The 72089-nt window shown below is 35.9% G+C and overlaps 1 protein-coding gene and 1 non-coding gene across 2 annotated transcripts; one reads left to right on the top strand and one right to left on the bottom strand.

Moving 5' to 3' along the window:
* Positions 1–23435: 23435 nt before the first annotated feature.
* LOC141687386 (pectinesterase) lies at positions 23436–27029 on the bottom strand. Its single transcript, XM_074492635.1, has 2 exons — positions 25801–27029; positions 23436–24246 (listed from the first exon to the last, which is right to left on the bottom strand). Exons 1-2 carry the CDS (start codon positions 26855–26857, stop codon positions 23555–23557), a joined length of 1749 nt encoding a protein of 582 aa, XP_074348736.1. The 5' UTR covers positions 26858–27029; the 3' UTR covers positions 23436–23554.
* A 20302-nt stretch (positions 27030–47331) lies between these two features.
* LOC141688380 (small nucleolar RNA R71) lies at positions 47332–47438 on the top strand. Its single transcript, XR_012561825.1, has one exon. It is a non-coding gene; the product is annotated as a small nucleolar RNA R71 (small nucleolar RNA).
* Positions 47439–72089: the final 24651 nt, after the last annotated feature.

The following is a 72089-nucleotide window of genomic DNA, read 5'->3' as shown; positions in this document are numbered from 1 at the left end:
ATTTTCAGTTTTCTTTACTTTCCCTTTGTCACCTACAATCTTCTTTTTATCATTTAAAGCGTCATAGCCAAGGCCAATATCAATGTTTGCACATGGCTTGTTTTTCTCATGGTACTGTCCAACCAGTTCAGATGCATTTCTGAAAGATTTCAGCTTCACTTCATTATTTTCAAGCTTCTCCCTTAACACTGCCTCAATTTCACTTGCACACTTGAGCTTGTTCTTTAGATATGCATTTTCTAGTTTTAAGGCTTCAAGCTCCACCATCAATAATTCAGTTTCTTGCTTCTCACTTTCAAGATTCTCATTCAACTTTGTTAATATGCTAACTTCTTCATTAGCAGCAACCATGCTTGTGTGGATGTGAAACATTTCTGTGCTCATCTTCTCAACAATTACCTTATATCGATTCACAGTTAAATTAATTGTGGTAAGAGTTGGTACCTGTGATTTAGATGAGGATGATTCTCCTTTCTCCAAGGCCATGAGTGCATAATTTCCAAATTCTTCATCTTCATCATTCTCAGAGTCATCCCAACTTTTACCCTCTGTAATAGAAGCTCTACTTTGCTGTTTCTTCAGAAGAGCTTCATACTTTACTTCAAATTCAAGATAATCTTTATCTTTCTTTGCCTTCTTGGGTTTCCTGCATTCTGTAGCAAAATGACCCGACTCATCCCAGTTGTAGCACCTTATCTTAGATCTGTCAACAGATCGAGTTTTGTAACCATTCTTGCTCTCAGAATTGTACTTCCCTTTTCCTTTCCAGCTGCTGTCTTTGTTGAAAGACTGTTGTTGTGTATATGTTGTGAACTTGATGATTTCATTAACAAAACACCCTGGTAGATTTTACTTAGTGAAATTGTAGCACTCGACGGATAAGGATTATAGTCCCGACGGATGACTCAATATAGTCCCGACGGATGATGATTTATTATCCATTGAGTGAGTAGCTTATGTAACAATAAGTCTGTAGCACGTTTCTGCATACACATTGTTTAGAATCTGTAGTAGTACTTAAGTCATGTTGACTTTAACTAGATATGCAGAATAGGTTGATTAATTGTACATAGATGATGTCTTGTAATTCTGCATAGATGAAATGAAGTCTAGTGCCTGATTGCTACCCGACAGATAAACAACAATGAATTCGACGAATGATCAATAACCCGACGGATGATCATGAACCCGACAGATAAAGAATTCAAATATATGTTGACAGTGACAACACAGTCACATGTGTCGAGTGTATGCAAATAGAATGTGGTAGCCTATTCAACTGGGTTTTCAAGAACAAAGAAGCATTGCCATTTCCATGCTATTATGAAGATATTCAAAGATGCTGGAATAGAGTAATGAAGTAGCATTGTAATAGACTCGATAGTTTTTGTTTTTATTATCTTGTCTTATTGCTTTGTAATCTTGGTGATATATAAACCAAGAAGTAGAAAATAGAACAACTAACTAAGAAACCAAGCAACCAAGAGAGAAACATTTGTAAGCTGAATCCTCAGTATTTCTCAGTAATCTTAATTGTTTATTTGTAAGCAGCTGTGAGCTTTTTGCATACAGAGTTCTCTCGATATATATTATATATCTCTGGTGGAATCATTCAAATCCACCAGAAAGTTTTGAAAGACTCTTGTTTTTAATTACTTGTGTTTTGATTCATTTCAAGTGATTATTCCCCATTCTGCTAATCAATTCACACTGATATATATAATTGAGTTAGAACAATTTTTATTCAAAAAAAGGTTTAAAGAATTCCATTAAACCTCCTTCTGTAATTCTTGTTATATTGTAAGGGGCTAACAACTGTCCTTTTCCCTTGAAAAATCTTGGCTTCTTTACTCTAATGTTAGAGAATTTTCTAGCCAAATAAGCCATTGACTGATCTAGCTCATCTAGTTCATCAAGAGTGTAGAACTCATCTTCTTCCAATTCCAGAATGACTTGTTCCCGTGAATCATTTGTTCTTTTCTCACTTGTTGAGGCAACTGGAGTTTGAGATCTTGGTTCATCATTAGATGTTTGGCTTTCATTTACAATTAAAGCACTTGAGCCATCTACAACATGTCCTTGGCCAGACTCAATGATTTTCTCTAAATCATTTCAAGTTCATATGTTTTGAGAATTCCATATAGAACTTCCAGTGTTATCCTACTCAAGTCTCTCCCTTCCCTGATTGCTGAGATTTTCTGTTCCAAATGATCAGGGAGAGTAAGCAAAAACTTCAGGTTCACTTCTTCAGCTTCATAGTATTTGTCATTGAGCTGCATGTCATTTATCAGCTTGTTGAATCTTTCAAACAACTCAATAATACTTTCCTTTGGCTTAGCCATGAAACCCTCATATTGTGAAATCAGTATCCTTCTCTGGTTTAATCTAACTTTTTCAGTTCCTTCACAGAGTATCGCAATCTTTTCCCATATTTTCTTGGCAGTGTCACAGTTGACAATGTTGTTGTACATCACATTGTCAAGTGACTCAATCAATATTAATTGCAGGCCACTATCCAGGGAAACTTTCTCCTTTTTAGGCTCAAAATACTCAGAAGGATCTTTTGGAGTATAATGAGCTGGAATGACAATATCACCATCTGTCGATTCTTCAACTCTAACCATATGAGTGAAGGGTCCATTTTTGAGTATCTGAATATAGAGTGGATTGGCCATCCTGATAAACAACATCATTTTCTTTTTCCAAAGAGTGTAGTTAGCTTTGTCAAAGGTAGGAATTTTGATGCTACTGATTTTCTGTGTATTCATTCTTCCAAGATCTTTAATCTGTTTACTTTCAGATTTTGCTCTGATACCACTTGTTAGGAAATGAATAACACACATGGGGGGGGGGGGTGAATGTGTTTTTCTGTTTTTGAGATTTCTTAAATGTTTTTGGTTGAACAAAGTAAATTAAATCTTATGGTAAAGTGTGTTCATGCAGAAATTAAGCTTGCAGAAAATAAAGAACACAAATCTTCAAAACTCACTTAATTTTATATTAAAATTAAGAATATTTTGCTATAAAATTTCTAGGCTCTTTGTTGATAAAGAGCTTAGCTTCTTCTTGAGAGAGTTACAAGATTTTTTATCTAAATTGTTACAACTGACTAAAGGACCAGTGTTAACTTTATAACTTAGTTAACTGCTGGTTTACACAGTGTACAATAAGACATGTTATTAGCTTTTCTAAATTGTCACTTGTCATTTCTATTTATAGAAAAGTAGATCTTCCATTTCTGGCTTAGCATATCTCGGCACCCCGTGTTCACTTTGATCTTCCTTTATCAGTTAATCTTCACCATTGATCTTGCACATTCTTCAAGCTACTTTTTGTAGACTTGTCAATCCATCTATTTGGATTGTTTGTTGATTGTTAATCTTGGATATTGAACTGGTCTGCAACTTTGTACTTTGAGATTTTACCTCGAGATCTCCAGTTTAGGTCTATAGAAAACTTTACATCTCGATAAGTATATTAGCTTATCGAGATCTCTAGTACTCTATATTTAGTTTGGCTTGTAGAGGTCTTCAGTTCTCTATAAGAGAATTTAGGTTTGTCAAGATCTCTAGTCAAATTTAACTTGTCGATATCTCAGAGTTCTCTAGTGAATTTTAACTTATCGATATCTTTGAATTCTCTATTGAATTTTGACTTATCGATATCTCTGAGTTCTCTAGTGGAACTTGACTTATCGATAACTCACAGTTCTCTAATGAATGTTGACTTGTCGATAACTCTGAGTTCTCTAGTGAAAAATTGACACGTCGATATCTCCAATCTTCATGTCTTCAATTTGACCTATCGATATCTCTGAGTTCTCTATAAGCTTTCTGAGTTCTCTATAAGCCGTTATGGAGTTCTCGAATGAACTTTTCTATAACATTAAATCTGTGACTTGTAGAGATCTTGACTTAGAGTATTTTTCCTAAAACAGATTTATTCAACTTCAAGCTTCTTCATAATTCTTCTGAGACATGATCTTTTTGATCTTCTTCCAGATAGAATTCTTAGGCTTGACACTGTTTATAGAAAAAGGCTCCAGTCTGCTCCTTTGTCATTTTTATAGACTTTAAATGTTACAAGTACAAAATACAAATTAAGATAACAATATAACTTATTTAGGGTTGACAAAATATCTTAGTCTTGTTAAAGAACATGCATGTCTTTTACAACACGAGAAATGTGTGATTACGTTATATGTAAATTGTACGTGTTGGACTATGTGTTCGATACATTTTTAAACGATTTTAAATATTTTATTATATGAAAATATGAGCATATGAGCTTTTAAATATTTTTATAATATAATTGGGATGAGATAAAATCATGAGATTTGTTATATTATCTCTAGAATATCCCTATAGACTTTATAAAAATAATGGATGAATTTATCCTGGTAATTTGGTGTTATTAAATGATTTTAGAATCATTATTTTGATTTTTGAGTAGTAACTTGTAAAATTCGTATAAAATAATCTATATGCTCAAAAATTATTTTAAAAATATGGGTAAAAGGGTAATTTAATTATCTAATTTTTAAAAATAAAATTTCAATAATTCCGAATTGTTAATCTCCAGCTTTCTATTTAATAAGTTCGATTTCAGGGATTTCTCTAGCATAAAATAACTTAAATATAGAAATTTGTTTTATAGCATATTTACTAAATTGCCCCTGGCTTTGTTGAAATCAGACCAGGCCCTTTCCTTCTCATTTTTGGTCGACCCAAACATCATCTCTCTCTATTTCTCTCTTCTCTCTCTGGGTAATACATATTTCCCATCATTTTTGTTCGATTTCTTTAATGATGGACTTGATTTGAGCCCCCTTTTCGTATCCTGATCTTCGATTTGTACTCGTATGTATATGTGGGTGTATGTATTGATCGATTTCGTGAGATTCACTTCGGGTTGGGTTGTGTACCTCAGATTTTCTCCGATTCTTGGCTCGATTTGAGCCCATTTCATCCCATACTCTTTGATTCATACATGTATGCGCGTATTGTTGTATGTATACATGTCGATTTTGAACCATCCACTTCGGATAGGGTTCTCATCCTCTGATTTATTTCGTTTCTTGATAAAAATAAGGGGTTTATGAGTTGTAGAATCGAATCGGTGGTGTTTTGGTTGGAAACCCGGTTTATGGGCACCACCGGAACGCTGCCACCGCCGGCGATGAGCTCCGACGAGTTGCCGTGGACGGTGATATTAAAAGCCGGGTCCTAAAATTTAAATAAATAATTTTTTATTCATTATATGCGAGGATTAAGAATTTTCAGTTCGTGTTATTGAACAATTGGTCTCGTTTTATTGAAAACATTTCATTTAGTAAATTGATTGGCTATTTTGGATATGGGTTTGATGATTTACGTGTTGTTGTGTAAATTTTTAGAATTCTTAATAAATAAATTATGGAATTTTGGTTTGATTTAATATCAATTAAAATGTTTGTTAGGTCACACACACTGTAGAAGGGGGTTGAATACAGTGTATAGCACAATCAAATCGAATTCAAATAACACAAGTAACAGAAAACATACTTTATTCAATGCAATAAACTCTGTTACAATATGGAACTGTCCTCTCTTTGTGATGAACAAATATCACGAGAGCTGCTAGGGTTACAATGAATAATATTCTCGATAATGATAACACTTATAGTGTAAACCTATGCCTGTGTTTATATATTACACAGTTACAAGATAATCGCTAATTGATATAGAATATAATTCTGCTTCCTAAAATATATCAATCAGTTATCTTTTCTTCCAAGTATTCCATTCTTCACAGAATTCCTTTGTCATGCATATCTCTTCTTACATTTCTCTTGATCTTCTTTCCTTTCAATCAGCCGCCTTCCTTATCTGAAAGTTTCCTTTAAGTCCTGATATTATCTCCTGATAAATATCTCCTGAATCTTAAGTACTGATAACTTAAGTTTTGACTTCAGTATAAGTGCTGATTTCAGTTAAGTACTGATTTGTCCTGTTTAAGTAAGATCTGAAACCTAAACATAAATCATATTAGACATGACATTATCAAATATATCTAACAATCTCCCCCAACTTGTAAATTAGCATAATATACAAGTTTAACAGATATTTGATGATGTCAAAAGCATTAAGTACAAATGCATGGGAATTTGACTAGATAACTACAACTTACAGTCCTTAAAGCTTTACCAACTTTAACTTCTGATAACAACTTCAGTCTGTATACATATCATAATTTGAGTAGTTGTATATCTCGACTTGGCTTCACTTTCTGATCTCTTTGATGTCAGGAGTTGTTCTGAGATAATTCTTTAACAAACATCTCTCAGCATATCTGAGTTCATCAATCATCCTCCTTTTAGCATCTTTGAGTTCTGCAGTATCTTCACCAGTTTGGAAGATAGCATATCTGAGATCATTAATTTTTGCTTTTCTCAACTCCTGATCTAGTCTTATGACATAGGCTTTGTCAGACTCTAGATTGAATTCAAGTCCCTTAATACCAAGATATGTTCTGATCTGTGCAGTATTAGGCTTCATATCAACAATATCACCCTTGTGATCTCTGTACTTTGGACAGTATGTGCTATCAGACTTTACATAATAAAGCCTTTTCTGTCTCTGAATTTGAGTCTTCAAATAGTTTGCAGCACTTTCTGTTATTCTGTCATTCACTTGAAGTAAGAATAAAACATGTTCTAGTTCTTCAAAATACTTCAGTGGTATAGCATTTTCCCTTATATGGTAAACCCTACCATCTGTCATGAAATATAACAAGATGTGTTCTTTCAAGAAGGTATGATAGACCATCTATACAGATTATAGTTGATTCAATCTTTCAGGAGTTGCTCCAACACCTGGTTCACTTAAGGAAGTTGGATCATTGGTTGTGTTCTGCACTCTTCTTTCATCAGCACTACCCAATCCAGATTTATCTCTTGCTTCCTTTCCAGTAACCACTCTTGCTTCAAAACCACTTGCTGCAGTCTTCAAAGGTTGAGTCTGTTTGGCTTTAGTGAATCCTGGTAGGAGTAACCTTGAGGATTTAAAATGAGCAATGTCAGAGGTTTCCTTTGACTTATCTTCTGATATCAAGTCAACTTTAGCTATGTCAGAGGTTGCTTGCTTCATGGTTATATCAGAACTAACTATATCTTGACTCTGAACAACTTGAGCCATGTCAGAGATTGTCTTAGAAATCTTCCTTGAAGTAGATCAGCATCTTCAACAGAAATTTCTTCATCCATAGGAGGCACATAAACCTTTATAGGTTCACCAACTTTTTCTTTGCCCTTGGACCTTGGATCTATCTGCAATTGTGATTTGGCCTTGGTTGCCATAGGATTTGTCCTTTCTTTTATCACAATACCTTTAGCCGTAGGAAGTTTCTTTTTAACAACATAAGCTTCAGATTTTGAGTTGACTTTTTCTGACTTAAGTCTAGCTTCTTCTTCCATTAGACTCTCAAAGTCCATTCCTGAATTTTCTTTCAGAAATAACTGTCTTGAAATTTCTTCATCAAGATCCAAAAGTTCATCAAAACTTATTCTTTTACCAGTATTAGAAGTTATTCTTCTCCCAGTATCAGAACTTGTTCTATGACTTGTAGTTCCAGCTCTTCTTGATGAGAGACCTCCACCTTGACCACGACCTCCAACCATTCCAGAGTTTCCCGGGTCATTACCATCATCCTTTTTCTTCAGTGTCTTATCAGGCTTGCATTTGGACTTAATTACTTTCTCCCCCTTTTGGCATCAGCAGGTAAAAGAAGAGAGAGAAGCAATTCCACAAAGAATTGGATTTCATTGAGTTGGGATTCCTGAGAAGCTTGATTTTTCAAAATTTCATCAATCTGAGATTGTTGCTTCTCTTGGGTTTTCTCAATGTAGGCAACTCTGTCAAAGGTAGGTTTGAAAAAGTTTTTCTTTTCAAGTTTCATAGTTGTTTCTTGCTTGAGTAAAGCTTCTTGAATTTTATGCACCTCGACATGAGTTGTTGAGTGTTGACCTTGAAGATGTCTAGTACTCAAAGTAGTAACTCTCAGCTGTGTTTTGAAATCATCATTAACTAACATCTCATCAGCTTTTGCCAAGTGATCAACAAGAATCTTTTCAGAAGGAATAAAACTGACTGAGTTCCATTCCTTAGTCCAATCCTGTCCTCTAGGAGTTTCACTCCAAGGTACTGGTGCATCTCCTCTAACAAACTTTTTAACTAGTTCAGCTTTTGAAGGAGCTTGTAGAGGTGCATGTCCAGAAGGACCAACTTCATCAGCATCTGCATTTATAGCACCATCACCAGTATCATCAATATTTGCAGTATCAGAACTTATAGAGTCAACATCCTCTGATAAAATAACAGTATGAGAGGCTATGGAGGCTTCAACATCATCCTCTAAGTGCTGATCTGCTTCCAAGTTCTGATCAACAGCCATATTTTGATGCTCACCTATAGTCTGATCTTCAATGTCTAGATGCAGAGAATGTGTTGTAGACAATTCTGGAGTTTCATTAGCATCAGGAATTGGTGTTGTTGATGGATTGATTTGAGCTGGTGGAGCTTCTATGTAGAGAACCTCAGGCACAATTAGGTTGTGAATATCAATTTCAGCACTTGTGCCTGGGTCTGCAGTAGATACTGGTTCATTCATAGGAGACACATGTGGTGTAGATACTTTATCTTGAGCAGTTTCCTGAGTTGGTGACAATGGAGGTGTAGATGCAGTAGCTTCAACAAATTCTGTCTCTTGTGAGATCAGAGATTCCTGATCTCCTTCCTTAGCTGCTGCTTCCTCATCCTCTGAAACTGTCTTAGCCCTGTACCTTTGTGCTCTCTGTTTCTTGTATCTCTTTGAAGGTGGAGATTCGTTGGGAGTTTCATCAGAATACATCCTTCTAAGCCTTTTGAGAAGCTTAGAACCCCCAATTCCAATGTCCTTCTGAGAAGAGACCTTCTCAGCTTCTTTGACAACAGGTTCGACACAGGAACCTGTTCCTCACTGTCTGACTCATCTCTCAAAATAATCCTCCTTCTCTTCTGTTGTGTCTGAGGTACAGTCTTTGTCCTCTTGGGCTTTGAAGATGAAGGCCTCACAGTATGTGCTGATGATGAAGGTTGAGATATCTGTGAAGGTTTGAAGTATGTTCTGATAGAGGGTTGAGTAGGTTGAGGTGTATATGTGGTATGTTCTGATGGTTGTAGTGGTGTCTGGGATGTGCTGGTGGGTTGAACATCAGGGTAAACAGATCTGTAGGGGTGAGGATCAGCATTTACCAGGATCTATTTTATAGACCGAGGTATCTGTAAGGGTCTAACCACCTTTTTCTTAAGGTTAGCATTTACCAAGTCATTAAAAGCCCGTTTTGCAAGCTTAAAGGGTGGAATTAAGTCAGTGGTAGGTTGGGGTTCATCAGCACAACAGAAGTTATATATAAGCTGACATAATCTAGCAAAGTACACTACATTCCTATCCTCTGTCATCCTATCCCCTATAAAACCTAGCACATCACTTACAAAATCAAAATGAGTTTGGTGAATAATAGCATACCCGATGTGTTGACTCATAATTGGAATGGCATCAAAGTTGGAACACTTATTGGCAAATGCCTTAGTGATGCAGTCGAAGAAAAAGCTCCATTCTTTCCTGATATGTGCCCTTTTCAACTGTCCAAGCTTGGCCAAACTCTTCTCATAACCCAAATTGGCCATGAGTTGCTGTAGAACAGGTTCCTTTGCTGTTGAAAAAGTGCAGCCTTCGGGTAAGTGGAGAGCTTTACGAACTGCCCAGGAGTTACCACATGCTCAACATCATTCACCTCAAAAATAATGCTTGGAGTACCAGTAGCACCACCATTATCAAAATGCCCAGTCCGCCAGAACGTCAGAACTTGTTGGCTTGAAATGACTTGAGGTTGGGTTAACGCATACCCAATCTCACTATGTGCTAGAAGATCTTGCACAAAGTGCAAATCAGATGGAGCTTCAGCCTTGTTCAGGATTGCAGCATAGTTGTTGGGTACAAACTTGGCTCCATCAATAATCAAATCCTTAGGTGCCATGAGAAAAAATTGAGAAATTAGGTTGCCTGTAAGGTGTTTGATAAAATGTCTGTATGAAAAAGCATCAGTAGATGAGAGTGAATAAAAGTAAATAGAGAGAGATAAAATGTGAAAGTAAATAAAAGATTTTACAATCTTTTCTCTCCTTTACTTATACACGGTAGAAAAAGTAACCGTTGGTACACCTGTCAGACATGCAGCAGTAAAGGATAATTAATGGGCACGGGAATTCAGTAATCATTACTTATCACATGCAGTTTTTCAAGGAAAAACCGTTTCACTTACCAAGTAATCCCATTAATCAAGGTAGTTCAGTTTTATTTTAAAATTTAAAACTGTTCCCACTTAATAAATTATTTTCACTGCGAGACCAATATTTTGTAAAAATATGACCAATGAGAGAATGACCATAAAGAAACCAAGTAAACAAATACTACCACGTCAGAATCAGAACTTGATTTGTATCAGAGCTAAAAAGGTCATCAGAATATGGGTAAATCAGGATTTAAAAATGCATCAGAATATCAAACGACTCAGAGACAAAATCTTGCATAAATACAAAATTTCATTAATATATTGAGCAATTACATTTCATGAAATTTAAATTACATCACAAAATTACAAGATTGTCCTAAGCTACAAATCCTAACATCAATAGCTTTTGTCCTAAGCTAAGAAGCCAAACAAAGCTGACGGTGAAGAGAAACACGGAGCATAAATTATTTCTTCTTCCTACTCTCAACAAAAAGAACAGCGAGACGAATGATTCGCTCCTGCTGTTGGAGATGACGGAGATGTAGATCTCTTTGGACTGTCAACATGTCACATTTAATGATCTATGGAAATTGAATCCAAAGATTATGAGGAATGTTGTTGATATGGTATGGAGTTGGAATTCCATTTTGAAAAACATGTATAGTCTCAGTGCCATAATTGTAAAACCAGCTAAACTCAGCCATTTGTGGTGATAAGAATAAGAAGAGAGTGAGTTTGTGAGAAAATGAGAGATGTGCTGGCTGGAATGAAGTGTTGGTTTAAATAGGCAATAGAATGCCAAGAGACGCAAAGAAAATTGAATGATTACAGGTAGAAATAATTCTACCTCGTCTCCCTAGACTGATGAGAAGAAAAACAGCCATTGGAAGTGTAAAACAGGGTTTAATGCGCACAAGAAACAAGTAAAAATTACTGTTCATAGTCGTGTACCACTAACCCAAATTATATTGACTGTTAATATCTCACCCAAACATATACTGATTTTAAATAAGATTGTTTCAGATTTTAACCACAAATAAGTCAAGTAAAGAATCAGAGTTTAATATCAGAACTTAGACGTATATCAGAACTTAACAGTCATCAAAACATGATTTCTTAACTCGAAAAGTGAATGCCTATTTCTGCAATTCTTCACACACATTCTGATTTCATTTCTTCAGAACTTAATCATCAGAACTTCCATCATAACTTGTCCTCAGAATTTGTGTAACTAACACTTAAACGTTCATCTAAAATACCATTTATCACCACAGTAATTTTCATCATTCATATGGAGTGTATGTGTGTGCAGTAAGCTAAATATCAGATAAAGATTAAAGTCTGATTTACTTCAGTACATCTTAGAAATAAGGCATAACTAAGAACTTTGCTCAAAATCTGTCATGATTCTGAAGTCTACTTTAGAATGAGTTCATGCATGAGTCCACCTCAACTGTTTTGTACTCATTTTATGCATCTTTTGAAATTCCATTTTACAGTGGCTTCTCAGTGTAAGTCAGTCACGACTGCTTATCAGAATTTATGCTATTATTAGAGTATTTCTCCAGTAATCATAGAGTGTGAAAAGTTACCAAGAAAAATATTTATGTTTGCTTTTCTGATGCATATTACATAATACCAGCAATGCACTTGGGTCTTCCCTTCCACAGTTTTTACTCTAGATCTCAAAGGAGTGCCTGATATTTATTCTTTTTCTTTTCCTTTTCTTTTGATAAGTGAGGCTTATCAGCACTTAGTACATTCACCAGATTTACTAACATCAGAACTTAACATATGAGAAATATTATTCTAGTTTTTGACTTAGTAATAAGATAGACAAAGTAAACTTAACTAAGCTTAATATCAGAATTTGTTTGTGTCAATAGATTTCCACATAAATAATTACTTCTAACATGGGATTTGTTAGTATATTAAAGACTACTAGGTCAGCATCTAACATAGTTATCCTCATTGGATTGAATAATCACAGAAACATTCTTATCACTATCAGAGTTTGGAAATTCACATCAGACAACAATCAGTACTTAAGCAATTTGCAATTAAGCACAGAATATACAAAGATAGTAATATCTGTAAATACTGATCATAAAGTGTGATGCATCAGAACAAAAGCTAAGCAGATTTAGAGAAAGAACCCTGAAACCATTCCAAGTTCATTTACCAATCTTGTAAAAGTAGCTTCACACAGTGGTTTTGTGAAGATATCTGCTAGTTATTGATCAGTTGGAACAAAGTGCAATTCCACTATACCTTCATCCACATGTTCCCTTATGAAGTGGTACCTTATGCTGATGTGCTTTGTCATTGAGTGTTGAACTGGATTACCTGTCATAGCAATAGCACTTTGATTATCACAGTAAATAGGGATTTTAAAATATGTTAACCCATAATCCAATAACTGATTGTTCATCCAAAGAATCTGTGCACAACAGCTTCCTGCAACAATTTACTCTGCTTCTGCAGTTGATGTGGAAATTGACTTTTGTTTCTTGCTAAACCAAGAAACCAATCTGCCTCCAAGAAATTGGCAGCTTCCACTTGTGCTTTTCCTGTCAATTTTGCAACCTGCAAAATCTGTATCTGAGTAACCTATTAGTTTAAAGTATGATTCTCTAGGATACCATAATCCCAGATCAGCTGTTCCCTTAAGATACTTGAAAATTCTTTTCACAGCTGTTAAGTGAGGTTCTCTTGGATCTGTTTGAAATCTTGCATAAAGACAGGTAGCATATATGATATCAGGTCTACTAGAAGTTAGATAGAGTAGAGAGCCAATCATACCTCTGTAATCAGTAATATCTACTGATTTACCAGTATCTTTATCCAATTTTGTTGCAGTGGACATGGGAGTGGATGCACTTGAACAATCTTGCATTCCAAATTTCATCAGCAAATTTCTACTGTACTTGGTTTGACAAATAAAAGTGCCTTCTTCATTCTGCTTGACTTGAAGGCCCAGTAAATAACTAAGTTCCCCCATCATACTCATTTGATATCTTGACTGCATTAGTTTGGCAAACTTCTTGCAAAGTCTGTCATTTGTAGAACCAAAGATGATATCATCAACATATATCTGAACCAAGAGTAAGTCCTTTCCATGGTTGAGGTAGAACAGTGTTTTGTCTATAGTTCCTCTGTTAAATCCACTTTCCAGAAGAAACTAAGCTAAAGTCTCATACCATGCTCTTGGAGTTTGCTTAAGGCCATAAAATGCTTTATCAAGCCTGTAGACATGATTTGGATATTTGGGATCTACAAAGTCTAGAGGTTGTTCAACATATACTTCCTCTTCCAATTCTCCATTGAGAAAAGCACTTTTCACATCCATTTGAAAGACAGTAAACTTTTTGTGAGCAGCATAAGCCAAAAATATCCTCATGGCTTCCAATCTAGCAACTGGTGCAAATGTTTCATCATAATCAATTCCCTTCTGTTGAGAATATATTTTTGCAACCAACCTTGCTTTATTCCTTGTAATTATGTCATCACTATCAGTTTTATTTCTGAACACCCACTTTGTACCAACAACAGATCTGTTCTTTGGTCTTGGCACTAGGGTCCAGACTTTATTTCTTTCAAATTCATTTAATTCTTCCTGCATTGCTTGCACCCAATCATCATCTTGAAGAGCTTCTTCCACTTTCTTTGGTTCAGTCTGAGAAAGAAAAGAATTATAGAGACATTCACTTGAAGTAGCTGTTCTAGTTCTGACACCTGCATCAGGATTTCCAATAATTAAGTCAGGTGTATGTGATTTAGTCCACTTCCTTACAGATGGAAGGTTTTCTCTAGAACTGGATGTTCCCCCATGATCCATACTATCTGCATCAACATTTTCTTATGCTCCCCCTGAAACTATGCTCTCTGAGTTGGATCCTTCAGAATTTAAGTTTTCAGAACTATCAGAACTTGATGAATCAGAACTTGAAGAGCCAGTTGTATGTTCTGATGCTTCTTGAGATGTGGTTATATCTTCAGTATGCTCCCCCTGCACAGGTGCATCTTTCTTTGACGTAGTCACCACAGTTTCAATAACATCAGAGTTTAATCCATTAGAGTTTGCAGTATCAGGATAATTTTCAGTATCAGAATTTAAGTCTTCATTTTCAAATCTCAGTTGATCATGATCATTGAAATCTTCAAGTCCAGTAATCTTCTTATCATCAAAGGAGACATTGATAGATTCCATGACAACCCGTGTTCTTAAATTGTAGACTTTGAAGGCTTTTGTGGAAAGTGGATATCCAACAAAAATTCCTTCATCAGCTTTTAAATCAAATTTGGATAGCTGTTCAGGGTGAGTCTTAAGAACAAAACACTTGCATCCAAATACATGAAAATACTTCAGATTTGGCTTCTTTTTCTTCACCATCTCATATGGTGTCTTTCCATGCTTGTTGATGAGTGTTGCATTCTGAGTAAAACAAGCAGTTTGCACAGCTTCAGCCCAAAAATAGGTTGGTAGCTTTGCTTCATCAAGCATTGTTCGTGCAGCTTCAATAAGAGTTATATTCTTTCTTTCAACAACTCCATTTTGCTGTGGAGTTCCAGGAGCGGAGAATTCCTGCTTGATTCCATGGTCTTTGCAGAACTCTTCCATTGTCAAATTCTTGAACTCAGTGCCATTATCACTTCTTATGATCTTCACAGAATCTTTGACCAATTTATCCAGTTGCTTGACATGATCAATCAAGATAGATGCAGTTTCACTTTTTGTGTGCAAGAAATACGCCCATGTGTATTTGGTGAACTCATCCACTATGACCATAGCATATTTCTTCTTTGTAATAGACATGACATTCACTGGACCAAATAGATCTACATGAAGTAGGTGATAAGGCTCAAGAATTAATGATTCAGTCTTGCTCTTGAATAAAGATTTTCTTTGTTTAGCCTTCTAACATGAATCACAAATCCCATCAGGAGCAAATACTGATTTTGGCAGTTCTCTCACAAGATCTTTCTTGACCAGTTCATTTATATTGTTGAAATTTAAATGAGAGAGTTTCTTGTGCCAATTCCAGCTCTCTTCAATTGATGCTCTACTTATCAAACAGATTGCAGAACCATCAGTACTTGTTGAAAGCTTGGCTTCATAAATGTTACCATGCCTGTATCCTTTCAGAACAACTTTGCCTGTAGATTTGCTTACAACTTCACAGTGTTCTTCAAAGAAATCCACATGATAACCTCTGTCACATATTTGACTAACACTTAGCAGATTGTGTTTAAGTCCTGAGACCAGAGCTACTTCTTTTATGATGACATTCCCTAGATTGATATTGCCATATCCCAATGTTTTTCCAATGTTGCCATCTCCATAAGAAACACTTGGGCCAGCCTTCTCCACAAAGTCTGATAGCAGGGCTTTATTTCCAGTCATATGTCCTGCGCATCCACTGTCTAGAACTAGGATGTTTTTCCTGTTGCCCTGCAATCACAAAGACCACCAATGATTAGTTTTAAGGACCCAGACTTGCTTGGATCCTTTGGCCTTATTAAGTTTGTTAACATTTGCACCAGATTTAGCATCAAAGTTTATGTTAACATTTTTCTTATCAGCATTTACACTATCAGACTTTGTATCAGAACTTACACTAGAAGGAACAATGCTAACTTTCTTTAAAGAAGGTTTTATTTGATAATAATCATAGTACAAACTATGATATTCCTTACAAGTATAAATGGAATGCCATAAACTACCACAATGAAAACAAGGTTTTGTGGCCTATATCTAACAGACTGACTCTTAACTCCTGACTTTGAAGGTAAGGAGTTTATTTTCTTATTCTTCCTGCAAAAAGAAGCCAGATGGTTAGAACTTCCACAGTTATGACATGTTTTTCTAGGAGCATTAGGAACATGCTTGTAATCATTGCTTTTATTCACACCTTCCTTTCCATTCCTATTTTTCCTAGGTGACTTTACCTTCTTTATATTCTTTACATCTTTCAGCTTATGCTTAAGCTGCTTCTTTGTCATTAAGCCTATGTTTACTTCAGTTATCTTTTCCTATTTTAGTTTGTCAGAAGTTAATTCCACTTTAACTTCTGATTTCTCAGTATCAGACTTTACAGCTACAAACTTAACAGGTTTTAACTTTGGCTTTTGTTTAACAACTATAGGCTTAATTTCTACAGTTCCTTTATAATTCTTATCATCTCCATAACCTAAGCCCTCTTTCCAGTTTCCACTACTTAACAAATTCTGAGTTGTTCTGCCAGAGTTAGTCCAAGTCCTGATAATCTCTCTTTCCTTTTCTAACTCAGTTTTTGGAGATTCATTCATTTTAAGTACTTCATCCCTAACATAGAAAGCATCATCTCTATCTTTCTGAGTTTGATGGAACATGACTAACTCTTTTTCTAAATAATCATTCCTCTTTTTACAAGCAAGATTTTCAGAAGTTAATCTTTCACATGTTAAAGTTTGATCTCTATAACTAATGAACATAGTTTTAAGATATCTTCTCAACTCATTAATATCATCAGTATGAAAGGCATAAGTAGTTTGAGGTACCTTTAACTCAGCAGCTTCAGGACTGCTATCAGCATTTTCCATCAAGGCATAGTTCTCCTCACTTTCAGAATCTGAAGTATCTGTCCAGATTTTCTTCTTTGTGACAAGAGCCTTGCCTTTGTCACCCTTCACTTTCTTGAAATCAGGAGATATGTGGCCTTTCCCACCATAGTTGTAGCATTTGACATTTGTGTAATCTCCTCTGTCAGACTTCCCTCCTTTGCCTTCAGATTTTCTGAAATTCTTCTTATCAAAACTTGCACCTTTCCTGGAAAACCTCTTTCCCTTCCTGAACTTCCTGTATGCAATCCTTGTGATTCCTTTCACCATAAGAGCACACAGCTTCATCATCTCTTCATCAGCATCCATCTCAGGCAAGCTTTCAGTTTCTGAGTCATCATGACTATCAGAACTTGATGACTCAGTATCAGACTTTGTGATGAGTGCTTTTCCTTTGCCTTTCCTTGAGGTAGTTGCCTTGAAGGATTCTTCTTCAGCCTTAAGAGCAACTGTACTTGACTTTCCTCATTCCTCTTGCTCTTTTGTTCCATCTCAAGTTCATGAGTCTTGAGCATCCCATAAATTTCATCAAGAGTTATTTCTTCAAGATTATAGTTGTCTCTTATAATTGTTGCCTTCAGATCCCAACTTTCAGGAAGAGCTAACAGGAATTTAAGGTTTGAATCTTCAAGATCATACTCCTTATCAACCAGTGACAAATCATTCAAGAGTTTGACAAATCTGTCATATAAATCAGTCAATGACTCATTAGGCTTTGAGTCAAAGTGTTCATACTCTTGAGTGAGTATTGTCTTCCTGTTCTTCTTAATCGAATCAGTTCCCTGGCACCTTGTCTCCAAGGCATCCCATATCTCCTTTGCAGTCTTGCAGTTAATTACCTTATTTGATATTACATTATCAATGGCACTATGCAGCAAGTATCGTACCTTAGCATCCTTAGCAATTGATGCAATATCTTCAGCAGTGTAATCACTCTTCACCTTTGGTACAGACTTCGCTGCTTCACCTGCAACTACAACAACGAGTTTTGTTGGCTTGTGAGGTCCTTCATGGATTCTGTCAAGATATTCTGGATCAGTAGCCTCCAGAAACATAGTCATCCTCACCTTCCATATGGGATATTCAGATGGCTTCAGTATGGGAACTCTAATAGCCTCATATCAACTATGGATTTGAGTTTTTGGTGGTTCTTCAGTTTTGGTGGGCTTGGTTGGAGTTTCAGCTTCAGACATGATTGTTTTTGGATCTTAAACTGTTTGTGTGTTAACAGATAGGCTCTGATACCACTTGTTAGGTTACACACACTGTAGAAGGGGGTTGAATACAGTGTATAGCACAATCAAATCGAATTCAAATAACACAAGTAACAGAAAACAAACTTTATTCAATGCAATAAACTCTGTTACAATATGGAACTGTCCTCTCTCAGTGATGAACAAATATCACGAGAGCTGCTAGGGTTACAATGAATAATATTCTCGGTAATGATAACACTTATAGTGTAAACCCTATGTCTGTGTTTATATATTACACAGTTACAAGATAATCACTAATTGATATGGAATATATTCTGCTTCCTAAAATATATCAATCAATTATCTTTTCTTCCAAGTATTCCATTCTTCACAGAATTCATGCATATCTCTTCTTACGTTTGTCTTGATCTTCTTTCCTTTCAATCAGCCACCTTCCTTATATGAAAGTTTCCTTTAAGTCCTGATATTATCTCCTGATAAATATCTCCTGAATCTTAAGTACTGATAACTTAAGTTTTGACTTCAGTATAAGTGCTGATTTCAGTTAAGTACTGATTTGTCCTGTTTAAGTAAAATCTGAAAACTAAACATAAATCATATTAGACATGACATTATCAAATATCTAACAATGTTTAAAGGCTAGTTATGTTATGACCAAGTATTTAGTAATGAAAATAAGTGATTGGGAGAAATAATGCAATAATTATGTTAGTGTATGACCGTAAGATTGTTGATTGATTAAATCGAATTGATTGTTGCTGTGTCGACTTGAGATCGACCGGTAGCTAATAAAATAGAGGAAGTGTTTCCCAATTTTATAAAAATAAATGATATAATATAATGATTTTAATTTTAGAAACAAGAAGCACGCTTCTATATTAACTTATCGGTTTATTTTAAATTATTTTCGAAAATGATTTCTTTACTCAAATTGACTTGACTTCGTTGGTTTTAAATTATATATAAATAATCTTTATTTGATTTAATCGATCGATTAAAAAGATTTAATCTACTAATTTAATCGACCATAGATATATTTAAATTGTAATTGACTCTAATTAAATTAAGTTATATTCAAATATTATTTTCTATACTTAACAATGTTTTATCAAGATAAATGTTTTCTTAAAATATTTTTGGATTGTGTTCATATAAGACTGACGTGCCTGCATGATATTTGGTAAGTGTTACTCATATATGTGTTTGAATTGGTATGTGTATATAAAGTATATATATAATACTCATACATGTATTTTACGTAAAGCGAATGGGTAGAATAGTTTTAGACGTTCAAGGTGAACGACGATTGACTATGAGGATACTGAAATAATGTCTTTATACGTGTAGATTCGGAAAGTGAGAACGCTCGGTTTAGGAGAGGAAAGGCCTCACTAAGTGATGGGAAAGTAGTTTCTGTGGTCAAGAAAGGAAGCGAATAAGGCAAGTAATATTTTAGCTCTTGCCTCCTTTGTTATGAATCTATGTTAAGATTAAATACCTACTGTCGCCTTATAAATAGCTTTATGTATTAACATAGTCTATTCCTTTCCCTTTTGAATGTTATACCTTATTTCAAATGCAAATGCTTTCAAGTAGATAATACCTTTGATTCTCTGAATGATGATTCTTTTGGTATACCCTACCCTTGCAATATAACAAAGTTTATTGGAATTGAAATTAAGAATGATTTCAGAATTGAAAGAGTCTCAATGATTTCAAAGGGACGGTAAAGATTTTAAAATAAAAAGTATTTTGAAATGAAAGATTTCAATCCAAATCATTTTTAAAAATTTCCATTGATTGAAATTGTAAGTGGCCGAGTGACGCCGATCCATTATGAAGACCAGTGAAGGATGACACATTATGAAGACCAGCAAGGGATGACATTTGAAAGGCTAAATACATGGCCTTATGGGTACATTATTCACGTCCAGAGGGGCTGTAAAGTCCGGTATGGGGATTGTACGTGGCTGATCACCCGTGTAGTCCAGAGCGTCATACACTCCAATCGAGTAAAAATATTTTATGTAAAAGAAATGTCTAGGTGATTAGATCATTTTCTCAAAAATGAAATGTTTTCATGAATGAAAGAATGTTTTGATGAAAAGAACTGTTTCAAAAAGTATTATTTTGATATAAGAAAGTTTTATGAAAGTTTTGAGAAAGGAAATATTTTTATAAAGTAATGGTTGTAAAACGACTACCTTGGAATGAACCTAGTCTTGAAACCTCTTTTAAGACCCTTTGTAACCTTGGCCTTTATCTTATTTAGTGAAATATTTTAGCCTATTTGTTTAACTTAGTTACTTGCTGAGCTTTTGTAGCTCACTTTGTAATTTATCTAACCCTGACAGTTAAGCATGAGGAAAATGGTCGGGCTTAGGCATGACTGTTAAGATTGTCTATAGTGGCTCTCTCTGTTCCGTTAGAATTGCGATACTAGCTCAGGTAGAAGAACCGTTTGAAAAGTAGTCGGAAGTAAGCTATGTTGATGTAGACCATTTTATCAGTACCTTTGGGTTTGTTTTGTATAATTCCAAGTCGGAGTTATAACCATGGTTATTTTTAAGGATTTGTAATAATTTATATTATTCGTTTGTAGTTGTAACTTATTTCATACCATAACCTGTTTAATATCCTTGCGGTATAAAGGGGTTGATAATTATATTGTGATAATATTTATTAATGGTGAGAAGTTACTCCCCAGTCTAGACCGCGGATTGAGAGGGTGTCACATTGATGCTGATAGAATAGTTGCAGAAGATCCATAAAACTATTCACCAGAGGACTTGAAAGAGATAAATAAGGATAAAAGAACCATGAACATTATATACAATGGTAAATTTTGACATGTTTGAAAATGTCATGAATTGTACAACAACCAAAGAAGTCTGGGATATGATTCAAACACTGTGTGAAGGTTCTGAACAAGTTAAAGAAAATAAGATGCAATTTCTCATACAATAGTTTAAATATTTTCACTCTACTACTAGTGAACGATTGACTGAAATATTTAACAGATTTCAAAAGTTGTTTAATGCGTTGAAACTGCATGAAACAGTTTATCATGTCAAAAGCGCTAACTTTAAATTCTTCATGACTCTACCAAAAGAATGGAAGACAACTATAGTCTATGTTAGAAACTCATTTCAGTACAAAGATTACACTCTTGACAGACTGCATGTAATCCTTAAAAAATAAGAGTTGCAAATGCAATAAGATAAAGACATAGAGAAAAATATGTGGCTCTTGTTGTATCAGAAACTTGTGAAAGTAAAGTGGAAATTAAGCTGGAATCTAAGATCAAGGAAGATGAGGAAGCTAGATCAAGGTTAGTCAAGGGAAAAAGAATAGTTATGGAAGATAATGATGACCCTTCCTCACAAGAGGAATTGGAAGAGTTAGATGAATATATGGCAATTTTGTCCAAAAGATTTGCTAACCTCAAGTTCAGAAGGAAGCCTTTCTCCAAACCATTCGAAAAGGAGTTCAGATCAAGCAGTAATTTGATAGTCAAATGTAAATTCAAATGCTATAACTAGGGGTGAACAAAAAACTGACCCAACCCGCCCCATATTTTGGCCGATGGAACTGAACTATTCAAAATTCGAAGTTTAATTGGTTTAAGTTTTTGTCAACCCAAATATAATGGGTTGGGTCAAGATTTAAAAATTTTAAACCCTTACTAACCCAAACCCAACCCGATTTTATAATTATAATATTATTATTTGAAATTTTAATTTATGTATTATTGTATTAATTAATATATTTAAAATAATATTATAATTTTACGGATAACACACTATAAATTATTGACTTTAAACTGAAGAGTACATGATACGTATATTATCCAATAATATTTATCTTCCATAATTTAATGGGGTACTACTAGTTTACTTCAACTTTTGGTTGTATTTATTTAAAATTTTGACTCATAAGAGATATTTAAATAATTTTATTTGGGTTTTAACTCAAACCAACCCGACCCAACTTATAAAGGGTATGGTTGGATTGAAAATAATTTTTTGATTAATTGGTTTATTTTTTAAAAAAACCGAACTAATTAGTTTGGTTCGCTTTATTTTCTTACCAACCTGACCCGCGTTCACCCCTAACTATAATTGTGGTATTGCTGGGCACTTCTCCAATGAATGCAAAAAGTCTAAGATCACTATAAGTGAAGAAGATGTCGATTGCAAGAAGAAATATTTTGAGCAGTTAAGACAGGAAATGACTTTCATCACAAAAGAAAAGTAGTGCACTAATAAAGATGATTATGACGAGGAGACAGAGTACATGAATCAAGCTCTCATGGCGAAGGATGATGGTCAAGAGGCAAGCTCTGCAAACAATCAGCTAATCACCTTATCTTTCAATGCTTTTTTTTTTAAATGTAAGAAAATTTTATTCCTTCAAATCTGTTTCCAAAATGAGTTTTAGTTCAGAAGGGACAGAACCCCCATAACTATTCAATCGGATTAGAACTAGAGGATCGAGCCAACAAGTCAGCTGCCCTATTCCCACATCGTTCAACAAATACAATGTTAATATTGTTCATAAAACTCAATAAGACTTCTGCATTCATCAATGATAACACCAAATGGGGGGTATATGGACACCTGGTTAGATACAGCCCCGACAGCAAGTTAACAATCAGATTCCATGTAGTGATGTATATGATGTTCTGTAGTACGTTCATCTTGAACCTGCTTAACCTAGCTTAGGCCTCCCTTAAACCGATAGCTTCAGATACATGGATTTCTGGGCTGTCAGTGAAGCTTGCAGTTGCAGCCTTTGCAAAAATTAAGTCGCCTTTGTCATCCCATGCTATCAAACTTATGCCAAATTGAGATAAATGTTTGAAAAGGGTGGCATCATAATTGATCTTAACACTATTTAACTGAGGTTTAGTCCAAAGTTTGTTGCTACCAGCTACAGGAACTGGAGTTGCGAGGTTGAAATTTATTATACCATACCACATCGTACTCAGAGTCTTGAGCATAATACTCAGCCGTTGAGGGAGGGGATAACCGGCAGAATATATAAATACAGTATAATCTAAATCAAGATAAGAAATATTTAGAGAGGTCAATCAAATCAATGAGCAAAAAAATATAAAATAGTTGATAAACACACACATTTTAACGGGATAGTGTAATAGTAAACGTTATATTTATCCTTTGTCTATCTCAGATTTCTGTCACTGAAACAATTATTTAAGGAATCAAAGTTTTTTTTAAAAAAAAGAAGTTAAATGAAGTATAAAGCTTTGAATTTTTAAATAAAAAACACGGTGACAAAAGTTGAACTAGTAGAAGCAGATTTTATTTGACTCATAGATCATTCACACATTAGATAATAGCGGTACAAAAACACAAACGGGACGATCTTAAAAGCTAGATGATAAATTACATAAGAAAAACTATCTTCAAAGACCAAGTGAAAATGGAAATGTAGTTGCTCTAAGCCAACTGCCTCCAGCAATAAAACTCCCAGGAGTAAAGCCTTGAGCCACAGTGGAACTTGTTATTACTCTATATCCTTTCCATTTTACCCTTCCAGATGTTGCAGCCCCTGCACCAGTATTTTGGTACTCTCCGTAATACAATGTGTCTAGCGCGAAATTTCCATCCCACGGGAACCACCCGGCTGGATTGATCACATTAGTTATCGATGATTGCATAACCACCGTTCTAGAATATTGCTTCCAAGGCCGTCCCAAATAAGTAGGAAAGCTACTCTGTACAGGTTGTAGATCAGAAGTGGCACCAATTCTAGACTTTTGAATAACAATACCGGTGTTTTGATTGGGATCAGTTCGGCCTTGAGCTGTGACCATGTTCTTCTGACCTGAATTAGGACGTCGCGCATGAATGTCACAATCTTGTAGCACAACAGCAGCATTACCAAAAATGAAATCGACCGTGCCAACTATTAGGCAATTGATGAAAAATTGACGATTGGAATGGACGTAGAGACTGTCTTGGTAGGCCAAAATGTCACATTGGTAAAATGCAGACAAGTCTGACCCAACTCTGAGCGCCACGGCTTGATGTTTTGAAGCCCCGGCAGTGTTCTGGAATGTAATGCCACGGGCCAAGAACCCCGCTCCCACAGCAGCTGCACGTTTACACAATATTCATGTGAGGTTATTAGTACAATATTAAATATTGATCACATATATGCAAGCCCATCAAATGAGTACATGTTCTTATACAGTTACTACTACTACTACCAAGTACGTACCAACAACCAACCATCTTATTCTACTAATTTGACGTATAACCTGCAGTTAAGTAAAACATAGTTCATAATTTGTGATTAACTAGATCAAAATAGATTCATGATAATGACGTATAAGACTAAGTACTTGTAATTAGTAAGCTAAGATTATTTATATTCGAACCAGTTTATTTGCCAATTGAAGCCACATTATGATGAGGAATTTTCAACATTTGAATGCTTGAAATGAATACTCAATGGGCCACAACCAGCATACAGTTAACATCAGATAGTGATGGAAGGACAATCCCATGTTACAATATCAACCTAGCTTTTATGGCAATACGTATAGTAGTTGCCCCCTGAATTATATGAAACAATAGAAGTGTCGGTTCTTGCTACCTAACCATCTGAAACTAGGTTGGAAGATATTCAGCCGGCCTGGTTGGAAGATAAGTTGTTCTCCAACCACAAGCACGTAGATATGGAAAACTCCTGAATCAATTCAGAATGCGTGCCTATTCCCTACGTGTTCTGCGATTAACTTCTTTAAACTTTTGTCCAAGACTCAAGAGCGTGATCATATCAGCAATGGCCTTAAAAACAGTTAAGATCTTAACTTACAAGTCCTACAGTTTTATCTACATTCGCATTAGTCTATGATTACTAACACTAATCATCGATTAGTACCTAGTTTACCGTTGGGATAAGTCAAGAATAAGGATACAATTATTGATGAATGTCGAAACAGTCATACAGATAACACAAGCACTATGTGATTTCACATGCGACAGTTGGATCTGCACTCCGAAATCTATGTACAACTTAAGCTATACGATAAAGTTTGTTATATAATTTATATGAATTTTTGTGACATATCTGTATACGACAAGTGAAGCCATCACCAATATGACAGAGCTTGCCATCTTTTGGACCAGGCAGGCCACTTGCCCCGTGGGGTACTGGGTTATTGGACCCAAACTTGAGTCATCTTCAACATTTTAAACTCGTTTCAATTAACATCCGTGACAAGCATCTACTCCTGTGATTAGATTTCATATTTTTTGCTTTGGTAAAATATCATTCTCGAACAGTACCTACTTCATATTTTAACATATCTCTAACTTTTGTTAAGCATACTTTGCATAATTATTCCAACACGACACAATCAATTACTAAGGTTTATGCTTAATTTTACCTTCCTGGTCCAGCTACACCGACAACATTTTTTCAATTCTAGTATTGTCATATTGGACATGTATGTTAGTAAAGAGTCCGACTCTTAATGTATGCGTGCGTAATCAATTAGCAAAAATTCAAACATTTAGTGAAGGGGATGTGAGAATAGAACTCTAGATCTCTTTAACACTAGGAGCAGATTTAACGGATAATATCGTAAGCAGGAAACAAAGTATTTTTGTAACTGAAACGAATAATTGAGAAGAAACTTACCGACGGTAGCTGAGTTGAAAGTGGTGCTGCCATCTTGAACATTTTTGCTTGCTGTAATAATAGTATTTTTTCTGCCATCACCCAAAAACATTATGTTTTTCTTTTTCTTAGGCACGTCTACATTTTCTCTGTACACACCCGCCTTAATCCTGATCACATATCTCTTGGTGCTGTCCTGTGGCGCTGCTGCCACTGCTGCAGACACTGTTTTGTAATTCCCACTGCCATCTGCCGCGACGACCACGTTAGGCGTCACGGTGGATGACTGCAAAAGCCTCCTGTCTCCGGCCGACAGCCAGTGGGGCCACTCGCTGTTGTCCTCCTCCTCTTTCAGATTCCTTCCATTTAGCTTGGCCTCATTACCAATATCTGTATTTGTCAAGTTACATATCATGGCCAGGGCATTGCTGCACATTTTTTCTACCTGATGTTCGCTATCAAGCAACTCTTCACGTACTTTCTTGTCCGCACCATCATGAGAGAAACCATCAATACATGATTCTTGGTTGGTTATAGCGGAACTGATTAGCGTTTTGAGATCGCTAGCGTGTTCTTTGAGTGATTTTTTAGTTAAATACTTTTCCAGATCTTCCACTGTTTCGTGTAGCTCGTCTAGCGTCTCATCGATCAATTCTAGACAATCTGCCAGTGCTCCTTTTTCGCGCTTGGTCAAGTGTTTATGCTTGGAGAGCTTCTTGATTTTGGCGTAGGTCTTCTCAACTACCGTATGAGTGATATTCAGAGCCTGTTCGATCACATCTTTTTGGCTAGTAATTTTTTTGGACATGCCAGGGACCGAGGCAATAGTATTGTAACATAAGTCCGGGTACAATGTGCTGCTGCAAGAGGTCTTGAGGACTGAATGAGCAGCCGTGGCTTTAAAACTATCGATATGGGATTGCGAGGAGCCGCCTGAGTTATTCGTGACACCGACTGCAATGCCGATAACAGCAGAAACTAAAAGCACCGATGCAAAAATGGCTATGTACAGTTTTTTGTTTTGTTTGGTGAAATTCGACGTTGGGGCGCTTAAGAATTCTCTGACATTCCGAACCATTGTGGATACTGATCTGCAGGCTAGTGTTTGAACTAGTATTTGTTAAAGGAAGACGTTGGTCAGTGTCTGCATTAGTGAATGCTGTGAGATGTTTGATATGAATTTAAGAGGTTTATTTATACAATTTATTGACAGCTTGCAGGATAATGTAGCAGTGTAACTGTAACTTAAAATTATAGAAAGTTGGAATTATTGGGCCATAATATGGACGTTGTTAAAACAGTAAAAACACCATGGGGGCTGGAGTGTGATGATTGCGCTACTCGGACTTGCTGCTTCCCTTTTTAATTTTATGTGGATGTGATTTGGATAGCTCTCTCTATCTTTTCTGATTCCAAATACGTTCATGTTTTATTTTGTTAGAACAACTACGTAATAGTTCAAGGTAGTCTTATTTCCCGATTAAAATTTATCTTTCACAACAAAAAATTGTATAAAAAATGTATAGGTCAGCGTTATGATAAAGTGTATTTTTGAAGTTGAGACCGAAATTTATAAAATGTCATATTTTATATATTAGGAGAGGCTTTAGTTGTTTGTTTGACAAAAATAAAATAAGACATAAGACTTATTTTGAAAAATGGTACTTATTTATAAGACGGTTATCTATTTTTCTTCAAAAACAAGGGTTATCTATTTGGATGCTTGTTTAGAAGGATAGATAAATTATTTATTTTATTTATGTGTTTAAATTAATTAATTTTTAATTGACTATGAAAACATCAAATTAATATTTAATCGATTATATTGTCAAAAGGACAGAGGAGCGGCGACAATGAGAAGTATTAATAAGGACATCTAAAATGGGGTTGTATTGAAAATCAGGCTCCAATTAAAACTTAAATTCTGCGGTGCTTGTTGATGACAAAAGCAAGATAGACGTTGAACAAGTTAAGAGGGAGGCTTGTATATATACACAGCAACATCACTGACCATAGTAGGTAACTCCAATAGTATTAGGTATATTGGTGAGCTAAATTCAATAATAATATGTTACATATATTTTTAAATTATTTTATATATATAAGAAAATTTCACATATTCAAATAAATTTAAATATTTAATTAAATATAAGTAAAAATAAAATATTTATTTAATGAAAAAAATATTAAATATATAATTATATAAGTATAATAGTACACTTATATGTGTTAAAAAACATATACTTATATGTATAATAAAATTTTATATTTATATTTATATTTTATTATATTAGATTAGATTTATTAATATTTTTATAAATATGTAATGTTTATTAAAATAGTTAATAAAATTGATCAATAAGAAAATCATATTTTGACACTTAATATAACATAAAGTTAAAATATTAAATATGAAATAAAAATTTGAACACATAATTTTATATTAATTATAAATATAATATGAATAAATGTGTGTATTGATGTGTAAATTTAGGTTAAAATAAAGCAAAAAGTTGACGTGGTTTTTTTAGTTAATGACTACAGGATCAAAGATATAGGAGATGAGATACATAATATCTAAATTTTTTGCTAACATTATCATGGTTGGAGACGGAGTACTATATTTTATAGCTAATATGTATATAATTGTGTCAGACTCAAATGTTTCACTTAAAATAATTAAATTTAAATGCTTGATAATTAATTACATGTTTTAACAAATTTCGACTTACAAGCGAAAATATATCAGAATCTTCCACGAAATGAGATAAACCACTCCATCTATCTCATGTATGCTGATTTATGTTAATGAGAGTTGTTTCATAAGTCATATTAAAAATAATCATTTTTTTGAAAATTAAGAATAAGTTTAATTTAATGTAAAATTTGGTATTGTCATCATAATTTAAAAAATCATACAAATATCTACTTTTAAAAATTTAAATATTTAGATGTAAATAATTTTATATAGAATAAAGGTTTAAATTAAAAAAAAAATCTATTACTTTTTTTATAGTAGGTAACCCGCCTTAAAATTTGAACTGCTATGCCAACTTTACTTACCTTTTTATACTACTACGACGACTCTTATCAAAAGTACTTGCATGTATAAGTATAACCTCGGAACTTCATTTTATATAACAAATTGGGTGAAAAAACAGTGTTTTGCGCGGTCTGAAAATATTTTTTTAAAACCGACTAATGAAAATATAATAAAATTAATTACTGACCCTAGTTAGAAGGAAAAATTTCATGCATTTATATGATGTATCGTAGAATTTTAAACTTATGAAATACCTCATAATATTAGTTTATATAGTAACGTTACGTGTTCTTAACTCTTTTTTTTTGTCTATAATTTTAAAATTCTATTAACAATATAAAAGTAATTTAAAGGCAAAGAATTCAAATGGTATTATGATTCCCGATATTAAATTTACTTGGAAACTCGCAGTCTTTTGAGATCAATTAATTGTTCGCTTAGTGTAATTTCACTATAATTTTTTTCACAAAAATGTTAATCGGGGAGGAGACAACTCAATTTTTCACTTTTTTTTTTTAATTTTTTGATTGTCTTGAAATACCCAATATACATATATATAAAAAAATTAATGTCTATATAAGTCGGAAATGTATTCTTTGTGTCACAAATTAAGGTCAAATCAATTTTGTGCATGAAATACCATTTTTTTCCAATTTTATAAATCTAAACTTATTTCCTTGCTCATTTTTTGGAAGGCATTTGTTTTTCATCTTTGTATATATAACTCTTGTGCTTCACCATGTCATTAGATTAGAGGGATTGCCATAAAATAGATCACCTTATGCCAAACTGACAAAATGCTTCTTCACCAGTAATATCACAGTTAGTAGAATTTGAGGAAAAAAATAGCACAAAATTTATAAAGATTATCCTACCAATTTCATCATTCTCAAACATAAATATACACATTTTTATTCCTCTATACATGCATTTGAGAATTTTAGTTCCATCATATCCACAGTAATTCCAAATCAGATTTTTTTCCTGCACCTCATAGATCTTTCATACAAATATCAAATATGGAATATATAAATAAGTATCTTGAATAATAACATAATACAACTACCTGAAAATACATAAAAAGGAATATAACACCAAACAAAGGAAAACACAAATACATAATACAAAGTTACTCATATACCAAGCACATAATCAGCGCAAACCATAAATGAATTACTACGCAACGCAACACCTGCATGAATCAACACTTGAACTTTTTGCCGGATTATAATCATATAGAAATACTAATTTTTTAAAGACCTAAAAATTGTAGGAGGAGGCCAACCACATTTATGAGTGCAATTTATAATTATTTTTAGATAGACAGGGAGACATATGATTAAGCAGGGAGTAACAGAATTTTGGTCACACGGTTTATTAACCATGTCTGTTTCTTGATTTCTGCAACTGATCTGTTTCAAGAGCTCTTGATAATAGATTTTATATGAATAAACACTAATTATGTAATAACTTGAATTTTTGAGATTTTGTAAAACGCTTAATGAATAGTAACCCTGACATACGGGAATTTTTTTTTATCCCACACTATGTTGGGCATCAGAAATTGAGTTTCGGAGTCGATAACATGATTATACGTACGAAATGAGTGTATGTAAACGCTATTAGTTTTCGAAGAAAACGAATTTTGAAAAATGACCGTATCTACGAATCATCAAGGATTACTGGAATCACAATATAATTACAAATTTAAAATCCTACGAATTCAAATTCAAGAACGATACTTCAAAATATAAAGAACGTATACGAAAGGATTTACACCGCCAACCATTTGCGAGAATTTATTACGAAAACGAATAAGCGACCGAGCGAATGCGTAAATGAATAAATGAATGTATCGAATCAAGCTAACTAAACTAACTAACTATGTTAAGAAACTAACCATGATTAGGTTATCAAATAGTAACCTAAACTAGATAGCTTGATAACCTAAAGACTAGAATAGTATACCCAGAATTTAAACTAGATAGATTAGCTTGTATACCTAGGAAGCTAGCTAAGATATGCATAGATTTTCTAATACTAGGTTATATACTAAATCATATCTTCAAAATCTTCCAAGAGAAGCATTCAAGAAAGAAAGAAAATCTCTCTCTCTCCCCCCCCCCCCATTCTTCACTCCATTCGGCCAAAACAAAGAAAAACAAGAAATCAAATTCCAAACCGTCACTTCTAGCCATGGAAAAATCCACCATTAATTTCCAAGCTTTCATATATCTTAAACTAAGGTAAGATAAATTTTTGAGCTCATTTTATTAAGGTTTGATGGGTGAAATAAATTCAAGAAAAGTGATAATGAATAGTATGAATGGTTACTTTTCTTTGGTTTCTTGATTTTAATGGTTGATTTATGTTCCAAAAATCCAACCAAGTATTCCCAAGACTCCACCATCATCAAGAACACATCTCAAGCTTTCAAGAAAGGAATAAATCTTTGACCCATCTTTATTTAAGGTTTAAGTTTCAAGAACCTTTGAAATCCTAGATATAAACTTAGTTTTAGTGGTTGATTTGTTGTAATCTTGATGTTTAGTTAATTAGTTCTAAGGTTGATGATTGTTGCATCAAGAACATGATGTTCTTGAGAGGAGTTAAGTTTGAGATGATGATTTGATGATTTTTGGTAGTGGTATAATGATTTAAGACGTAAACGAAACTCGGATCGTAATCGTAACCTCGCTAAAACGAACAAAACTCAACATAAAGTTTCTGCAGACGTTCCCGAATGTATAAACTGTAGTTTCGAAAAGTAACACTTGATTATGATAATAAATGTTATAAGGATCGTTTAGGCGCTTGAATCGCTTGATTTCGATTTACGGATCAAAAGTTATGACCGCTTTAGTAAAAGTGATTTACGTGACAAAAACTGCTACGAATTACGAACTTTGGGAATAGAAATGCTCGACTTAAAAATATTCATAAATCATGAAATTTTTACAAAGAGTAATAAATAGAGTTCATTAAGTGAAAATAAGGATTTTCAATTTCATAAAAATATCGGAATCGAGACCGCGCGATTAGAAAATCATTAGAAATCATAAACGGAGCCGACGATGGAAATGAAAACGGATATAAAGAATTTCGAAAAGAAAGTGACCATGACATCAATGAGTACTTAAAGGGGTAATAAGAAATAAAATGAGTTGCAAGAAATATTAATAAGAAGCGCGTATGTACGAGTCGTCATAAATAAGAACGGGATCTAACGAAACGAAACAATATATGTTTATGATTATCGATTTCTGAGCGGACCCTAGAACATCCTCCACCTCAAAGTACCCAGGAAAGTTTACGAACCCAACTCCATATACTGTTGTGTTGTGAAAAGATTGTTTTACTATCTTTTGTATAAATTCCATGCTTGTTATGATGCTAAGCATTTGAGTTTTCGCATAAATAGCGATTGTGTTACGATATTTATAGATGTCGTAGAATACCATCATGAGCTGATGTATGATTATAAGACCGAGAGTTGGTCGGAGTTTTAAAACGAAAATTCGGGAGACATTTCAGAGATGTTTTGGACGATTAAAGTCCGCACTTATTTTATTCCAAGGGACTCGATGTCCACTTGCGAAGTATTAAATACCTCGAATTTATTTAAAACGATTTTCAAAGATCGTATTTCCTCAACTATATTTAATTACTTGAACAATGAATATTATTTCGGTTTTTTCACTTAATATAGGAGAAGTATTCTCCAACGATTATTCATTTCAAACTCGATTAATTATATTATTAAAGATTACTTTAATTATCTAAACATAAATTAGTTGAGGATTATTATATTAAATATTATTTTTAAAATATAATTATTCGAGATTTAATTATTTATTATTCATTTATTAATTATTAATTATTTATTAAATGATTTAATATGATTTAAAAATCATAAAACCTGATTTAAAGTACTTCTGAATTTCAGAGAATCATTCGAATAATTTCAGACCGTCGAATAATATTATCTCGACATATTTTAAATATTTTGAATATAGTTTCAAAAGAAACTCCCCCTCATTTAATTATCTGTTGACAACGGTCAATTCACATCCTTAGTACTTCCTCCGAAAATTCTCGGAAGTACATATATATATATATACACTGATAAGATAAGCTATTTCTATCAACAAGCAAAACGCTTAGGGAACTTTGATGTGGTTCGAGTTCTCGAGATATGATAGGATTCTTTTAAGGACTTGGAGGGGTAGACTCTAGTACTATGTATACTAGGGAGACTACCAAAGGTACCGCATGTGAAGGTACTCTGTGTACTCAGGAACTTGTGAAGTATGTGTATACCCAAAATGGGACACGTAGCCCGAATGCGGCAAGGGTGATAACTGGGATAAGAAGGTGTTGTTCTTCTACTAGTAGAAAAGGTTACTATTTCTATAAAACGACTGATCATCGTATGCGATGGCTCCAGTGAATGTCCTAAATTCTTGAAATTGGAATTGTGATACAATACCGTAACCCAAACCTCATTGCTGGGTTTACCATTAAGGTATTCGCAGGATAATAAATCCATTAAAGAATTATTTTCGAAAGAAGGTGTGTATCATCGAGGAAAAACTATTTTTGAATAAACATATCTATTGTATATGGACTTATACTTGAGTTTATCATACAGTCATTTCATACTGTACATTATTATGCTGGGAATTATAGCTCACACTTGTTTTCTTAAATTGACATAACATAACAGTGAATCAAGATGCCTATCATGAGACTCACATCCAGGAAACGGGTAGGAAACGACCAGCTATTCCGTAGGATGTTTGGCGTTGTACCTCAGGTAGACCGAATAAGCTAAATTCGTTTTCAGTTGTATTTGGTCCGGCTTATTTACAAGTATGACATATGTAAGATAATAAATAAGAAATGGATATTTGGTCGACGGACCAACCTTACATAAAGGTTACTTCCACTGTAAGACTTAATCACTTTTGGGATTTTAATAATTATCACCTTGTGGATTGATATACTCTATTAATGAATGGTTCGTTTCCAAGACAATAACCTATAAGTGTGTGTGTGTGTTGAGGATCCCCCAGAGGAGGAGACTGACTTCCTTGCCCCCATAGATGATGATGTTGAGATGCCTCAGGGCGATGGCGTAGACTGGACAGACATAGAGATGTACCCTTTCCTGACCATTCACCCTCCTACACCTCAACCAGGGATGCTGAGCCCTTTGCCCTACACTGATGAGGACGAGGATGACGAGATGGATGCACAGACCTATGAGGTCCATGACATATCCTCTAGTGACCCAGACTCACCCCTACCACCCCCAGTGACCATACATGTAGCAGTGTATGACTGGATATTGGCTTAGCTTAACACTGAGATCACCGCGACATCTGCCCGCATTGTGTTGCTATGACAGGCACTGACCGCCGAGAGAGCCATCATGCTAGGATACCCAGGGGACTTTAGAGCTGCTTCCCCGACCATATCTCGCAGGGAGATTGATGGGATTGAGCTCCGTACCCGAGTACATATGAGGATGATAGCAATGGGAGGATACATCTCAGTAGTTGATGCAGAGCTGATGTTGGCAGGAGCGATGAGGAGGGTTAGAGACCTCACGCGCAGTGACACTGACTGAGAGGACAATGACTACTTATGGACCTTATAAAGGACTGGGTGACTTTTCACCAATTTTGTTATGATAGCTAGTAGTAGATAGCATTTCTAGCCCTTCAGGGTACCCGATGTATGTATTTGTATTTCAGTATTCAGGACCAAGTAGTTGATGTATTATATTCAGGATCATGTATGAACTCGGACGGTTATTTTGTCCCCAAATTATAATCTGGGAGACCCTATGGTATATATCTAGCAGTTATTAAGAAATTGATATCCATATTTATTGTACTTGATAAAGACATGCTAGATAATAAATGACATGCTTACTCACAAATAAATTAATCTAAAAGTAAAAATTTTGCAACTGCATTGACATATTTTTATTATCAGAATGATGCCACCCCGTAGAAGAGGAACCAGGGAACGACCCGCAGAAACTGTTAACCAACAACGAAATGGACCTGACCACATAGTGAATGAGGAAATTGAAGAAGACCTAGACTATAATGAGTATGATGAGAAAGAGTATATAGAAGAAGAAGCTGAGGATACCCATCAGGAAGGGAACCCCATGAATAAATTTATGGAACTTTTAAGGGTCAATCTGAACCAACATCCCATTCCACCATAGCCGCATATTGCCCAACAGACTGCAGCCACTGCCTTCAGGGCATTTAAATCTCTCACACCCCCAGAGTTTCTAGGATATGCCGACCCCGTTGAGGCACGGGCCTGGCTCAAGGAAATAGAAAAGTCCTTCGAAATACTAGGCGTGGAAGAACGACACAAGATCATTTTCGCCTCTTACATGCTGAAGGGGGAAGCTAACTGGTGGGAGTCCAAACAAAATCTCGAGACTGATGTTGTGATTCCATGGGATAGATTTAACTGATTATTCTTAGAAAAGTATTTCCTTAGGTTCATGGAGACTCAGATGGAGATTAAGTTTCTAGAGCTGAAACAAGATAAGATGACTGTGGCGGATTATGAGGCCAATTTACTGAGTTATCACGATTTGTGCCTGAATTTATGAATATCGAGGAGAAGAAAGCACGACGGTTTCAGTTTGGTCTGAAACAATGGATCCAGAACCGAGTAGTAGTACTAGAACTGACATATTATGCCATCTTAGTACAGAAAGCCTTGATTGTTGAAGCAGGTAGTGAACAAAGTTTGAAGGAAAAGGAAAATAGAAAAAGGAAGATAGGGAGTCAAGGCGGAGGAGGAGGAACCGGGAAGATGAGCCTTCCAAGCAGGTTTGTCAGGGGAGTGGTGTCCCAACCTGCGAGAGGCCCCGGATTTAGAAAGCCCCCAAGTGAGAGCATTGGCCAGGGCGACGGACAATCTAGGGCAACATTTCATAGCCAACCCCGCGCCCCAATGCCGAAATATCAAACATGTGGAAAAAGACACCTTGGAGTGTGCAACCAGGCGAGAGCCCCTCTGAAATGCTACATGTGTGACCAAACCGGACACCTTTCCAACAACTGCACCTGACTCAACGTGGCGTGTTTCCAATGTGAGAAGGTAGGGCACATGAGGAAGGATTGCCCGACATTAAGGCCCCCAGCCTTAGGGATGAGCAGAGCTACATTCAACCGGCCCCCAGCTGCTAGGACTTTCAACATGACCGTAAGGATGCTGTCCGAAACACTGACGTGATAGCAAGTACCATTCTGTTAAATTACGAACATGCAAATGTCTTATTTGATTCTGGAGTGACCAAGTCTTTTATATCTCAAAATTTTTCTAAGAAGTTAAAACTTAACGCCATACCCTTACGTGAGGTATTACAAGTGGAAATAGAAAACCGAGAAATAATTCATGTAAATCAAGTACACCCTAAATGCAAGTTGAGATTCGAAGGGAAAGTCTTCGAGGTTGACTTAATCCCATTTGTGTTAGAAGAATTCGATATAATCTTAGGAATGGATTGGTTATCCAGTAATGGAGCGCAGATAGATTATGAGCGAAAGAGGGTAAAGATAAGAGTACAAAATAGAAAGGAAATAATGTTCAAAGGTCAATGACAGACCCATAAATTTATGATCATACTTTAGGAGAAGAGATTGTTAAAGAAGGGTAACGAGGCCTACTTGGATTATGTGATGGATACTAAGAAGAAAGTTCCCAACATACAGGACATACCCGTAGTGAATGAATTCGAGGATGTGTTTCTAGAGAACTTACCAGGATTGCCACCTGACAGAGAAATAGAATTTGCTATAGAACTAGCACCAGGGACGGCACCAGTGTCCAAGGCCCCTTATAGGCTAGCCCTAGTTGAGATGAAGGAACTAGCTTCTCAACTGTAAGAGTTATTAGATAATGGGATGATAAGGACCAGTGTGTCACCGTGGGGAGCACCAGTACTGTTCATAAAGAAAAATGATGGTAGTATGAGATTATGCATAGACTACCGAGAGTTGAATAAGCTGACTATCAAGAATATATACCCTCTCCCTAGGATTAATGACCTATTCGACCAACTCAAGGGTGCTATACACTTTTCCAAAATAGATTTGAGAACATGATATCACTAGTTGAAAATTAAATCTGAGGATATACCAAAGTCTGCCTTTCACACTAAGTATGGACATTATGAGTTCTTAGTCATGTCGTTTGGGTTAACCAATGCACCCACAGCCTTTATGGATTTGATGAACAGAGTGTTCAAAAAGTACCTAGATATATGTATGATAGTTTTCATAAATGATATTCTAATCTACTCAAGGACAGAACAAGAACATGCAGAACATTTGAGGATAGTCTTAGAAATCTTGAGGAATGAGAAATTATATGCCAAGTTCTCGAAATGCGAATTTTGGTTAAAGGAAGTTCAGTTCTTAGGACATGTGGTGAGTAGAAAAGGAGTTTTAGTCGACCCCGCCAAGATGGAGGCGGTATCCAATTAGGAAAAACCGACTAGCCCAGCTGAGGTTAGGAGTTTTGTGGGTTTAGTAGGATATTACCGGAGATTCGTGCAAGACTTTACCAAGAGGCCCATTAACTAGACTTACCCGGAAAACATAAAAGTTCGTGTGGACAGAGAAATATGAGGAAAGCTTTCAGGAACTAAAAAGGAGATTGGTGTCAGCACCAGTGCTCGCTCTTCCCGATGGAAAGGAAGAGTTTGTGATATACAACGACGCCTCGCACAAGGGACTAGGATGTGTTCTTATGCAACATGAAAAGGTTATTGCGTACGCCTCTCGGCAGTTGAAGGAATATGAGATCAGATTCCCAACCTACGATATAGAGTTATCAGCCATAGTGTTTGCCCTCAAAATTTGGAGGCACTACTTGTACGGTGAGAAATGCGAGGTTTACACAGACTATAAGAGCCTCAAGTATATTTTACTCAAAAAGAATTGAACATGGGACAAATGAGGTGGTTAGAATTGATTAAGGACTAAGATTGTAAAATTTTGTATCACCCGGGTAAAGCCAATATGGTGGCTGACGCCCTCAGTAGGAAGGAGAGACTCAATGATAATGACATCCGAGGAGCTAGTTAAAGAATTTGAAAATATGGAAATTGACGTGAGAATAACCGGTAAAGGATCAGAAGGATTATTTGAGATTAAGCTAATGTCGGAACTGACTGAAAAGATACGAGTGTGTCAGGAAAAGAAGATGAATGAAGAAAGAGAAACATTGACCGGTGAGGAAGTCAGATGCGAGAAAGATGAGAAAGGGATCATGAGGTATGCATCTCATATTTGGATTCCAAATGTGCAAGAACTAAAGGATGAGCTGCTGCACTATTAGGGCTATAACACACGCTAATATTCACGCAAGTATACGCGATCGTAAGTAATATAGAATAAATTCTAGTTCGTTCCCACATGGACTGGTTTAGGTTAATTTTAATCAATTTGTTTATGCAACAATGGTATGGTTATTATCCAATGCTAAGACGAATAACAAAGTGAGGTTGTTTATAACTACAATTAACTAAGAGATTATACTAAAGAACATTAACTAAGAGATTAAAGAGAGTTGAATACTATATGACACAAATATGGGATTCTAACTTCATTAAATACTTCATCCAATAGTCTTTTCATTCTTAACCTTAGAATGTAATGGTGATGACACTAATCAGATAACACGAAACTGATAAACGCCAACTTTCGTTGTACGAATACCATACTACCAGACATCCACAAAAGAGATAGAAGCTGAATAGACACCAATTATATCGAGACCCTATATGTCTATAGAATTTGATAACATAACGGTTTAATGAACAAGTTATCTATCTTGATTACATAGGGCAAGTAAGATGGTTAAAATTACCTACGAATCATGCATAATAAATACATGAACATATGCTAGCATGGCAAGTCCTAAAGCCTTAAATTCACTTTCGCTTTATTAAAGATTAACACGCTATCTTATAAGTTCGCGACGCTCATAAGATGAATAAGCACAACCATTACTAGGTTATCATACAATCACCACACACTAGGCATTGAAACAAATTAACTAAAGGAATCCAAAAATAAATCCGTTAGAATCCCACGATAACGATTAGCCCATAATCGGACTCATCATCAACGTGGGTTTCGATGAAAGCATGGTATAATAAACGTAATCTTTATACTGAATAAATAATAAACCAAATACGAAACAAGAATATAGGTTCACGAATAAGAAAACTAGCCTCCAAAGTTATAACTTAAAACAAAGATTCATAAGTATAAACTAGATCCTCTTCGCCTTGGTTGAATTGTGCTCTATGGTCTTCTTACGCCTTCTCCTTAAGCTCTGTTACATCTTGTTATGCAAAATGACCTTAAGTCATGTTTATATAGCAGCCCATGCAGAGTAGAAGTCCATCAATTAGAATCACAAGAGAATCAGGATTCTTTTATCTCAACCTGGCGCGACCGCGCGATTCTACAGCGCGGTCGCGCTGATTCTCTAGATAATTTCCAGACTTCTTCTTTTTTTGTTGATTTGAGTTGGTCTTTTCATGAGCTTTTATTCTAGACACCATCCTTACACTATATTAGCATCAAAACAATGCCAATTAACCTGTATTCCTGTTAAATGCCTGAAATGCAAAAATACTACAAAACACGTTTAAAACACTAACAACTCGAGTACAAAACACCAATTCAAAGCTTTATGGAGCGTTATAAAGTGACATAAATGCCACTCAACCCCCAAACTTGAAATGATGCTTGTCCTCAAGCATAAACAGACTCAAAGAACAAGAAATAAAAATGCATGAATGCAAACTATATGAATGCAACGATCCCCATAGCATAACTAAACCAACCAACAAGCAACATCTCAATAAATGCAGTTATTCTCACAAAGATCAATCAAGCCCCAAAAATCAACTTACAAGCCAGAAACGTGCGTGTGTGTAAATGCTTACAGATAAACTATCGCAACTAGATCAATAATTATGACTTAGTACTCATCAAAACAATCACAAGGTTATAAATAGAATAAAAGCTATACTCAAATAACTTATAATACTTCAATTCTTATATCGGAGTTTTACATGGATTCATGTTTTTCTTCACATCATAAAAATAACACAAATATGCTTATTTGACCGTGCAATGAGTGAGGTCCACAAAAGACTTATACAATAATACCCATGTAGCGAGCGTTAGGTTAGTGGATCCCAGACTATAAATAGCCTTTGGTCACTAGGCACAAAGTCCCCTAAGAACTTAATAACTTGAGTATTAAGGAGCCCACTCGTGATCAATTATGCATAAACACTTTTTTATCTCTTTTTTTCTTCAAATTACTGAATGAGTGTGTTTCGCTCCATCTCGTTCAACCCTAGAGTACTCATATAAAATGAGTCGGCTACTAGCCATTTGACACCTAGCCACAACAACTAGCAACGAAATCTAATTTTCTCCGATTTTTAAATATCCATGTTATTTTATCATTACGAGAACATCCTAAATTCTAAATATAAACAAGCGATTAAACTTCGACAAACAAAAAACCATGAACCTGATCTAGCACTCAAGCAACCTATAAGACTTAGTGAAATAAAATTGTCTTTAGCATGCAAATCAACTCGACAAGACTTAACATCACTAAATATAACATCACTACACTAGCATCAATATTACAAATCAATCAGCAAAATCATCTAAGAGATCATGTTATTATGCAAATGCATGAAACTATATGAAACAACTATCATAAAAAAAACAAAAAAAACTACAAAAATAATAAAAAAACTACTACATGGCAAATATGCAACTATATGGATTGAACTAGCATGAATATGCAGACTATATGAGCACAAAACACATAATCCTTAACTACTACCCCCAAACTTAAAATATTCACTGTCCTCAGTGAAGTTAATAGCAAGGAATTAGGCATACCTAATCAGAAACAAGGTCATCACCCTCAAGGGGTGGAGTGTCAGGAGTGTCTGGAGGTGGATACACAGAGTCCTCACCGAATACTGGCCACTGGATGTCAACTTCTGTGGCTCTGAATGCAGTCCCCAACGCCTGGTTGAGGTCATGTGCAAACTTGCTATGGATATCATGCATCACATCCATTCTCCTAGCTAAACTCCTATATTGCGTCATACTCAAATCAGCACTGCCCTATCCTTCCTCCTGCTACGATCCCGAAGGACCAGCCTCCTCTCCCAACTGAGCTTTCCAAGCTGCTCGACGAGCCTGCGAAGTCCCACCAGCATAAGTCTGATCTGCTAGCCTTCCACCTGGCAGATGGTCATAAGAATGTTCAAGCCCCTTAGGATCAAGCTTCCCACCATACCACTCTGTCATATTCAACAGCGTAGAACTATCAATCGGGGCACTAGGGAGTTGCAGCTGCTCATGTGCGGGTCTATGAATGCCAACCTCCACACACAACTTCGTCACAATGGACGCATAGGGTATCGAACCCGTAATACTCCCTCACAAGAACCTCAGAATACCCTAATGGATAACCCTCCCAAGATCCACATAGTCTCCCTAAAGAATCCCCCACAACAAACGCACACGCTCCACAGTAATCTCATACACGTGAGAAGATGGCATGATGTTAGCACAAATAAAAGAATTCTATGCACGTGCAAACCTGTTCATGCACGAAGCAGGGAACGTGGCTTACTCATTCGTGCCCTTCTTGAACTTCCAATGAGTCTCAGGCACACACAGGGTAGCAACAATCAAATCCAAGTCAAACTCCTCTGGGGTCTTCTAGTTCCAGTTCTCCTGCTCCTCCCTCCTCTCGGGCTGCTCAATCACCCTATGAATCGCCTCAGCACTATAGTCCACAGTCATCCCCCTCACCATGGTGAAACCATTCTTCTCCGCCTTAGCATTAGCATAAAACTCATGCACCACACTCATGGGCACAACAGCGGGTGCCTCGCAAAAAGCAACCCAACCCATCTCCAAAACCATCTCCAACAACTTACCATCTTTCCCCGATGGTAGAAAACCACGCTCCTTGGCTATAGGCTTCGAAAGAAGCCTCACATACTCCGCCTCAGCCTCTGGAGTTGAAAGTCTAGGCCTCACACCACCTGCACTCGAAGAATCAGTGGTGCTCCTGCATACTTGAGTTCACTGTCTTTTTGGTGCCATTGAGATTGAATAAGTTTGAGAAAATAGAAGTTGTAAGAGAGATTTGTGTGTTTGAGAGTTTGAGAAGTGATGGAGAAGTTTGTGTATAAGTGTATGTATATATAGGAAATTGGGAGAGAATTGGTTATGAAAAAGGAGTGGGAATTGATTATGGGAATAATGGGTTTGATTTGGAGAGGGAAATTTGGGATGTGGAAGAGTAAAAATCGGGTGGGAATTGATTTTGGACTAAAGTCCCCGATTTTTTATTATTTTCTGCTATTTTTTTTAACACATGGACTCAGCGCGGCCGCGACCTACCTTGGCACGGGCGCGCCGTGCTTCTGACATTTCAGCGCGGCCGCCCCCAGGCAACGCAGGTGCGCACAGTGTCTGGAAAAATAGCACGGTCGCCCCGCTCCACAGCGCGGGCGCGCCGTGCTACTGTAGTTGGCCCTGAATTTTTCTATTTTTTGATTTTTTTTGTATTTTTCTCTTTTCTTTCTGCTTCCTCTACCTACTAATGTACAACAAACTTAGGTTGCCTCCCAAGAAGCGCTTGGTTTATGTCATTAGATTGACGTAAAATCTCGAGATCAAGTAGACAATAAAACGACACTAACCACCTCACGATTTTTCATATCCCCATAGTAGTGCTTCAACCTCTGACCATTTACCTTGAATGTTTGGCCTGGATCATTCTCAAAAATCTCCAAAGCTCCATGCGAAAACACAGTTTTGATTATGAAAGGCCCATACCATAGCGACTTCAATTTTCTAGGAAAAAGACGGAGACGAGAGTTAAATAACAGAACTTGTTGTCCTGACACAAATGACTTGAGCACTAGACCCCTATCGTGCCACCTTTTGACTTTCTCATTGTACATTTTGTTGTTTTCATACGCTTGAAGCTGAAATTCATCGAGTTCATTCAATTGAAGAATTCTTTTCTTACCAGCTGCATCAAAATCATGGTTCAACTTCTTCAAAGCCCAATACGCTTTATGTTCGAGCTCCACAGGAAAATGACACCCCCTACCATAAATCAACTAAAACAGCGACATTCCTAATGGAGTCTTGTATGCTGTTCTATATGTCCAAACAGCTTCATCAAGCTTCAAAGACCAATCCTTCATTGACGGACACACCACTTTTTCTAGAATACACTTGATCTCTCTCTTAGACACCTCAGCTTGCCCATTAATCTGAGGATGGTAGGCTGTAACAATGCGATGATTCACATTATACCTTTGCATCATGGTAGCGAACTTGCGATTGCAGAAATGCAATCCCTCGTCACTGATTATGACTCTTGGAGTCCCAAATCATGTGAATATCTGCTTATGAAGAAAATTAAACACTACCTTCGCATCATTTATCGGTAAAGCCTTGACTTCAACCCATTTCGACACATAAATCGACCACCCGCAAGATATACTGATTATTTCAAGATGAGACAAACGGTCCCATGAAGTCGATTACCCAAATATCGAAGACTTCAACCTCGAGAAGCACATTAATAGGCATTTTATCCCTCTTGGACATAATACCCACACGCTGGCATCGATCACACTTCAAAACAAAGTGATGCGCATCCTTAAACAATATAAGCCAGAAGAATCCCGCTTGAAGGACACGAGCTGATTTCTTCTCTCCACCATAGTGGCCTCCATAAATAGCCGAATGACAGTCTCATAAGATTCCCCCCGTTTTGCCATACGGAATACATCTCCTGATGATTTGGTCAGCTCGTTGCCTAAACAGATATGGTTCATCCCACATGTACCACTTCACCTCATGAAAAAACTTCTTCCTTTGAGCGTACGACAAGTATGGAGGCATGATATTACTTACAAGGTAGTTCAAAATGTCTGCAAACCACAGTTCTTCCTCTTGCACTCCAAACAGTTGTTCATCGGGAAAAGACTCATTTATCAATATCTCATCCTGTGAAGTTGCACTTGGATCTTCCAAATGAGAAAGATGATCAACGACTTGATTCTCAGTACCCTTTCTGTCCTTGATCTCTAATTCAAACTTCTGAAGCAAAAGAACCCATCTAATCAATATAGGCTTCGAGTCCTTCTTCGAGACGAGATATCGAATTGCAGTATGATCAGTGAAAACTATCACCTTCGTCCCAAGCAAATAAGATCAAAACTTCTCAAAACCGTAGATAATGGCCAAAAGTTATTTCTCAGTAATAGTATAATTCAGTTGAGTACCATTTAGGGTCTTACTAGCATAGTAGACCACATGAAATATGTTGTTCTTTCTCTGCCCAAGAACTGCTCCAACTGTATATTCACTTGCATCGCACATCATCTCAAAAGGTTCATTCCAATCAGGTGCAGTTATGACAGGTGACGTAATCAAACTCTTCTTCAAAAACTCAAAAGCAACTAGGCACTCGTCATCAAACTTGAACGGGACATCCTTGTCCAGAAGATTGCACAAAGGTTTAGAGATTTTTGAGAAGTCCTTGATGAACCGCCTATAGAAACCCGCATGACCAAGAAAGCTGCGAACTCCCTTAACATAAATTGATGGAGGAAGATTTTCAATGACCCGCACCTTGCTTTTTTCCACCTCAAGACCCTTACTAGAGACCTTGTGACCAAGAATAATGCCCTGTCACACCATGAAGTGATATTTCTCCCAGTTGAGAACCGGATTGGTCTCAACTCACCTTTTAAGAATGTCACCAAGATTATGCAAGCACTCATCAAATGAATCGCCAAATACAGAGAAGTTGTCCATGAACAACTCCATATTCTGACCAATCATGTCAGAGAAAATAGCCATCATGCATCTTTGAAATGTGGTCGGTGCTCCATACAGACCAAAAGAAACTCTTCTAAAGGTAAAAATACCAAATGGACAAGTGAAAGTAGTCTTTTCCAGATCTTCTGGAGCGATACAAATCTGATTATAGCCCGAATAGCCATCCAGAAGACAGTAGTACTCATGCCCAACCAATCTGTCAAGCATCTGATCAATAAAAGGCAGAGGCAAGTGATCATTTCTCGTGGCCTTGTTCAGCTTCCTGTAGTCCATGTCAACTCTCCACCCCATGACTGTTCGAGTAGGAATGAGCTCATTCTTCTCATTAGCAACAACGGTGATACCTCCTTTCTTTGGTACACACTGAACTAGACTCACCCAAGAACTGTCAGAAATGGGATATATGATCCATGCATCCAGCCATTTGAGAATTTCCTTCTTCATAACTTCTTTCTGATCAGATTGAGCCTTCTTTGTTACTCAACAGTAGGCTTGCTACCTTCCTCTAGCAGAATTTTATGCATGCAATAAGAAGGGCCGATTCCCTTAATATCTGCTATCGTCCATCCAATTGCCGATTTGAACTCTCTCAGAATTCTTAAGAGTTTTTCCTCATCACTACCTGAAAGGTCAGATGCAATAATAACAGGCAAAGTAGATGCATCACCTAAAAATGCATACCTTAAGTGTTCAGACAATGATTTAAGCTCAAGTGTAGAAGCTTCCTCAATAGATGGCTTGAGGCGCAATGGAGATTTATTTAGCTCCTCCATTCTAAGAGATTCAAGAGGCATATCCATCTTCCGCTTCCAGGGAGAAGCATTCAAATATTGCAACTGCTCATCACCTTCATTATCTTCACTATCGGAATTCCCCAACAAGGCCTTTTCCAAGGCATCAGACCTTAGCAATTGATCAAGTTCTGAAGTAACCACAGAATCGACCAGCTCCACCTTTAAGCACTCCTAATTTTCCGTAGGGAATTTCATGGCATTGAACACATTAAAAGTTACATCCTGATCCAGCACTCGCATGGTGAGCTCACCATTCTGTACATTTATCAAGGTTCGGCCAGTAGCCAAGAAAGCTCTTCCCAAGATAATGGGAATCTTCTTATCCTCCTCGAAATCAAGAAATACAAAATCAGCAGGAAAGATGAGTTTATCCACCTTGACCAAGACATCCTCCACAATGCCTCGTGGATATGTAATAGAACGATCGACCAACTGCAAAGTCATATAAGTAGGCTTTGGATCAGGTAATTCTAACTTTATGAAGATTGACAAAGGCATCAGATTGATGCTAGCTCCCAAGTCATATAAACATTTGTTAAATAACACTTTTCCAATGGTGCAAGGAATAGTAAAGCTTCCAGGATCTTTAAGTTTTGGAGGCAACTTCTGTTGCAGCACAACACTGCTTTCCTCCGTGAGAGCAACGTGCTCTATGTCATCGAGCTTCACTTTCCAAGAAAGTATACCCTTCATAAACTTTGCATAATTAGGCATCTGTTCAAGAGATTCACCGAAAGGTCTATTGATATGAAGTTTCTTGAACACCTCCAGAAACTTCTCAAACTGCTTATCCAGCCTTTTCTTCTCCATCCTCTAAGGAAAGGGAGGTGGAGGATAAATCTGTTTCTCCCATGTATTACCCTCAGGAGGAGTGTGTTCAACAATAGTCTTCCTTGGTTCTACTTCTGTTTCCTTCTGCACTTATTCTTCAGCAACAACTTCTTCATCCGAAACTTGAGAGTGTTCGGGATTCGCAACCTTCCCAGACCTCAATATAAATTCCTTTACCTGCTCCTTAGCTTCCCTCTTTCCTGGTACTTCAGTGTCACTAGGGAGTGTACCAGGTTGATGATTTAGCAAGGCATTGTCAATTTGGCCAATTTGATTTTCCAAGGTCTTGATAGAAACCGCTTGGCTTTTGCACATGAGCCTCAACTCCTCCAATTCATATTTTTCATTAGACTGTTATAGCTGGAGTTGTTATCTTGGTGCATATTGCGGTTGCTTAAAATCAGGAGGGTTGTAATATTTTGCTGGATATTGCTGATAAGGCTGCTGAACCGCATTCTGAGTATTGCTCCAGCTAAAGTTAGGATGATTGCGGTTTTTAGGATTATAGGTGGCTGGCACATGTTGCTGCGACCTTTGAAAGTTGCTCACAAACTGAGCTGATTCACTAGAAATAGCACACTGCTCCGTCTCATGGGCACCAGCACAAAGCTCACAGATACTAGTGATCTGATTAAGTCCATAATTAGCCAAAGAATCCACCTTGAAATTCAAAGCCTTAAGCTGATCAGCTATAGTAGTAGCTGCATCTAACTCCAGAATTCCTGCTACCTTGCCCTGAGATAGTATCTGAGTAGGATTCTAGTATTCATTAGCAGCCATCAGTTTAATCAATTTATAAGCTTCATCGTAGCTTTTAGTCCACAAGGTTCCTCCTGATGCTGCATCAAGCATGGGTCTAGAAGTAGCACCCAATCCATTATAGAAACAGTTAATGATCATCCATTCAGGAATCCCATGATGAGGGCACTTCCTAAGCATCTCCTTATAACGATCCCAAGCCTCACATAAAGATTCTCTAGATTGCTGAGCAAATTGAGTAAGTGCGTTTCTGATTGCAGCAGTCTTCGCCATAAGAAAGAATTTAGTTAAGAACTTTTGAGCAAGAGCCTCCCATTTGGTGATAGACCCTGGTGGTAGAGAATGTAACCAGCACTTAGCTTTATCTCGCAGAGAGAATGGGAAAAGCCTCAACTTAATAGCATATTCAGAAACTCCATTGAACTTGAAAGTGTCGCAGAACTCGATGAAATCTCTGATTTACATGTTTGGGTCTTATAGAAGAAAACCCCCAAACTGAACTGAGTTCTGTATCATCTAAATCGTGCTCGACTTGATCTCAAAGGTATTAGCCGAGATGGCTGGTCGAACAATGCTAGACTGAATATCATTGATCTTTGATTGAGAGTAGTCCATCAAAGCCTTTAGATTTGCTTCTGGTTCTCCCATTGTAATAAGAACCTCTTCTTCTTTGTGAACTAAGATCTCTTCTTCAACTTTCTCCTCGACTATAACTTCTTACTTAGCTTGATCCAGTGTTTTCTTACGAGACCGAGAATGCGTATGCATACACGCTCGCTAGAGTACCTGTTACATGATAAGGAATTTAGTAAGTAACAATGTCCAAGTCACTGAACTTTAACGACCAATGATGACAAACATATAAACTAAAAATTAACACCGAAGTCCCCGGCAGCGGCGCCAAAAGCTTGTTAGGGCTAGAACACGCGCTAATATTCATGCAAGTATACGCGGTCGCAAGTAATATAGAATAAATTCTAGTTCGTTCCCACATGGACTGGTTTAGGTTAATTTCAATCAATGTATTTATGCAACAATAGTGTCGTAATTATCCAATGCTAAGACTAATAATAAATTGAGGTTGTTTATAACTACAATTAAATAAGAGATTATACTAAAGAACATTAACTAAGAGATTAAAGAGAGTTGAATATTATATGACGCAAACATGGGATTCTAACTTCATTAAATACTTCATTCAATAGCCTTTCCGTTCTTAACCTTAGCATATAATGGTGACGACACTAATCAGATAACACGAAACTGATAAACGCCAACTTTTGTTGCACGAATACCATACTATCAGACATCCACAAAAGAGATAGAAGCTGAATAGATACCAATTATATCGAGACCCTATATGTCTATAGAATTTGACAACATAATAGTTTGATGAACAAGTTATCTATCGTGATTACATAAGGCAAGTAAGATGGTTAAATTACCTATGAATCATGCATAACAAATACATGAACCTATGCTAGCATGGCAAGTCCTAAACCCTTAAATTCACTTTCGCTTCATTAAAGATTAACACATTATCTTATAAGTTCGTGAAACTCATAAGATGAATAAGCACAACCATTACTAGGTTATCATACAATCACCACACATTAAGGCATTGAAATAAATTAACTAAAGGAATACATAAATAAATTCGTTAGAACCCCACGATAACGATTAGCCCATAATCAGACTCATCATCAACGTGGGTTTTGGTGAAAGCATGGTATAATAAACGTTATCTTTATACTGAATACATAATAAACCAAGTATGAAATAAGAGTAATGGTTCACGAATAAGAAAAATAGCATCTAAAGTTATAACTTAAAACAAAGATTCACAAGTATAAACTAGATCCTCTCCGCCTTGGTTGAATTGTGCTCTACGGTCTTCTTACGCCTTCTCCTTAAGCTCTGGTACGCCTTGTTATAAAAAACGACCTTAAGTTATGTTTATAAGCAGCTCATGCAGAGTAGAAGTCCATTAATCAGAATCACAAGAGAATCATGATTCTTTTATCTCGACCTGACGCGGCCGTGCGGTTGACCAGCGCGGGTGCGCTATACTTCTGCCATCCTAGCGCGACCGTGCGCTTCTACAGCGCGGCCGCGCGCTAACTCTCCGGATAATTTTCTGACTTCTTCTTTTCTTGCTGATTTGAGTTGGTGTTTTCACGAGCTTTTATTCTAGACACCATTCTAACACCATATTAGCATGAAAATAATGACAATTCACATGTATTCCTGTTAAATGCCTGAAATGCAAAAACACTACAAAATACGTTAAAATATTAACAACTCGAGTACAAAACACCAATTCAAAGCTTTATGGAGCGTTATAAAGTTACATAAATGCCACTCAACATGCACGACGGGCACAGCTCCAGATATTCGATCCACCCAGGAAGTACGAAAATATACCATTACCTTAAGGAATATTATTGGTGGCCTAAGATGAAAAGAGAAGTAGAAGAGTGGGTCAGCAAGTGCTTGACATGCCAGAGAGTAAATGCTGAACATCAGCGACCGAGTGGACTATTACGGCCCCTGGAAATTCCGGAATGGAAATGGGAGGACATAGCCATGGATTTTGTGACACGCCTACCAAGAACGAAAACCAATCACGATGCCATATGGGTTATCATAGATAGACTAACCAAGTCTGTGCACTTCCTGCCAATCAACGAAAGGTACACCATAGACAAGCTAGTGGATATTTACTTGAAGGAAATTTTAGTGAGACATGGTGTTCCTATTGTTATAGTGTCAGACAAAGACCCAAGGTTTAACTCCCGATTTTGGAGAAGTTTCCAGGAGTGTGTAGGCACCAGACTAAATATGAGTACCGCTTACCACCCCCAAACAGATGAGCAAAGCGAAAGGACTATTCAGACCCTAGAGGACATGCTACGAGTGTGTGCCATCGACTTTAAAGGGAATTGGAATGATCACTTACCCCTAATTGAATTTTCCTACAACAATAGCTATCACGCTAGCATAGGAATGCCTCTGTATGAAGCTCTTTATGGAAGAAGATGCCTCTCTCCCTTATGTGGGGATGAGGTTGGTGAACATAAAATAATAGGACCCGAGTTAGTCCAGCAAACCAGAAAGATGATGGGACTCATTAGGAGAGACTGGTAACAGCTCAAGACAGACAAAAGAAGTACGCCGACCAGACCGGGAAAGATAGAGAATATGAAGTAGGCGATTCAGTGCTGTTAAAGGTATCTCCATGGAAAAGAGTGATGAGATTTGGAAAGAAAGGGAAACTGAGTCCCAGATTTTATAGGAACCTTTGAGATTTTGAGGAGAATCGGACCTCTAGCTTACGAGCTCGCCTTGCCTCCTAATCTGCAATAAGTGCACAACGTGTTCCACGTGTCAATGTTAAGAAAATACCATGCTGATGCACGACATGTGATATAGTATGAGCAAGTAGATTTACAACCGGACCGGACCTACGTTGAGCAACTAGTAAGGGTAATGGACCAGAAAGAACAAGTGCTGAGGAACAAGACTGTGAAGATGGTTAGAATCTTGTGGAGAAATCAGAATGTTGAAGAGTCAACTTGGGAACTAGAAGACGCAATAAAGAATAGATATCCCCACCTGTTTTCTAATTGATTCCGGGACGGAAACCTTTTTAGAGGGGAAGACTGTAATAACTCGAATTTTTGAGACTTTGTAAAACGCTTAATGAATAGTAACCCTGACAGATGGGAAAAACTTTTTAGCCCACACTATGTTGTACATGAGAAATTGAGTTTCAGAGTCGATAACGCGATTATACGTACTAAATGAGTGTATGTAAACGCTATTAATTTTCGAAGAAAATGAACTTTGAAAAATGACCGTATCTACGAACCATCCAGGATTACGGGAATCACAATATAATTACAAATTTAAAATTCTACAAATTCAAGTCCAAGAACGATACTTCAAAACATAAAGAACGTATACGAAAGGATTTACATCGCGAACCATTTGCGAGAATTTATTACAAAACGAATAAGCGACCGAGGGAACGCGTAAATGAATAAATAAATATATTGAACCAAGCTAACTAAAATAACTAACTATGGTAAGAAACTAACCTTGGTTAGGTTATCAAATAGTAACTTAAACTAGATAGCACGATGACCTAAAGGCTAGAATAGTAAACCTAGAATCTAAACTAGATAGATTAGCTTGTATACCTAGGAAGCTAGCTAAGATATGCATAGATTTTCTAGTACTAGGTTATATACTAAATCATATCTTCAAAATCTTCCAAGAGAAGCATTCAAGGAAGTGAGAAAATCTCTCTTTCTCCCCATTCTTCATTTCATTCGGCAAAAATAAAGAAAAGCAAGAAATCAAATTCAAAACCCTCACTTCTAGCCATGGAAAATATTCACCATTAATTCCAAAGCTTCATACATTCTAAACTAAGGTAAGATAAATTTTTGAGCTCATTTATTAAGGTTTGATGGGTGAAATACATTCAAGAAAAGTGATAATGAATAGTATGAATAGTAACTTTTCTTTGGTTTATCAGTTTTAATGGTTGATTTAGGTTCCAAAAACCCAACCAAGTATTCCCAAGACTCCACCATCATCAAGAACACATCTCAAGCTTTCAAGAAAGGTATAAATATTTTACCCATATTTATTTAAGGTTTAAGTTTCAAGAACTTTTGAAATCCTAGATATAAACTTAGTTTTAGTGGTTGATTTATTATAATCTTGATGTTTAGTTAATTAGTTCTAAGGTTGATGATTGCTGCCTCAAGAAAATGATGATTTTTGGTGGCGGTATAATGATTTAAGTCGTAAACAAAACTCAGATCGTAATCGCAACCTCGCTAAAACAAACAAAACTCAACATAAACTTTCTGCAAAAGTTCGAGAATGTATAAACGGTAGTTTCTTAAAAATTAATACTTGATTATGATATACAATGTTATAAGGATCGTTTAGGCGCTTGAATCGCTTGATTCCGATTTAAGGATCAAAAGTTATGACCGCTTTAGTAAAAGTGATTTACGCGACAAAAACTGCTATGAATTACGAACTTTGGGAATAGAAATGCTCGACTTAAAAATATTCATAAATCATGAAATTTTTACAGAGAGTAATAAATAGACTACATTAACTGCTATAAAAATTTAAGTAAAAATCAGGATTTTTCAATTTTATAAAAATATCGGAACCGAAACCGCGCGATTAGAAAACCATTAAAAATCATAAGCAGAGCCGACGATGGAAATGAAAACGGATATAAAGGATTTCGAAAAGAAAGTGACCGTGACATGAATAAGAATAAAATGAGTTGCGGAAAATATTAATAAGTAGCGCGTATGTACGAGTCTCCATAAATAAGAACGGGATCTAATGAAACGATATATGTTAATGATTATAGATTTCCGAGCGGACCCTAGAGCATCCTCCACCTCAAAGTATCCAGGAAAGTTTACCAACCTAAATCCATATACTATTGTGTTGTGAAAGGATTTGTTTACTATCTTTTGCATAAATGTCATACTTGTTATGATGCTAAGCATTTGAGTTTTCGCATAAATAGCGATTGTGTTACGATATATATAGATATCGTAGAACGCCACCATGAGCGTGATGTATGATTATAAGACCGAGAGTCGTCGGAGTTTTAAAACGAAAACCTGGGAGACATTTCAGAGATATTTTGCACGATTAAAGTCCGAACTTATTTTATTCCACTGGACTCGATGTCCACTTGCGAAGTATTAAATATCTCGAATTTATTTAAAACGATTTTCAAAGATCGTATTCCCTAAACTATATTTAATTAGTTGAACAACGAATATTATTTAGTTTATTCATTTAATATAGGAGAAGTATTCTCCAACGATTATTTATTTCAAACTCGATTAATTATATTATTAAAGATTACTTTAATTATCTAAACATAAATTAGTTGAGGAATATTATTTCAAATATTCTTTTACAATATAAGTATTCGAGGTTTAATTATTAATTATTTATTAAATGATTTAATATGATTTAAAAATCATAAAACCTGATTTAAAATACTTCTGAATTTTAGAAAATTATTCAAATAATTTCAGACCGTCGAATAATATTATCTCGACATATTTTAAATATTTTGAATATAGTTTCAAAAGAAACTCCCCCTCATTTAATTATCTGTTAATAACGGTCAACTCACATCCTTAGTACTTCCTCCGAAATTTCTCGGAAGTACATATATATATATACACTGATAAGATAAGTTGTTTCTATCAATAAGCAAAACGCATGGGGAACTTCGATGTGGTTCGAGTTCTCGAGATATTGTATGATTCTTTGTAAGTCCCTTAACAATATAACAAGAATTACAGAAGGGGGGTTGAATGGAATTCTTGAAACTTTTTCTTGAATAAAAATGTTCTAACTCAATTATATATATAGTGTGAATTGATTAGCAGAACGCGGAATAAAGACTTACGTGAATCAAAACACAAGTAATTAAAAATAAGAGTCTTTAAAAACTTTCTGGTGGATTTGAATGATTTCACCAGAGATATATATTATATATCGAAAGAACCCTGTGTGCAATATGCTCACAGCTGTTTACAACAATTGAACAACTAAGACTACAGAGAAATGCTAAGAATTCTGCTTACAAATGTTTATATGCTTTTCTGCTTAGATCGATAGTTTCTTAGTTGCTACTTCTTGGTTTATATATCACCAAGATTACAAAGTAATGAGACAGGATAATAAAACAAAAACTATCTAGTCTATTACAATACTACTTCATTACTCTATTCCAGCATCTTTGAATATCTTCATAATAGCATGAAAATGGCAATGCTTCTTTGTTCTCGAAAACCCAGTTGAATAGGCTACCACATTCCATTTGCATCCACTCGACGCATGTGACTGTGTTGTCGCTGTCAACAGATATTTGAATTATTTATCCGTCGGGTTCATGATCATCCTTCGGGTTCATGATCATTCGTCGGGTTGTCTTGTTGATCATCCGTCGACTTCATTGTAGTTTATCCGTCGGTTAGCAATCTGGCACTTGACTTTATTTCATTTATGCAGAATTACAAGACATCATCTATGTATAATTAATCAACCTATTCTGCATATCTAGTTAAAGTCAACATGACTTGAATACTACTTACCGAATCTATACAATGGTGTATGCAGAGATGTGCTACAGACTTATTGTTACATAAGCTACTCACTCGATGGATAATAAGACATCATCTATCGGGACTATAATGAGTCATCCGTCGGGACTATAAATCTTATCCGTCGAGTGCTACATAATTTCACTAAGTAAAATCTACCAAGGTGTTTTGTTCATGAAATCATCAAGTACACAACATATACACAACAATCTCCTCCAATTTATGTCTACTGGAATTGTAGCCATAAATTAAGAGATACTTGATGATAACAAAACACCCTAAAAATATAACTTTAAAAAGAAAGTAGATATTACTGAAAAGTGCTTCAAGTAATAAAATGTACAAAGTTTTGCTCACAGTCATTTTCAAGATGCTCCTCTAGCCTGAGCAGATTTATCTAGTTCTTTGAAGGTCTGGATCTCTTTCCAAGCTTTTGGTTGTTTTCTTCAATCTGATTTTGGAGCTGCCTGTGGAATTCCAGTTCATCAGATTCTGAGAGATTTAGCTTTCCTTGCATTTCCAAAAGAGTCTCATTGCTAGAGATGCTCAATTGGTCTTCTAATCTGAAAAATCTTCTCACACCTTTGTCATCCATGAACTACATCAGCCAGTAGGGCCTTAGATGCACTCTTCTCCCTGTGTAAGGGATGATTAGAGTCTTTGGGAGTGCATCTTTGGCTCTAACACTCCTTAGCTCTTCAATATTCTTCAGTACCAATCTTCTTGCAGTAATGTTGAACCCAAAATTCTTCTTGAAGGATGAATAAACTTTAATCAGTACATCTTGGCTTTCTTGAAGGATCATATGAAGTGTCCACTGAATCTCCTTTCCTCCTTTGTACTTGAACACTAACCTTTCAGGTAGGTTTCTGTATGCATCAATTTCTCTCACTTCATCTAGTTCATCTAGATAGAGGTTTAGATTGGAAAATTCTTTGATGTCACACAAGTACATGTAATCTCCCCTATTGACTTTGGATTGAGCTTTGACTAGAGATTTGGATTTGAGAGGTGACAGCTTCACTTTCTTGACTGCTCTTGACTTTGTTCTCTTTGGCTTGCTAAGGATTGGTAGATTGAAGTCAGGAATTGGTATGTTCTCCCATTTTATTGGCTCATCCTTGGGCACAATAGGTTCACCATGAATATTCCTGTGAGGATCCATCACCCTGATATCTTCAAATACCACAGAGGGCTTTGATGCTTGAGTTATAGATGGTGTGGATTCCTTAGGAAATTGATCTTCCAATTCCTTGTCAACAATATCCAATTTCCTTTTAGTTCTTTTAGCCAATTCCTTGATTCTTGGAGATTTCTTCTGTTGTTCAACTTGCTTTTTTGATTCAATAACTTCAGATGGCTGAGAAGGAATTTGTTGTGATAAATTTACAGCATATAGCTTGGCTAAGATAGTAATTTGCTCTTTCTTCTGTTTAGCCTTTTTAGCATCTAAAGCAGCTTGCTTTTTTCTTGCTTCAATCTAGCCTTTTCTTCTCTCTTTGCTTGAGCAAATTGAGGATGTCCAGCCACCACACAAATTTCTTTCCCATTCTTGAAAATCTTGGTAATTCTCCTTTTAGAAGCTGAATCAGCTGGATCTTTGTAGAAAATAATTGATCTTGACAGAAGCTTCTTCTCATCAGGCTTAGGTGTCTCATACACAGTATCCAAAGGGTTCTTCAATGATGATTTTGAGTAGTTTACCCTTGGTTTCAGAATTGTTTCAGCCTTTAGAGATTTGATGCAGGAAGGCTGTCCTCTTTCCAGATAGTTCATGCTCATCTCATTCACACTTATTTGCTTGACATGAGAGTGATGGATGGCTAACTTAACTGGCTCCTTGACAAGTTCAAACTTCCTCTGTATTTCCTCATCAATCTTCTCCCAGTTAACTAAACTCAACTTCTCCTTATCAGCTGCTCTTATGTTGGCTGCTGCTGCATTGATCAGATCTATGCTATCTGTAACTGATGGCTTTGAGATAGTAATTGAAGGCACAATTACTTTACTGATTTGAATTTAAAACCTCTCCCCCTCACTTGGTCTCCCCCTTCACTTGGTCCTTTCTCTCCCTTTTTGTTATCATCAAGTTGAGGTGAGGAGGGGGTTTGAGCAGCCACCAGTTTTTGTAGTAGATTTGTCTGTTGGGCTTGATGAAGATGAATGACAGTTAAAGATGCTTCCATGGCTGACATTCTTGTGTCCAAGGCATCTATCTTGGTTGACAGATTAGAATTTTTCCTTAATTTCCTCTTGATGTCAAGCATTGTAGCCTCTGGAAGTTTAGAATCTATCTTGTCTGAAATGGCCTTCTTCATCTCCTCAATATCACCCTTCATGGTGTTTACATCCCTAGCATGCTGGAAGACCTGGATTTGTTAAAGTTGCAGGGAGGCTAGATGTGCTTGAAGGAGCTTCTTGGTGCTGGCATTGGTAGTGGTTTGAAGAGCAGTATTTGTCTGATTGATTAATTGGATCAGAGTTGTCTTGAAGTAATGCTCGTCACAGTGCTTTGAGAATGCCCATGATGGCATACCTGATCTTGAACTTGAGCCTACTTCCCCCCCCTATGTCCATTGCTTCATCTTCACTATTCCCACTCCCATCTCCAAAGAAATCAGTCGAACCACCAGTCTCATAGTCCACATCACCAGCTGTAGAGGGCAAAGATGTTATGGCATCCTTAGCTCTCATCATAGACTATGTGGTATGCACCAAATTCATCATCCTTTCTGTATTGTCATTGCCCTGTTCAGCTAGAAGTTGATAAGCTTGAACAGGGTGAGTAAATGCCTCAGCATCAAAGGATGTGGAATCTATAACAGCTTTAGGATGCTGAGATAGTCCTTCCCTATCTGCATCCTGGACATTCATTGACTCACTAACAATGACATCCATCCTCATAACTCCAGTACCTATATTTCTCTCATTTTCTCTCTTTTATTGCATCAGGGTCTCACCCTGGCTCCCCACCCTCACCTTCACCTACTAAGGTGGGACTCCTCTCATTCTCTTTTGCCAATCCTGAAGAAATGGATTGCAGAGTTTCACTCATTTCCTCTCCTTTTTCCTGGGACCAACCCAGACTCTCACTCAAAACACTCTTCTCTCTCAATCCTAAAAGTGACTGTACAACCACTAAATCTTCTGCACTTGAAATAAATGAAGTTTGAAGTTGTGCAGAGATACTTGACGGATGAGTGATATCCATCGAGTGAGTGGTTTTGCTATCTGACGGATATATGCTATCAAGCTTATCCGTCGGGATACAATCACTACTCGGCGGATGAGCAATATCCGTCGAGAGAGTAGAAATGAATGAGCTGGAAATAGAAACTATTGTTGACTCAGTGCTGATTGAAGATATTTTGGGCACAGATGATACAACAGTTCCTGAAAGAATTGACAAGTGAGCCAATAAATCATCTAAAAGATGATGCTCACTTGCATTAGATTTGGCTTCCCCAACAGAGTTAAAGAAGGGGAATCAGGAATTGATGTGTTTATCATATCCACATCCAGAGAATTTGTTAGTGAGTTTGGTGTTTGAGGTGCTTCTATAACTAGAGATTTTGGCTGTGACTCCGCATTTATTGGAGCCACATCAAACTGAATTTATGAAGGTGCAGTGACTGTGTCTTTAGCACCAGTTTGCACAGTGTGTGTACCCTGTGCATCCCCAATGGTTTTTAATTTCTTCTTTCTGGCATAAGTTTGGGGTGAGCTTGTGTCCCCAACCCTCTTGGCCTGTGCTCTTGGTTGAGAGCTTTGTTTAATAGCTACATCCTTTTGGGAGGATGCAGCTAGAAATGAGCTTTTGTCCTTTTTAAGCACTGCAGTTTGTTGGGAAACTGCAGTGTGGCTAGGCTGGGATTCACTCAACTCTCCAACCTTATTCTTGGGATTTCTTTTATGTTCACCCCTTCCATCACCTAACTTACCCTCCTTCACACTCCCCTCTTTGGCTTTAGTGGATTTTTCAACTGGCATCTTTTGGGAGATACCAGAGGGGGCTTTCTTTGATTTGGATTTTGAAATAATTGTAGGTTTGGTAGCTTGGGTAGACAACTATTTGGTCATTGACACAGTTGCCACAGCCACACTTGAACTCAAAGAAATTGTTGAGCTTGGAATAATTGTAGGGATAGGTGAACTTACCTCACTTACCTGAGGTGCTTGCATTACAGGAAAGTAGAATATTGGCACAACTTTGTGATGATTGGCCCTGTTCAAATCTGCAATGAGCCTTCTCTCTTGAACCCAACAATCTAATTTGTTGTTAGGGTTCTCAAGCACAATCTCTTCACAAAGGTGGTTAGCTAACATCATAAAAAATCTAGCATAATACACATTCTTACCTCTTTTATTTAACTCTCCTAATTTAAAACCTAACTCAAACAAGACAAGGTCACTAAAATTAAAATACTTATCTGTAACTAGCATGTAGAGCATGTTAAGCATGGAAATATTCACTGAATCAAAATTACTGATCTTTCCTGAGAAAACCTTTGTAACTACATCACACATGAAACTCCATTCTTTCCTAAGACCCATTCTCCTAATGTCACTCAGTTTAGAAGTAGGAAGTGCATAGTTCATGGAATTTAGCATATTGATTATATCAGTGTCAGTATGTGGTGAGATCACATTATCATCAGGAAATTTGAAACATGCTTTTATCACATCACTATTGATACATAATTCTTTACCTTTAATGGTGAGTGTGATGGTCTTATTTGTGGAGTTATAGGTAGCAGTGGTCCACATCTCTTCAACAACTTCACAGAAGATTGTGGGTGATTCCAGCATGGCATAATTGAGCTTGCAATTCTTCACAAAGTCCATCATCTTGTGATAATCACTAGAATTCTGAATACCCTTGTTCACTAGTGCAGTGAAATTGTTCTTCTCATAAATGAACCCAGTTTGAGACATAATCTTTACAACAGGTGCCATTGTTAGAGAATAAGAGCTTGAAGAGGAAGAGAGTAAGTGCTTTGAGAGATAATGAAATTAGAGCAGTTGAATTGAGAATGATAAAAGAAAAGCGATTGAAATAAAATAAGCTTTTATACTATCTCAAAAATAACTGATAAAAATAATAAATTAAAATAAAATAACCAATAGAAATTGCCTAAAATAGCCGTTTAAAAATAAACTGTAAAAATTCCACCCATTATCCGTCGTGTTATGCTTACAAACTGTAAGTATACTCGATGGATAACGTATAGGGAATTAACGGCTGAGATTAAGACAATTCAACGGATGAGGATAAATTGTTATCCGTCGAGACATAAAATATTCCAGAAAAATAATTGATTTTTATTAGCAAATAGTATACCGACGGATGATCAAACTCGATGGATAAAGATCATCCGTCGAGATGTAAATTTTGACTTAGCCAAAATTTCATCCAAGGCTGAAAAATCAATTAAATTTCTGGCTGCATTTCAACTTGAAAATTAACTCATATAGATTTAAGAGTAATTTAACATACCTAACTCACTTACCAACCTTGAAAATGTGGATTCATCCAGTGGCTTGGTAAAGATATCTGCAAGTTGCTTCTCACTTGGAACAAAATGTAGCTCCACAGTACTGTTCATTACATGTTTCCTTATAAAATGGTACTTGATATCTATATGCTTTGTTCTTGAATGTTGTACTGGATTTTCAGTGATGGCGATTGCACTTGTGTTATCACAGAAAATAGGAATACTCTCAACTTGCAAACCATAGTCTAGCAATTGATTTTTCATCCATAATATATGTGCACAGCAACTACCAGCAGCAATATATTCAGTTCCAGTTGTAGAAGTAGAAACTGAATTTTGCTTTTTACTGAACCAGGACACAAGCTTGTTTCCTAGAAATTGACAGGTTCCTGTTGTACTTTTTCTATCAATTCTACAACCTGCATAATCTGCATCTGAATAACCAGTTAGATCAAAACCAGAATCTCTAGGGTACCAAATGCCAAGTTTTGGTGTTCCCTTGAGATATCTGAAAATTCTCTTAATAGCTATTAAGTGAGATTCTCTAGGATCATCTTGAAATCTAGCACATAAACATGTAGCAAACATTATATCTGGCCTACTAGCTGTTAAGTACAGAAGTGAGCCAACCATGCCTCTATAACTTGAAATATCCACAGACTTTTCAGTAGTGTTTAATTCAAGCTTAGTTGCAGTGGCCATGGGAGTTTTTGCAGATGTGCAATCCACTAGATCAAACTTCTTTAAAAGATCAAAAATGTATTTAGTTTGACTAATGAACATTCCATCACTGACTTGCTTAACTTGTAAACCAAGAGAGTAAGTTAGTTCTCCCATCATACTCATTTCATACTTACTTTGCATCAGTTTGGAAAACTTTTTGCAAAGTTTCTCATCTGTAGAGCCAAAAATAATATCATCTATATAAATTTGAACAAGTATACTAGAGCCATTAACATTTTTGAAAAATAAAGTTTTATCTACAGTACCTCTTGTGAAGTGATTTTCCAAAAGGAACTTTGATAAAGTGTCATACCAGGCTCTAGGTGCTTGCCTCAGTCCATAAAGTGCTTTCAAAAGATAATAGACATGTTCTGGAAAATTTGGATCTTCAAAACCAGGAGGTTGACTGACATATACTTCTTCCTCCAAATCTCCATTCAGAAAGGCACTTTTGACATCCATTTGATAGACCTTGAAATTGGCATGGGCTGCATAGGCTAAGAAGATTTTGATGGCTTCAAGTCTTGCAACAGGAGCAAATGTTTCATCAAAATCTATTCCTTCTTGTTGACAATAGCCCTTAGCAACCAATCTAGCTTTGTTCCTGACTACTATGCCATTTTCATCCATCTTGTTTCTGAATACCCATTTGGTGTCTATTGGATTCTTTCCTTTAGGCTTGGGTACCAGCTTCCATACATTATTCCTTTCAAATTGGTTTAGCTCCTCCTGCATAGCTAAAATCCAATCAGGATCCAACAAAGCTTCTTCTACCTTCTTTGGCTCTTCCTTGGAAAGAAAGCTACTGTATAGACATTCTTCTTGAGTTGCTCTCCTTGTTTAAACTCTAGAAGAAACATCACCAATAATAAGCTCAAAGGGGTGATCTTTTGTCCATTTTCTTTATTGAGGTAGATTAGCTCTAGATGAAGAAACCTCATTATTGTCTTGATGTGTGATTGAGTTTTGATTGTTAGAAACTCCCCCTGAGTTTGTGGATCTTTGATTTGAGAAAGGGGAACTTTCTATAGGTGATCTATCTTGACTTCCTACTCCTTTTGATAACCCGACGGATGGTGAATTTTGAGTACCGACGGATGAAGCTGGTTGTCTCCCGAAGGATAACACAGATTATCTTCCGACGGATGAAGTATTATGCAACTTGACAGATGTTGAGTTTTGTGCTTCATTGGTAGTAGACTTATCTGCATTATCCTTAGACACTGTTTCTTGATCACTTTCATCATCACTGTCATCACTAACCATCTCCACATTATCGAATTTGAGGCTCTCATGGTAATCTCCATTTTTCAGTCCTTCAATCTTTTTATCATCAAACACAACATGTATTGATTCCACAACAATGTTGGTCCTTAGATTGTAGACTCTATATGCTTTACCAACAACATATCCAACAAAAATTCCTTCATCTGCTTTAGCATCAAACTTCCCATTTTGATCAGTTTGATTTCTCATAATATAGCATTTGCATCCAAAGACATGAAGAAAAATTAGAGTTGGCTTCTTGTTCTTGAACAATTGATAGGGAGTCATGCATCTTGCTTGATTAACCAGAGAAATATTCTGAGTGTAGCATGCAGTATTTACAGCTTCAGCCCAGAAACAGGTTGGCAGTTTAGATTCTTCAAGCATTGTCCTTGCAGCTTCAATAAGTGATATGTTCTTCCTTTCCACTACTCCATTCTGTTGTGGAGTCCTTGCTGCTGAAAATTCATGCAGAATCCCATTTTCCTCACAAAATGCTCTCATGACAGAATTCTTGAACTCAGTTCCATTGTCACTCCTGATTCTTCTAACCTTGAAATCAGGATGATTATTGACTTGCCTTATGTGATTGATGATGATTTCACTAGCCTCATCTTTAGACTTTAGGAAGTATGTCCAAGAGAACTTTGAGAAATCATCTACAATTACTAGGCAAAATCTTTTCCTTGAGATGGATAATACATTGACTGGTCCAAACAAATCCATGTGTACTAGTTGCAAAGGTTCTTCAATTCTTGAATCAAGTTTCTTCCTGAATGATGCTTTAATCTGCTTCCCTTTTTGGCAGGCATCACATAGTCCATCCTTAGAAAACTCCACTAAAGGAATGCCTCTAACCAGTTCTTTCTTTACTAGCTCATTCATGGTCTTGAAGTTTAAATGGGATAGCTTCTTGTGCCATAGCCAACTTTCATCCTGACTTGCTTTACTGAGAAGACAAGTAACAGATTCTGCATTAGATGAGTTAAAATCAGCTAGGTACACATTTCCTTTTCTCACACCATTGAGAACCACTTTGTTACTTCTTTTATTAGTCACAACACAGGCTTCTGAGTTGAAGGTTATTGAGTTGCCTTTATCACAAAGCTGGCTGATACTCAACAAATTGTGTTTGAGACCATCCACTAAGGCAACCTCCTCAATGATGACATTGTCCTTTGAAATCAAGCCATATCCCACAGTATAACCCTTGTTGTCATCTCCAAAAGTAATACTAGGTCCAGCTCTCTCCTTAAACTCTGTAAGCAGGGTAGAATCACCAGTCATGTGTCTTGAATAACCACTATCCAAGTACCAAAGATTCTTTTTGTTTCCCTGCACACATCAAAATCAAATCAAGTTGATTTTGGTACCCAAGTTTTCTTGGGTCCTGCCTTGTTAGCTTTCTTTTTCTGTTTCTTAGGCTTTATCTTATTTGACTTAGGGATATCAGATTCATCCTTGGTCATTTGAGTTGGACCTTTGAAACCATTCATTGCAACAAAGTTATCATGCATATTATAATCAACAGGAAATGGCATGCTGTTTGTAAACATGTTATTCCAGTAAGGCATGCTAAATGGCATTTGTGGCATACTAAATGCAGCATAATAAGGATTAGGTGCAAATGGCATGTTAGCAAACTGTGCATTCATATTCTGTGTACACATAGCATTCATAAGCATGGGAGGCATGGCATTCATGTTAGGAAATTCAGATGGCACAGACATAGAAGTAGGCATGGAAGATTTGCAATTAAAAGACAAATGATTTACACTACCACACTTGACACAGATTTTTCTAGGAGCATATTTATCAGGTGTGTAGTTATTGTGTTTGTTAATCCCGACTTTACCATTTCTATTGTTTTTCTTTTTAGTCTCTGTTTTTACCTCAATCTTTTCAAGTCTGTCACTTAACTGTTTGACAGTCATGTGACCAACATTGGCCTTTTTCCCTTTCTTAACCTGACTCGATTCTCCTGAAACAAAGTTATTGGAAACAGACCCATACTTCTCATTCAGCTTAACAAGTTTGGCTTTACTAATGGGCTTCCTCACAGCCGACGGATGAGAATTTTCATCATTTGACGGATAACCCTTTTTGTTATCCGACGGATGATCCTCACTATCCGTCGAGTCTACATCTGTTAGCACTCCATCTACCAAATTTGGTTCTAGTTTCTCTTTGTTCTTTTTCCAGGCTACATCACAGAAAGACTCAATTCCTTGAACTTTGGTGATTTGAGCATGGACATCCCTGGATGTTTTCCATGTCATAATCACCTCCTGTTCACGCTCGAGCTGCTTCTTCAAAATTTCTTCTTTCTTCAAGGACTCAGTTAATTCTTCCTTGGCAATTTTACACTCAATTCTTAACTTTTTAAAATCAATGAACTGAGACTCAAGCACATTATTTCTCTCACTCAAAAAAAAATTGTTTTCTTTGATTTTAGCATTTTCTTTAGTAAGAGACTTAAGTGTAACACGCAAATGATATAACTCTGTAGACATGTCATTTATGGCATCATTACACTCAGCTTTAGATAAATGTACAAGGTTTGTAGTAGTTACCTGATTACTTGAAGAACTTGTTTATGTTTCATCAGAATTGGCCATTAGGGCTAAATTGACATAGCTGACATCTTCATCTTCATTCAGACCATCTGCTGCCCAGTCATTTTCTTGTGTTATGAAAGCCTTTTCCTTTTGTTTGAGCAGTTCAAAGTATTTTTGCTTATAATCCACAGGCTCAAACTTTTTCTTACTGGAATCTGACTTCCTACATTCACTGGCAAAATGCCCTGCCAAGCCACATTTGAAACATTTAAATTTTGATTTATCCACCATGTTTCTATTTGGCTTGGCTGCTCCAAAGTTCTTCTTGAACTTGAGCTTGTCAAATCTTCTGGAAAGAAATGCTAGGTGTTCATCAATGTCCTCCATGTCATCTTGGCTCAAAGAATCTTCACTTTCTACTGCAAGCCCCTTGCCCTTGTTTTTACAGACCCTTGAAGTTGATTCAACAGCTTCCATCTTCATCTCCTTCTCTTTCTCCAACTCAGCAACTAGTGTAATGGATCCTCCTTTCTTCTTTCCTCTCTCCATCCTCTCATCTTGCTCTATTTCAAGCTCATAAGTTTTCAGGATGCCATACAGTCTCTCCAAAGTAAACTCCTTATAATCTTGTGAGTTTCTTAACGAGACTGTCATTGGTTTCCATTCCTTTGGAAGAGATCTAAGGAATTTCATATTGGAGTCTTTTGTCTGATAGACCCTTCCATGCAACTTAAGAGCATTTAGTATTTTTTGGAACCTACTAAAAATGTCAGTGAGAGACTCACTTTCTTCATTATGAAAATGCTCATATTGCTGAATCAGGAGCTGCATCTTGTTTTCTCTAACTTGCTCAGTGCCATCACATATGATCTGTATTGTATCCCAAACATCCTTGGCAGTTTTGCAGTTGATAATGTTGTCAAACATATATCCATCAACTCCATTAAACAGGATATTCATGGCCTTTTTATCCTTCCTGACTTGTTCAATGTCAGGATCAGACCATTCATGCCTTGGCTTGGGGACTGATGGCTCGTTTCCTGTTGATGCTCTCATTGGAACATGAGGGCCTCTTTCTATGCAGTCAACATAGGCCTCATCTTGAGAAAGCAAATGAAGATGCATCTTTACCTTCCAATGATGGTAATTATCTTTATCCTGAAAAGGGATCTTGACTCCAACATCCTTCTTGTTCATCTTGCTGTATTGTTTTGATCTTTAAACTCTTTGTAAGTTAAGAGCTTACTCTGATACCAATTGTTAGTCCCTTAACAATATAACAAGAATTACAGAAGGGGGGTTGAATGGAATTTTTGAAACTTTTTCTTGAATAAAAATGTTCTAACTCAATTATATATATAGTGTGAATTGATTAGCAGAACTCGGAATAAAGACTTAAGTGAATCAAAACACAAGTAACTAAAAACAAGAGTCTTTAAAAACTTTCTGGTGGATTTGAATGATTCCACCAGAGATATATATTATATATCGAGAGAACCCTGTGTGCAAAATGCTCACAGCTGCTTATAACAATTGAACTACTAAGACTACAGAGAAATGCTAAGAATTCTACTTACAAATGTTTCTCTGCTTTTCTGCTTAGATCGATAGTTTCTTAGTTGCTACTTCTTGATTTATATATCACCAAGATTACAAAGTAATGAGACAGGATAATAAAACAAAAACTATCTAGTTTTTTACAATGCTACTTCATTACTCTATTCCAGCATCTTTGAATATTTTCATAATAGCATGTAAATGGCAATGCTTCTTTGTTCTCGAAAACCCAGTTGAATAGGCTACCACATTCCATTTGCATCCACTCAACGCATGTGACTGTATTGTCACTGTCAACAGATATTTGAATTCTTTATCCGTCGGGTTCATGATCATCCGTCGGGTTATTGATCATCCGTCGGGTTGTCTAGTTGATCATCCGTCGACTTCATTGTAGTTTATCCGTCGGGTAGCAATCTGGCACTTTACTTCATTTTATTTATGCAGAATTACAAGACATCATATATGTACAATTAATCAACCTATTCTGCATATCTAGTTAAAGTCAACATGACTTGAATACTACTTACAGAATCTATACAATGGTGTATGCAGAAATGTGCTACAGACTTATTGTTACATGAGCTACTCACTCGATGGATAATAAGACATCATCTGTCGGGACTATAATGAGTCATCCTTCGGGACTATAAATCTTATCCATCGAGTGCTACATAATTTCACTAAGTAAAATCTACCAAGGTGTTTTGTTCATGAAATCATCAAGTACACAACATTCTTTTAAGGACTTGGAGGGATAGACTCTAGTACTATATGTACCAGGGAGACTACCAAAGGTACCGCATGCGAAGGTACTCTTTGTACTCAGAAACTTGTGAAGTATGTGCATACCCAAAATGGGACACATAGCCCGAATGCAGCAAGGGTGATAACCGGGATACGAAGGTGTCATCCTTCTACTAGTAGAAAAGGTTACTATTACCGTAGTACGACTGATAATCGTATGCGGTGGCTCCAGTGAATGTCCTAAATTCTTCCAATTAGAATTGTGATGCAATACCGTAACCCAAGCCTCGGTGCTGGATTTACCATTAAGGTATTCGCAGGATAATAAATTCATTAAAGAAATGTTTTCGAAACAAGGTGTGTATCACCGAGGAAAAACTATTTTAGAATAAACATATCTATCGTATATGGACTTATACTTTAGTTTATTATACAGTCATTTCATATTGCACATTATTATGTTGGGCATTATAACTCACACTTATTTTCTTAAATTAATACAATACAACAGTGAATCAAGATGCCTATCATGAGACTCACAGTCAGGAAACGGGTAGAAAATGACCAGCTGTTTCGTAGGATGTTTGGCGTTGTACCTCAGGTAGACCGAATAAGCTGGATTAGTTTTCAGTTGTTTTTAGTCCGGCTTATTTACAAGTATGACCTATATAAGATAATAAATAAGAAACGGATATTTGGCCGACGGACCAACCTTACTTATGGGTTACTTCCGCGGTAAGACTTAATCACTTTTGGGATTATAATAATTATCACCTTGTGGATTGATATACTCTAGTAGTGAATGGTTCGTTTCCAAGATAATAACCTATAAGAGTGTGTGTTGATAAGTGTAGGGTCGTAAAGGTGTGAGTATTTATATATTGTGGTACGAGATAAGTATTATACAGGATTCAAGTTGGTGTGGCCTCCTAGATCCCTGACCCCGGATTTTGGGGCACCACAAATTAGGTGCACTTTGATTACTGTAATAGAGAATGAAAGTTATTAGAGTACTTGCAAGGAATATTGGAATATAAAGAAAAAGATTAACTTTAATTTTATTGTTTGACACTTTGATTTTAATTGCTCTACCCGGCAAGTATTATACATTAGATACATAAAATTTGAAATTAGTGCAAATCAATCCAAATAAAGGACATATGAATATAATACCAAGAGCTTTAACGGCTCAATCTCAGCTCTTTTATTGCTCATCACTTAGAGCACCAAGACGATCCCCAAAGCTCACCCGCACCATTGTTGCGCCTGAACCTGAATCTTGATTAATATGAACAATTGGCATTCGCACGTAACCGCATCTAGCCCAGACCTCTGAGAAGAATAAGTAAAGGTTAGCACTTGAAATTATACTTATTAATGTAATACAACACCATATGAACTATTGTTAGCATATTAATAATGATACCACATCTTTAATACATATTGTTAACATCTTTGTGGAATTTCAGTGAACATGTGCCACTCTTTTCAGCATGTAGAAACTATTAGCACTTTATACATATGAGACTCAACACATTGTTATTGTGAATATATCCACTCACTATCAGTGAACTTAATTTGATAAACTATAGTAGCATTATCTCTTTCATGTTAATTTTTAATATTAATTATTAGAATAATATTGATAGAAATAAAATGAATTTGTCTGAATAAAATTGGAGGAGTTGTAAGTTTGCTATCATAACATATAAATTCAAGATACAATTATTCTAAAACTTATTAATACGCAATAGTAGAATTATTAGGTCCAGGAGGAAAATTACTCAAAAAAATGATAATAGAGGTTAACATTTTTATGATCTGTGAACCATGTCATATTTATAAAGTAGCTCATGTTGGAGAGGCCATCAGAGGGTAGTTAAGGAGTTAGTACATTCTCATCGACTAGAACCCGTATCATACTCATCAACCAGAACTAGTATCATATCCATGTTAATCATGCTTTTATCCTTTTTGTTGACGTCATTCCATAGCCTGCAAACCTTATCCTAATTAACCAGCCAAGTTACAATTCTTCTTAAACTTCAATATTGGAAAGATAAGAGAACTTTATTGCTGCTACATCAGTTTATAGCAAAGTTAATTTAATTATCACTTATAAACATACCATCACCAACATGTGTGGCAAAAATTAAAACCTCACAACTAAATCTTGAATACCACCCATTGCCAAATCAACACGCACAACCAAATAAGTTAATAATCCAATAAAACCAAATAAGCTAATAATCTAACAATCCATTATATCAATGATAACCAACCAAATGATATATTATAATATAACTAACAATCCATACCAAGCTAAAATGCTTATTGATCATATAAATGGATGCTCATTTTTTGTGTCTCATTTTATGTCCAGAAGATGTCTCAGAAGTAAAGCTGTTTTTGGAGAAACTAAATTGAAATTGTTGATTAAACATATATCAAAGAGAAAGTAAGTACTACAATCCAAGAAATCAAAAACTCTTGGCAAATGTAATTGAGCAGAGATTGATTTCCAATTGTAAATTATAAATGTAAATTTATATGTTAAATGTAAATTGAAATACACACAAATATAAATACAAACAAGTGACTGGAAGCATCTGGCCAAAACTGTAATTGTGCTTGCGAAACTGCAATATTGCTTGCGAACAATGAAATTGTGTATATGTAAGCACAAAATAGTGTAAAATCTCGAAGAAAATAAATAGAGAAAAGCGGTGGGAAAATGGAAGCGCTTTCGTTCAGGAATCGGTACAGTTGATACGAGGAATATAGAAAGTTAGATTAAAATTATTATGAGAAGTCGGGAATATAAAATTGGAGATTGTGAGTATTGCCAAGTCAGCCACCTGTGATTCTCCTTTATATAGATATATACATTACTTTTACAGCAGTATAGCAAATTAGTTTTGTCATTAACAAAGATTCGGAGTTTGAATAGAAAAATGATTAAAAATTCATCACAATCATCGACGCGTCATAAAAAAATAGTTTTTATATAATTAGGATATTCAAACACACGACGGTTTTTAATTAGCCATGCTAAATAGTTAATTAGTATATACTTTCAAATTAGGAACTTTAAATCAATTAAATCAGCTGAGATTTTCGACCAGTTATATGATTGAATTAGTTTTCAAACACTTCAATCAGTTACCGGTGCAAGTCTATTACATTTTACCAAACTTTGTAATATTTTGCGAATATCTTAACGGCATTAATTGTGCCAATGATAAGTTGGTAGATAACACCAAAGAACGAAGGCGCCTAAGGATAGCCATTTGGTCATTTCGGGGTCGGGGAGACCGATCCCTGATCCCCGAATCCTCCCCGATTCCCCGCCCCAAATAGGCAACGGGGATCCCCGCGAGGACTCAGGGAATTTCTTTATTTTTTTCGTTTAATAAAAATTAAATTTTAAATACTATTTCTTAATAAAAATTCGCATAGTAAATCATAATATATAGATTTTCTTTAAAATTTAATATTAATGTTTAACCTTAATTTGAATTAATATTTATTTCTAGTATAATAATAAATAAAAATAATATTATTATAATGAAATAATATCACGATAAGGAAATTTATATCATTTAGAAGATAATAAATTGAAAATAATAATATATTATATATATTTCAATATTTATTTGAGATATTTATATATATATAATATTATTTTTATTTAAAATACGATTCAGGGTCGGGGATCGGGGCGGGAAAACACCAATCCCGCCCTGGCCCCGATCGTGAATTTTTTACACATATCTCCCCGATTCCCGCCCTGTACCAGAAAAAATCCGTGATTACCAGCCCGGAACGGGTGGGGGATCGGATCGGGATCGGGGGAGGCGGGGGAAATGCTCATCCCTAAAGGTGTCATGCCTTGAACGAGAACGGGGCGGGGATCGGATCGGGCGGGGCGGGTTCGTGTTCCTGTTCTCAATTTATCTAAGCACCTTGTAAATCGCTTAAATAGTGATTTATATCCATATATCAATATATTAAAGACGAAATAATGAAAGTTTGGTTGGTAGTCGTTCTGGTCATCGTAATTATATTAATATTTAAAACACTCTCATAAATAGATTAATATTTACAATACAATTATTTAAATACAAATAAAACTATAATATATCTAATTGTTTTGATTTAAACAAAATGATATATATTCACCTGAGCCGGACTAAACAAAATTATACTATTAATCCAACCTTAAATAGAAATTAAAAATAAACTACATACAGTTAACTGGATTTGCAGCATCTGACTAAAATAAAATAATAAGGACTAATAAAAATTTGAAGAAAATTCGTTCGATTGATATAATGTCTTCAGGATAAAACAAAATAATAAACAGGCTAAAGAAAATCAAAATTTAAAAAGAAATTTCGTTTAGTTGATATAATGTCATCAGACTAAAATAAAATTATATATTATCCATCGGGACTAAAACAAAATAATATTTACCCTGGACTAAAATAAAATTAAACAAAAAATTATATATAATTTGCTGGAATTGGTTGATATAATGGGTCTGAACCAAGATTTGCTATCTCATGCTAAAATAATATAATAAATAGTACCGATCTGACTAAAATAATTTTTATTGAACCAGGTCAAAACAAAAATGAAATTTAAAACATAACATGTTGAACGATATAATGTTATCATGCTAAAACAAAATATATTATCTATTCGATTTAAAACAAAATAATATTCACCCTGGGCTAAAATAAAATAAAAAAACTAAATATAATTAGGTGGTTGATATAACATGCCTGATATTAAAACAAATAATGTGTGTTATTGATATACATTAAACTAAAATTAAATTCCAAATAAAGCTGATTTTTATATCGTTAATTCGTGTTAAAATAAAATTTAAATCTACATAATTCGTTGGTAGGTACAATGTATCGATTTGGTCATCGTAATTATAGTAATAAGAGTAGGATCGAACCCTTAAAACCGAAATATTAAAAGTTTGATACCAGAAATCTGTGGATGCAATGTTTGGTCTATATAATTACGCGTTGACTTCAATTTTTATAATATATACTATTTTAATAAGACAAAAATATTCATGATATCTTAGTTAGTATAATTATGTCAGAGTGAAATAAATCAAAATATGATATTCATCTGGGCTAAAAAAATATACAATTAATTCATGTTAAACTAAAATTAAACTTAAAATAAGAAAATAATTAGACCAGTTAAAATAAAATAATATGTACTTTTATCCGAGTTACCATAAATCTGAGTTTCAACAAATTAAACTAAAATAAATCTGAATATAAATATTTGAATTTGGTCGGTATATCAAACTAAAGGTAAATCGTATAATATTGATACTAGCTTAAATGTCGTGAGATGCACGAGTTC

Source organism: Apium graveolens, chromosome 9, assembly GCF_009905375.1.
Source record: "Apium graveolens cultivar Ventura chromosome 9, ASM990537v1, whole genome shotgun sequence".
Classification (NCBI taxonomy): domain Eukaryota; kingdom Viridiplantae; phylum Streptophyta; class Magnoliopsida; order Apiales; family Apiaceae; genus Apium; species Apium graveolens.
The sequence above is the reverse complement of the archived record's forward strand: the minus strand, read 5'-3'. Positions and strand labels throughout refer to the sequence as shown.

Coding starts and splice junctions, on each gene's coding strand:
- LOC141687386 (XM_074492635.1), bottom strand. CDS start 26,857: ATGGTTCGGAATGTCAGAGAATTCTTAAGCGCCCCAACGTCGAATTTC. Junction 24,247..25,800: donor TTTCAACTCAGCTACCGTCG/GTAAGTTTCTTC, acceptor GTAAACGTGCAG/CTGCTGTGGGAGCGGGGTTC.